The sequence below is a fragment of the Ptychodera flava genome, chromosome 11 (assembly GCF_041260155.1).
Source record: "Ptychodera flava strain L36383 chromosome 11, AS_Pfla_20210202, whole genome shotgun sequence".
Taxonomy (NCBI): Eukaryota; Metazoa; Hemichordata; class Enteropneusta; family Ptychoderidae; genus Ptychodera; species Ptychodera flava.
Window position 1 is genome coordinate 15,573,288 of NC_091938.1, and position 59,517 is coordinate 15,632,804.

Consider the following 59,517-nt stretch of genomic DNA (forward strand, 5'->3'; position numbering starts at 1 on the left):
AGCACGCCCAACTATTCTAGACACGCGATGTGCTGAGCTGCACTTTTAAACTTACGCAAAGCAGCTTTTCTCTCTATGCGAGGGGACCGACTGTATCATCCGCCATTGTGAATCTCCATGCACAATGATTCTGGGTAGGGTTCAAATGCAGGTCAAATAATCATTACGGGAAAGCTCTTCTCCCTACTTCCCTACTTAGTTATCAGAGGATCAATTTCACAGACCTGCCTTTCCTATAATAGCACTACAATGGCACCAGCTGGATAAGATAAACATAACAATGGAATATTCACACCTTGGGGGATTAAAAGTCTTCTGTTTGTCACCCGAGTCGGTCAGCAAGGACCCGGGTTTCAGGTATCCCACGCAAGTTAATGCAGTTTTTCCCTAATGTGAGTTCAGATAATGAAGGAGGTCAAATAATTGAAAGGTAATTTCGTAATCATGACCAGATAATCGCATAATAAAGACCAAATAATGACATAAAAATGCCCAATATCACAAAATAATGGGACAATAATGACTAGATAAGTTTCAAATCAAGACATCAATGCCGAATAATGTCAAAACAACCGAATTACCAAATAAGTTCATAATCATGTCATAATAATATCCAAATAATGATCAAATAATTGCATAACAGTGGCCAAATACTGACATAATTATCACCAAATCACCAAATAATGTAATAAAGATGAGCTATGTTTAAATAAAGATTTCAAGATAATTTTGGCGGTGTTCTCACCCCATAAACTATACTGAGGGTCAGTCACCACAGTCAGTCAGTCACCACAGATGCCATCTGTCAATTGAGAATGGCAACGCTACTGATTAAGGTGGATTTATTACAAGGTTTACGATCGATGAAGCGCAACAAAACAGTGCTCGTCACACTTATGGTCTTAACCTTTCTATTTGCAGTTTGAGTACCATGCGTTTTTTTTAAAAAAAAGACTTGAGTGATACTACTGGCTGAAAATAATTTATTAATACCAGCATGTTGGGATTTATTGTGGTATTTTTAATAGTAAATCGAATCACTTAAATGTTTTATGTTAGAACTTTAATTTCTCAATTTCTCAGCCATCATAATGTAAGCCGTCAACGAACTCGTACACTCAGGTTAAGGTCAAGGTCCAAATGATTAAATACCATGTGATCAAACAACCTATTACGAAATGCTAGTGATCACGCGAGATTTATTACGTGTAAGGGGATGAATCAGTAGCTCTCCGAGCTGGTATCTGGTATGAGTCGCTTCGTCTACATCTTCCTATGTCTTTCTATTACGAGTTTCTGCAGCTCATTTGCAGGTATGTCATATTATTTTTCGTTATGAAAAACGGAGACCATGTTTTTAATTTTCATAGACTGCCCATTCGAAAATAATAACACGCCCAAATTTTGCTAATGGTATGGAACTTGTAAATGAATATAAAAATGAGATGACTGATGTTTTGTCTAACTAGATCCTCAAAACAGTTAGATAGAAATTGAGAACATTCCTTTTTCTCTACTGGAGTAACTGGCGATTCGCCTCGGTATCATTCGACAAAAATCGGGCTGCCGAATCCACTGGTCTGATATGGCAGGCGAGTTATAGAATGTTGTTTTCCTACAGCGGTCATGGGAAAAGAATTTGCTTACGAGAAAGAAATATCCCTTTTGACGAGATCTCGAATTTCAAGTTTGAAACAAAAATTTACGGGAAGATCGTACCAGTTTAATACGAAGAATCCTTCCAATAAGCCGTCGGCAATTCGTCATAATATTTTATTACTTTAGTTTGTCTGCGGTTAGCAACATGGCACAGTTACTTTGAGTGAGCTGCGTAGACAATCAATCGCGCAAATGCATGATGATAGGATTGTTAACATTAAACGGCTTACAAGCCTGGTTTCCGCGTGATTCACAGTATATATACATGATATACCGGGTTACAATATATATCTACACCAAACTTATGCCGATGTGTTTGGTATTGGACTTGTCATCGCAGCATGTATATATATATATATTTATATATATATATATATAATATATATATATATATATATATATATATATATATATATATATATATATATATTTATAACACACCACATGCTCATTCCGTGTCGCGATTCGCCAGAATCGCCTACGGCCTCGGGGAATAGCGATGTGTTTCTGGTAACACACGGCCCCTCGGGGTAATAGACGGGCGCTATAGCCCTCATGACCAGGCAATAGGTGTTTAATATATATATATATATATATATATATATATATATATATATATATATATATATTATATATATATTAATTATATATATATTTATATATATAAGGAGAAGGAGGGAGACATCCATCTCGAGGTGTCTTCGGGGGAATTATTCTCGCTAGGCAATGCTCGAGGAACACGAAAACTTGAGCTGGACTATTTTGGGAAGGCGTACTCAAACTGACCAAGATATACAGTTGACGTGAACTTTGTCTATAACGATGAGACACTGGAAGTCTCTTGCTTTGCTACCCACTTGAAAACTAAAGTGAACTACTCTAACTACAGGAGTGATCCTCGATCTTCACGCCAGTCTTTTGCTTAAATTCTCTCCTATTTATCCAGTTTTGTGAATGTTTTAGCAAGGAGATGGGGAATAATTAAAATTCCGATAATTAGCTTCTGGTCGTGGGAACGCATCATATCGGGGCGTTAGTCCATCATGCTGGTATGCATCTTAGCGGGTTAGGTGTCAAGATGATGTTAAGTAAGGGAAATGTGTGAATCTGAAGAATTTTCCCGCGTCATATGTCGAAATAGGAGAAGTAATGAGAATGGAATCATACCGGCACGAGAGAAATGATCGAGATATGACAGTATCATATCGCCCGACCCATCGTCAACTAGCGCTTCTCTCACATGGCAGGCGGCCTGTAGATGCTGCAAGTGTTAATGTTTACTAGACAATGGTCGTTTGCCATTGCGGCATTGTCAAAAAAGCCTCAGAGATATAATAGGACAAAAATGAATGAATTTTTAGAGAAACGTATGCCTATATCCTCATGGTGATACTAGTAATATATATCTGAACCGCCTCGGTGAAACAGAAAAGACCCGTCAAGTTTACACTACGATGAAAAGTGAAAATATTTTATTTCATTTTAATTTTTTGAAAGACTCCTATGCTTGTTATCGTCAACGTTAATATGAAAAAATAATCTTTGTTTTTAATTTCTGAACTAAAGTGTTTCATTAAGTCCTTTCTTTTGCGCGTTTGACCTGACTCTTCGTCCTAAAATTAGTTTCAGCGTACAACCAGAAGCCGTTGAGCATGTAAGTTAACGAGATATCACAATGAATGGAAGTGTACAGCAAGCAACTGCTGTCTTCTGACGAACCTGTTGCTTAAACAAAGCACGACTCATTAGATCCAGTTCCACCATGTCAAGCCACGTGAGTTGTATTAATTAGAAACTAATATTGTTGTTCGTAAAAACATACCAATATTTTCAAGCTTCAGCTCTATTTTTCGCAGACACTCCTGTGCGGATATTATGCTCTATGGAGAGGCAAGATCGGCGGTTCGTTTAGTCAGCGTTTTACATCTACAGTGCAATTGTCACTCATAAAACAAATAAATTAAGCTTATGTATAGGCCAGTGTCTACACTGAACAGCGTAACAACCGACACATCTTTGTTCTTGCACCGTTACCGCAACCGAAACTCACCGGGCCGAAAACGTCATCGTGACCTGAGCGCGACATGTCTCACTTTAAACTTGATCCCCAAAACTATTGGTGTGCAAGAAAGATGGTGGCACCATTGTACACAACTTAACAAATACATTATATTGTCACGTAGCGTGGTTGTGATATAGCTATTGTCGGGGTACGTGCACTCTGTGGCTGAGAGCGGCAGGCAGAAGACACGGCAACGGGTACACAAAATATACTTTAAGTCGTAGCACTTTATTCAGCTGAGTAACGTAAGGTTACACGGTAAAACTTCTATGTTTCACACTAGTCTAGTACTTAGGCGTCTGTCTCGGTCAACGTCGTCTCGAGCGTCGCAACAGGTTCTGAACGGCTTCTACAGGTTCTCCAAAGACGTGGTCCACCACAGTCAAACAGACTGGGCTTCTCACTAAAGTCGGTACGTCAAAGTCTCAGAGCGTCTACATCTCTGTACAGGAATGCGTCAAGACGTGAAGTGAAGTGAAGTGAAGTGTCTCTCTGTCTAGAATGTGTAAAAAACGTCTCTAAATCTGCATATTGTCATGCCTTTGGTATGCATCTATAATTAACTAAAGAATTAACTAAAGACAGTCGGCATACGTGCAAAGGACAGGAAGGTCGCTGTCATCAGTACATCTGTCAACATAACGCAGGAGGTCCTGCTTAAGCGTCCGGTCGGTGTTAATGACTTAAGCTGTTGTTAAAACAATACGTTCACTAAAGACGGATGAACGGTTACATCAAAGGTCACGAAAATAAACGAGGGAATCGTTCTCACGATGCACCACGTGCAGAAGGGTTACTATAGGTCAATGTCGGTCATTCATTGTCAGTCATACAAACTAAATTCAAGTCATAAAATATCATATAATATTAACTATCGAGTGGCTACGTCACACCTCCCAACCAAGATCGAAAGGCGTCCTCGCTCGATCTATAAATCAAAAATTAACAAAACATAAAACAAAACAAATTCAACAAAGTCCAAAATCATAAAAATACAACAGAAAGTAATCAATGAATACACGTGTTACAAAACACTGTGTACTAGAGTTCACTGAAGTTGCAATCATTTCTCAGAGTTCGTAAGAGTTCGATGTATATTCGCTTTCAAGTTCAATGTTGTCAATACTCTCAAATGATGATTCAAATTCAATATCACAGAGTCTGTTCGTAAACAATAACTACAGAGTCATTGATGATGGTTTCAGTGTCATCATCGCTCATACGTACGCGGATTACATTCGCTTCTAACAGTTCACTGGCAAGCAAGTACTTACATAATACAGGAGTTGCATTGTCAAGTGGGTTAATTCTCGTATTGTCACCACAATATTACACATGTCCGTTTTCTTTTATCTTCGTCAATGTCCGTAAAAACGTCGTATCTCCTCGGCATTACAAATTACCTTCGGGTCAACGCCTCCTGTGGCCGGTTGACAGTAATAAGCCTCTGCCGGAACCTCGGTCTTCGTCCACTACAGACCGGAACGTGGGCTGATGATCGTCTCCGCGCGCTGGAATCATCACCCGGTTACTACTGCTACTGTCGTCTACTGCTACACGCGCCATAGTCGTCGTCGTCGTCGTCGGTAACAATGTCAATTACATCAACAGTTCCATAACAGGTTCACATTTACATCTCTTCGTAATAAGCACAAGTTCTCAGATCGTTCAATGTCCGTATTTCTGCTGCCATGAAATCATATCAGTCGTCCATTCCATCTTTTCAATGTTCTTCATCAAAAGATTCCATTCATTACAAAAGTTCAATCTGATCTCTGTCTTCGGGAATAACACATAACAAACGGTAGAACAGCGAACAGCATACATACCGATGAAGCTATAACGGCGAAGGCTTCTGGCTTGAGTCGATCCCTTCCGCTGCTAACCAAATATGTCACGTAGCGTGGTTGTGATGTGGCTATCGTCGGGTACGTACACTGTGAACGGTGGGCAGTAGACACGGCGACGGGTACACAAATATACTCTAAGTCGTAGCACTTTATTCAGCTGAGTAACATAAAGTTACACGGTAAAACTTCTATGTCTCACACTAGTCTAGTACTTAGGCGTCTGTCTCGGTCAACGTCGTCTCGAGCGTCGCAACAGGTTCTGAACGGCTTCTACAGGTTCTACAGCTTCTACAGGTTCTCCCAAGACGTGGTCCACCACAGTCAAACAGACTGGGCTTCTCACTTAGGTCAGTACGTCAAAGTCTCAGAGCGTCTACATCTCTGTACAGGAATGCGTCAATACGTGAAGTGAAGTGAAGAAGTGTCTCTCTGTCTAGAATGTGTACAACTTAAATCGTCTCTAAATCTGCATATTGTCATGCCGTTGGTATGCATCAATAATTAACTAAAGAATTAACTAAAGACAGTCGGCATACGTGCAAAGGACAGGAAGGTCGCTGTCATTAGTACATCTGTCAACATAACGCAAGCGTCCGGTCGCTGTTAATGACTTAAGCTGTTGTTAAAACAATACGTTCACTAAAGACGGATGAACGGTTACATCAAAGGTCACGAAAATAAACAAGGGAATCGTTCTCACGATGCACCACGTGCAGACGGGTTACTATAGGTCACTGTCGGTCATTCATTTGTCAGTCATACAAACTAAATTCAAGTCATAAAATATCATATAGTATTAACTATCGAGTGGCTACGTCACAATATAAATCACGGTCGACAATACATGTTAGTGTAAGAGTAAATGCCACACTGTAGTAATGGCTTTTGTCCAAGCAAATGTTTGACAGTCTAGCCAATTGAGATACTATGACGAATACCAATATGCCCGCTTGTGTACATCGGTCGCAAATATGCAAAAAATAATTGAGTGTAGAGTCCGGAACTCCATCCTGATTTACTAATAGTACTATTTCGTCTTTTGCGGTAAATTAAAAGTGGACGATTCGGCACTATGCCACTTCGGAACAAAATGTTTCTGTCCCTATTTCCAAATGACATAAAATTGTGTATATGTACTTAAACCCATATTTTAAAGAAATTTCAGTGTACATTTTACAGGTCCTGAAGCTCGGAGTCTGTTATTGGCTGGGCCTCTGCCTCAGTGACAAGCACAAAGAGTCGTCTTATTAGTGCTGCTTGTTTGGTCACGTGAGACGCAGTGATCAGCGAAAGTCTGTTAACACATTCTGCAAGAGTCACAGATATAACCGGGAAAAAATGATCCCCAAATTCATTCAATATAATCCCTATATATGTGTATTTATGAACGTAATTCAAAATAGCTTTGCCCAATGGATTTGAAATGCATGGGTGCTTACTCCGTGCAGATGCTTCTTTACGAATTTCAAAATAAACAACTCCATAGACAAATTCATCCACAACAAGTCTCTATTCAGAGTACCAATCGTTCGCGTGATCGAGTATAGACTGCATGTCCAATGCAATACAATCACCAATTGTAGTTTGATGGAAGCGTATGCCAAACTGAGCCTCGAATCTTGATCAAGGTCTCTGACCTAAACAAATATCGTTATCCAGAATCTCCGTAGTTTTTGTAAAAAAAACCAAACTTACCAAACCTAGGGAATACCCCTAAACTTACCAAAACTAGGGAGCAGTTCTAGATAAATATCACCAGAGTCAATCGGTTTTGAGGATTGTGTATCACTTATCACTTCTTCGAGTTTCCCCTGAATAACGATTTTTTCCTGTTTTCTAGAGAACGTGCCTGAATGGAGGACAAATCCGGAAGATGTGACAGCAACTGCAGGCGATCCAGTACGTCTAGTATGTAGTTTCACACCTTTAGCCGACGATGACCCCAAACCGAGGTGGCTTCACTTCAGTGTCACGATATCTAAGGGCGACACAGTGTATAGTCCACGTTTTGAGTTATCTGAGAACGTTTCAGCCGGAAACTATAGTCTGCTAATAAGAAACGTGACGCTAGAAGATGAAGGGACGTGGAAATGCAGCCATATCCTAGCCCGACCACAAACACGGAGTGCCTACCTAACGGTGAAAGGTAATGTTGCTGTTGGAATGTTTGATACTGCATCCTTAGCGACTATCTCTGAGAATCTTTGGTTTGCGTAAAATGTTAGAATTAGTTTCTTTTCTCGCCAGCCAAAAATCTGCATTCATAGCCGCTGAATGGAGGGAAAATATTGACACTATATAAAATGTGTGTTATTCGAAATCTTGTCAATGAGGTAGCAATAGAGAAAGAATGTAAATTGATTGCATATTTTCTTTGAACTTTAACATTTCCTGCACGATAAAATGTTTGCTGTTTGAATCAGAGTTTTCCCGTGTAATGGGACTATTAGTATCCTTGTTCAACATGACGTTAAAAGAATCATCGAATTTTGCTTCGTTTTTCACATTACTGATGTTTTTTGCAACATGAATACATGACATCGGTTTCCTTTCCGTCCTTAACACTGTATTTAAGTTGACGTGGGACACACATTATTAGAAGCATGCAGTTTGTATCGCTTAATGGTCTCGGTGCAAAGGACATCCGTTTCTAAAGTGTGTATCTTTCTTCTGTCAAACGACAATCCAAGTTTAACGTAGTCTCATCGTATTTCAGATGCGAAGGGGGAAGATTCCAACGGCTCTGAGACTGCATCTTCGACAATGAAAACCATCGTCACTTCAGATATGAAGGGAGGAGAATCAAGCGCTCATCTGATGGCATCTCCGAATATGAAAATCGTCGTCTTCAGCATTCTGTTTAGCTTAGCGATTCCACTACTACTTGCTTCACTAATGAGAAGTGTCTTCACCAATGTCACAGCATATGACCTTCATGAATAATTACATTGATGACATTAATTATAGATCATATTTACACAAATGTAACAGGTAGACAAATCACAGTTGGTACAGCACTTTAAGATCTTTCAGATAATTTAGCCATTTTCGCCTTTTTCCCTTCTCTAGTCACACCTTCCTATCCTTCTTCCTTTACCATGGTACGTAATTATAAGAAATTTCAGATACAAGCCTTTGTGATGAGTTAAATTCGGAAGGATGGGAAGATGTGCTACATTGTAAGGATGTTCAGCTGGCCTGCTCTCATTTCGTCAGTATTTTCCTCGCCATTTGTAACAAGCATGCTCCTTTAATACAAAGAAAGAATAAGTTTGAGAAGAAACTTGATCAGCCTTGGATTACAAGTGCAATCAAAATGTCGATCAGAAAAAATATAGGCTACTTCAGAAATTGCACGAAAATAGTTTAACAAGCAAGCATTTATTTATTACAGAAATTATAGGAATATCCTGACGAGTGTTCAAAGAAAGGCCATAAGGCAGTACTGATGCAGATTTACTTGCAGAAATAATGGAAACGTGCTACCTGAAAGTTATAAATGATTTAATTAAGAAAGCCATACGTACAAAATGACACTTCCATCAGGCCGTTTGGAAGTTGATAGTATGGTCAAAACAGAGGTTCATTCAGACATCAATGAAGTTACAGAAGATTTTAATATTTTCTTTGTTCGCTTCGGGGAAAACAAAGCAAGTAAAATTTCTCCTCAAAGCAGTGCTACCTTTTAATTTGGCCAGCGAATGGTTTTTTGGACACCAACTTACTAGAAATGAAATTGAGAATTAAATGTCTCAAATGTTCGCAAAGCAACAGGTTATAGGATAATATTCCCTGTAAACTTGTACAAGCAGCAAACACTTTCATCTCATATCCATGTCATAATTTTAATCTTTTCTTCACTACTGGTGAATTTCCAAAACTCTTGAAGGTTGCACTTGTATTGCTTTTGTACAAAGGGAATGTTAATGGCATTGGAACTATAACCTATGGGCCGATTTTTTGTTCCTTTGAGTAAACTCTTCGAAAAATGTAAATAAATTCATTGTAAATTGTTTATATAAACAAGAACAACATTGGGCATGAGCGTTAAGGAGAAACACAGTAGCAAAATCTCTGCTTTAAGTCACATTCAGTGCTTGCTCGACAATAAACATAGTGGGAACATTCGACACTACAACAATGGAACCACGATATCTTATCATCTAAATTAGTACATTATGATGTAATTATGATGTAAGAGGGTTACATTTTTTTGTTTAGAAGCTATCTCAAATCAGGAAGCAAGTATGTCAGCCTTGACAACATTGAACGGCAGAAGCAGGAGATCAAGCGTGTAGTCCCCAGGGCTCAATACTTGGCACTACACTTTTATTAATTTATATCGATGACATACCAAACTCCTTTTGTCTTTTTAGATTTTATGCTTTATGCAAATGATTCGAATCTGTTCCATTCTAAACACAATAGTTCAAATACCGTGCTCTTGCTAATGTACATTTAGATTTTCAGAAGAATTTTATTTGATGTGACAGTATACAAACGCCCTCTATCATTTTTCTAGTGACCAGGTAACATAGTCTGAATTCCTTTGTTTTCTTTTGCTTATTTGCGTGACCATATATATATATATATATATATATATATATATATATATATATATATATATATATATATATATAAATATGTATGTATGTATATATATATATTGTGTGTGTGTGTGTGTGTGTGTGTGTACAATATATGTACTATATATATGTGTGTGTGTGTGTGTGTGTGTGTGTGTGTACGTATATCTGATTCAAAGATACATATGTACATATATCTGATTAAAACAACATAGGCAATGATTGACGATAAAACAAACCAAATAATTTAGAAACAATAAAAGGTAACACGATGGATACAATTTTATTGCTCTGCCAAGAAGAAAGTGTACACGTTTAGAAGGTGAAAAGCAGAAAGTGAACAAACACATTAAAGATACTTTGCCAGGATCTATTTCTCAGAAAGTCTAAAAGTAATTGAGATGCCAACTTCGGAACTTCACGATGTAAATTCAAGTTAATCGAAATGCGATTTGAATGAGCCGGCGATTACGTAAATTACCATCCTATAATCTCTATATATAATACGCCGCGGTACTTCTTCCTGTTTTAACTCTTTTTACTGTACTATAAAACACCTCTTTACATAAAAAATGTATGAATCGTTAAAAAAGTATTCCAGTATGAATCGTTCCAAACTTCCAGTACATTAGTTCATATAAATCAAGGCTATGAGTTACTTTGAGTCACTTCTACCTTTGGTGTAACCCATGTACGCTAAAATCTTGCTCTGCTCTTACACCCGGATTCTCCACCGTGAATAACAATTCAATGTCTCTCATTAGGAAATACTGCTAAGCGGCAAGAATATATGAAAAGAGAAAATAAAAGAAATCCATCTAATGCAAATTACCTCGTCACCAAAGGACATCAAATCGCTGTAATATTTTGTTAAATCCAGCACCGTTAATTACAGTGTATTCGGTGATGGTATCATCAATATTACCGATATGAGCACCATCCCTACGACGGATAATAATTCAGTAGATTTTCGATCAGATTCGGCACCTAGTTACCCTTCGAAGAGATCACAGTCAAAACCAATCGGCCAAATTCAGAAAATCCCAACCCTTAGCCCTAGCAAGTATGTGTTACTAGTTTCATTTTACCAAGCAAAAACCTCGGTTTCCAAACCTATACGTAGAATTACTCCGTTCAGCAGATGCTAGCTGTACTCTAAAAGTTGCTTTCCCCAATGCCAAAAACATTTCATAGTTTTTCGGTTTCCCTCAATTCCATTTTACATATTATCCTTGCACTTTTTACCAATAAGGACATAAGTGAACTGTTCATCTGCTGTGTTATGTAGCTGTCTGGCAAAATGTATAGCTAAGTAAATGACAATTTACGGATACCCTTCACTAAGCTTCGAACGTCTGTGCACTCAAAGTTTCAGGTTTATATGACAATGTTTTTTTGTATGAAAATGTTTGATATTTATGACCTGATCATCAACATAGAAAACCTTTGAAAACATATGTTCCGGTCTTACTAATTGCCAACCATGAGGTATTACGATGAGGTCATTATCAATCGATGATAAGAAAACTTTAGACCAATAATCAAGGTCATGTTTACTATAATTTATGGTATCTATTACTATAATTTATATATTATTTTAATCATTGCAAAATACATATCAATAGAAAACTTTGTAGACACCGTCATCAGAGTGACAGCGTAATGATTTCAGTAATCAGGTAAAGTTGAAAGATTTCCTTGAAAGGCACTTTTACTATGAATACGAAGTGATGCAGTTGATATGTAAGTCTTTGGGATTTCACTCTGTGCACTTCGATAGATTTCATGAAGAAGAGCTTCAATTCAAGACATCAGCCAGAGAGGGACTAATTTTTTCACACAACAGTGTCTATTTTGACAGACTCGGTGTCAGATCTCTAATAGTTTTTGTCAAATAGCTTAAAGTGTAAGTCTTCGGTATTCCAAACTAAAGTATCACGCACATATATGCCTTCACCAAGGCTGACGATTGTTCAAGATGTCTTTCTCCTGGAAACACAGGAAACACTTAGTTACTACCATGTTGGTAAACTCCTTTTGTTCCAATTTTTTAGAAAGTCTATCGTTTTTTGCCTTTGCTCTACAACTCTTGGAAACATTCATATACATCGATAGAAAATAGCGCCCTCTTTAGTCATGTTTGGTAATGTTGCACCCAGCTCACCTGTTCATGATTACATGACCTTTTACAAGTTTTATAAATGTGCTTCAAATGTGGATTAAGATGTGCAAGTAGTTATTTTTTGCACTTACTAAAATGCCCAAAAACAGTTTTCCAAAGATATCTTTACATTCAACTTTTGACAGCGCGACCTTTGCTTGAATAATTTGATAAGGATGGGCTTCTTTCGCATGACTGAACAGTAGCTTAAACAGAGGCAGTGAAACTTTTTTCTTAACGAGGGCGTCCAAATTTACCCTTTTCGGACATTTCGTGACTTGATAAGTAAAAGGGTTAACATACCGCTGCGATTTCGACCTGAGTTAACCACATATGTTCAGGCAAAAATTGTTTTTCAAACGTTACATTTTACGACATCATTTTGTAACCTTTTTCACAAACACGATAGTTTTGATGGTGAAGGCGCCTGTAAGCACTTTGAAAAACAGCCGGTTAACTTTGAGTGCCAACTTGTTACACCTAGCTCACCTGCTCATGATTACGTGCCCTCAAATGTGGTTGCTCTTGCGGGTTTCGTCTACAATATTTTGCTATGAAAACTATCAATATAACAATGCTACTTATCACTAAAAGAGAAACTATTACAATGACGATGGTAGTTGTCTTGTCACTGGATTCTTCTCCCACAACCTCTGAAATAAAAAGAAAAAGACAATGATGTGAACCTTGAATTGTCTTTTGTCGGAATAAGGGTTAAACACCCGCCCGACAAACGCATTGTTGAATTGACGATGAATTACATGAAACTGTATGATCTCGCCATAATACATTTTCTACTTTGAGTCAAAGTCCTGCCAACGCTTAGTGAAGCAGTACATGGTCCTGAAACAACGTATTTTTCACAAAATATGGAATCTAAATAAGTCTTTCATTCGTTTCACATTTAAACTTGTCATCATATTTTTGATATATTCTCTCCATTCAAAGACTAACATTAACATTAACACAATAAAAGAAACTGAACAATACCTTTAACTGTCAAGAAACCACTTTGTGACCGTGGATTAGCTTGGTCATGGCTACATCTCCAAGTTCCTTCATCTTCTGACGTAACACTTTTTATCAGTAGGTTGTATTCGCCGATGGAGAAATTGCCGAAGACCTGACAGTTTGGAAGGAATGCCTGGTCGCCCTCTGACACCGCATGTGTTTCCCCATTTCTTGTGTGTTCCCACCTCGGTTTTGGGTCGTCTTTATCCAGGCTTGTCAACCAACAGGATAGGCGTACTTCTCCACCTATTGTTGCATTAACATCTTCTGGAGAACTCTCCCATTCAGGACTGACTGTATGAAGTAATAAGCCACACATTGGTAATGTATAGTGTTATAGTTTAACATTTTCTAATTCTTTCGCAATTTTAGTTAATTAAAATTTAATAAGTCACTACACCTTTTGTCATGCAAACTTTTCAATAAACATGTTACATTTAATACCTGAACATACTTGTAAAGTATTTGAGCATATGGTGTTTTATCATGATAGTTAAGGCAACCTTCTGAGGTTTATCTTAATATTTGTCATTTCCTCAATACGTGTCGTTGACATTATTGTAAATGATATTATAGCTTTGTCAATACAAGTGAAATTTGTGACGTCATCCCCAAGATTATTATTGATAATGTATCCGATTATCAAGCATCTTGGCCCCAGATATTTTCTACATCTACAAATACACTGGCATCGCCAAAACTATAAAATAATAGCAGTAATGTACCCCCTTCTGGCCCAAAATGGAATAAAGCAATCTTTGCACTCCATTATGTACTCAGTTTCGCCTCGTACGTTATGCTGTGCAAAGTTTGCGTTCGTCCATTACGGGTCAACAGGGAGTACATTATTGCTTAAATAAGATGGTTGGAATAGTAAATCTCCCTGATGAGCAGAGCTGAAAAAGGAGGGTACTCTTCAAGGTAAAAGTTAAGTTCATTGATTTTTGAATATAGTTTGCGATACCACTTTTGAAGAGAGCATCGAATATAGTCTTGCAGCAAGAAAATTAGAATGTTCCAAACAAAAGTTATCACGTAATCCTTTCGCACTCAATCATCAACTCTTTCTTGTTAATTTTTTCAGATGTTGCCCTGTTCACGAACCCTTCAAGTTTGCCATTATCTAATACATCCGAAGTATGAACTTACATCATTGCTGAAAAGCAAAGTCATTTAAGTATTCCATTTTGGCAAAATCGGACGTAGAGTTCAGAGTTCGCCTCACCCAATCTCTACGTCTCATAAAATAAGATTGAATTAAGAACTGTAATTACCAGATACTTTCAGAGTTGCACCGCGTATCTGTGGGACAGCCTGGACATGGGTACACTGCCAAACTCCTTCATGTTTGTGCGTTATGTTCTGTATCAGAAGGTTGTACTCGCCGCTGTCGAAGTTGCCATACACCTTACAGCATTCAGAAAATGATTCGCCACCAATTGAGATGATAGTTTTCAGCGTTCCATCGATTTTGTGTTCCCATCTCGGCAGAGGTCCATCCTCACTTAACCCGGTCAACCGACAGTGAAAACTAACATCTTCACCAACGTTTCCCTCCTTATCTTCTGGAACCACTGACCACACAGGATTATCTAAATATCAAGACACAATGCATCACTGGCACTGACTTTATGATTGCATTTTGATTCATTTGAGACCATTTCGGGTAAATTTGATGTATTGGGGACGGGGCTAACAAACTCAAAGTGTTCAAATTATTCTAATGTGCCTTACAAATTTGTGGTTGACAGAAAAAATACGATGTAGTAACAACGCTGTGTTTGGTGTGAAGCAAGATTTACAGGGACTGTTATTGATAATGATCAGGATAACAAAAGTGTCCTGTAATCCAAAATGCCAAGTAGCTTATACATGTAGCACGGGTAATTTGAAAGTGGGCGCCAACTTCCAGGTAAGACTTTCGATATATTTCCACATCAACACGGCACATGTTCATAGGCTAGGCAGCGCGGTCGGGGTAGGGGCAGCTGGAGCGATCGCCCCGACTCCAGTTTTTCAAATCCCTGCACGTGCACACCTTCCCTCTAAAAGTAATAAAATATAATTTCTGGTTTTCATTTCGTCAAAAGATTGCGGCCCAATGCGTCATCGTATCGCCACACGAGGAACAAACACTGTGTTAAACTGTGTCACTAGACGAACCACTGATATAGCTGTGCCAAGTTTGCAATGAACCAAATGCACCTTTGTATAAAGTTTTGTAAATTTGATTAAGTCAAATCAGATATATATCCCTCATTAGGAAAGTTCATTAAATATGCAAATCAGCAACTTTCTTTCATGTTACCCTTAATGCCTCTCACAGCTGATATACCTTGATGTGATCAACATTTGTAGCAAATCTCATCAAATTCTGTGCAGTCGTTCTCAATGTATATCCGTTCTTTCTAAAATCACTAATTATGCAAATGAGCAAAAAGTAAGCAAGCCACACCCACCAAAAACTAATCAGATCTTGCCATTTGCAAACTGAATGTATGTACCAGATTTGATTCTGATCTGACGAGCAATTTTGAGATATCTTGCGCACAGACAGACAGACAGACAGACATCGCTGCGACATTAGCCACGTGTATGAACACGTGAGCTAAAAAACGAATATTTCTGTGTCCACTACACGAGGATATCAGAAGACCTATTTGCCTTTGAAATGGAGATTAAATGTACATAGAATAAGCTTATTGAACATTTGTCTTCACAAAATGAATATACAGTCTGTCAACTACCATTGTATTTATTAAACACTTAAAAAGAAGAGAAGTTTACCAGATTTACCAAGATTTTAGATTTATATATAACTCTATTTGTTTGTTTTGGATTTTTTCCTTAACTACATATTGTTAAAACACGATTTATTTGGAACTTTTGTACTTTCCATCAAATTTAGTTATGGACATTGTCAAGCTAACTTTTGATTCTATTTCTGTAAAATTCTGTGCGAGAGGCTGAGGCCCACCACTGTTGAGATAAAGATTGACAGCGATTTTCAAACCGCCATCGCCATTTCTGGCGTAGTTTTTCGTAGTTTTTCGCCACCGTGACACGTTAATCTTTAAACAAATCTCCTAAAAGTCTGTCAGTTTCAACATGTAAGTGCATTTGCTGGAATGCGAGCCTGTGTGTAACCTTTTCAGCGTCCTCTTATACAGTGAATGCCGCCGTTGCCATGCCCCTTTTTATAGGGGAGTTGCGCCTGTGTTTGCAAACAACAAACGTCTCTATGACGTTGCTATTGTGCGCCAATCGCGCTGGACCTCACCCTAGAAACCATCAGCGGCGTTACGGTATTATCATACCGTATTTCTTCGCGTCACCGCAGAGCAGAGCCAGAACATGTAAACGATGGGATGGGCAGTTTCCCGGGCAAACCACCTGCCAAATTTCGCAAACATCTTGGCTAATTTGCATATTGTATTGTATTGCAGATCAGCCAAACGGTAAACGAGATCCATGTTGTTTACTCGGATATTTTAAAACAATACTCAATATGTTTGTCCAGTAGTCGGAAATTTCAGCGTCAGGCAAAGCATACGATAGCCTGATAGTCTGTCCAAAGTTGATCTTTTTTTAGACTCTGATTATTGCGGTGATAGCGAATGTTCTGCTGTAAAAGAGCCTTTACAAAGTGTTTCAAAAAACTTTACTGAAGTTGTAAGGCTTGTAAGTCGGTACAATGGTGATATAGAACTGACTGCCAACAAGATCGAAAAATAAGGCTATCGATATTGCGAAAACACATTCGGTCGTATACTTAGTATTTTCGAGGCTGATAATCAATACAGCGAAAGTCAATGGACGTGTTGCGCTTACATCGCGAGTACATCAAGTTCGTAGGTGTACTACTTGAATGTAGGTGTAGTTACGTTTATTCAGGAATTACAAAATATGATTGTCGTGGTGTTGTTGAGCTTGATTTACACTCCTCACTCTTATGTTTATATATTTTGGTGTCTGAGTGCTGGCTGTAAATAAGTCTATGCCCGTGCTATAATTATCTTGAAAAAATTATGGACAAGCGATGGCCAAACACAAATGAACTATTAACATAGATCGAGTTCAAGGAAGGTCAACACAATAATTCTACATGGCAAAGGTCAACTCAAGTCTACATGGCAAAGGTCAACACAATTAATTCTACACGGCGAAAAAAAACCGCACAAACTCGCTAGGCGCAGGCGTACTCGCAACGGTACGAGCCAGTGTAACATCAATCCAAAGTAACAAAATATACTGTAGACGAGTTATCAGGAGGATTCAAAGTAAAGGGTACGATCTGTTTGTTAGCTTTAAACTTGAAGTTGTCTTAAAAACAAATTATTTCTTTCGTGTAAGCCATATTTTCCGATGACCGCGCTGTAGGAAACAAATTTATGACAACTCCAAAGAATCACCTGCCATGTCAATCCAGTGGATTCGGCGCCAATTTTTTGTCGAATAATATCGAGGCAAATCGGCAATAACGTACACTGTAGCAGAGAAGAAGGAACATTCTCAATTTCTATATCACTGTTACGAGATCTAGATCGAGAAACGTCAGTCTTCTGATTTTACATTCATGTACAAGTCGAATACCATCGGCAAAACTTGGGCGTGCTATATTTTCGAATGTTACCAATCTTTGAAAACTTAAAATACATGGAATATCGGCATCAGCTCTGTGATGGTCTCATTATTAAGTAACGACAAAGAGTGGTACGGTAAATATTATACTGTATCTCTCCGCGTCACCGCCAAGCGATCAGAAGATGTAAACGATATAGTGGGCAGTTTCCCGGGCAACCACCTACCAAATTTCGCAAACATCTCGCGTAATTTGCATATTGTAATTGTATTGCAGATCAGCGAAACGGTAAACAAGATCCATGTTGTTAACTCTTGATATTTTAAAACAATATTTAGTCGGAAATTTCAGCGTCCGGCAAAGCATACGATAGCCTGATAGTCTGTCCAAAGTTGATCATTTTTTAAGACTCTGATTATTGCGGTGATAGCGAATGTTCTGCTGTAAAAGAGCCTTTACAAAGTGTTTCAAAAAACTTTACTGAAGTTGCAAGGCTTGTAAGTCGGTACAATGGTGATATAGAACTGACTGCCAACAAGATCGAAAAATAAGGCTATCGATATTGCGAAAACACATTCGGTCGTATACTTAGTATTTTCGAGGCTGATAATCAATACAGCGAAAGTCAATGGACGTGTTGCGCTTACATCGCGAGTACATCAAGTTCGTAGGTGTACTACTTGAATGTAGGTGTAGTTACGTTTATTCAGGAATTACAAAATATGATTGTCGTGGTGTTGTTGAGCTTGATTTACACTCCTCACTCTTATGTTTATATATTTTGGTGTCTGAGTGCTGGCTGTAAATAAGTCTATGCCCGTGCTATAATTATCTTGAAAAAATTATGGACAAGCGATGGCCAAACACAAATGAACTATTAACATAGATCGAGTTCAAGGAAGGTCAACACAATTAATTCTACATGGCAAAGGTCAACACAATTAATTCTGACACAGGTCAAAAAAAAACCGCACAAAACTCGCTAGGCGCAGGCGTACTCGCAACGGTACGAGCCAGTGTAACATCAATCCAAAGTAACAAAATATACTGTAGACGAGTTATCAGGAGGATTCAAAGTAAAGGGTACGATCTGTTTGTTAGCTTTAAACTTGAAGTGGTGATGTCTTAAAAACAAATTATTTCTCTCGTGTAAGCCATATTTCCGATGACCGCGCTGTAGGAAAACAAATTTTATGACAACTCCAAAGAATCACCTGCCATGTCAATCCAGTGGATTCGGCGCCAATTTTTTGTCGAATAATATCGAGGCAAATCGGCAATAACGTACACTGTAGCAGAGAAGAAGGAACATTCTCAATTTCTATATCACTGTTACGAGATCTAGATCGAGAAATTTCAGTTTTCTGATTTTACATTCATGTACAAGTCGAATACCATCGGCAAAACTTGGGCGTGCTATATTTTCGAATGTTACCAATCTTTGAAAACTTAAAATACATGGAATATCGGCATCAGCTCTGTGATGGTCTCATTATTAAGTAACGACAAAGAGTGGTACGGTAAATATTAACTGTATCTCTCCGCGTCACCGCCAAGCGATCAGAAGATGTAAACGATATAGTGGGCAGTTGCCCGGGCAACCCCCTACCAAATTTCGCAAACATCTCGCGTAATTTGCATATTGTAATTGTATTGCAGATAAGCGAAACGGTAACAAGATCCATGTTGTTAACTCTTGATATTTTAAAATAATACTCAGTATGTTTGTCCAGTAGTCGGAAATTTCAGCGTCCGGCAAAGCATACGATAGCCTGATAGTCTGTCCAAAGTTGATCATTTTTTAAGACTCTGATTATTGCGGTGATAGCGAATGTTCTGCTGTAAAAGAGCCTTTACAAAGTGTTTCAAAAAACTTTACTGAAGTTGTAAGGCTTGTAAGTCGGTACAATGGTGATATAGAACTGACTGCCAACAAGATCGAAAAATAAGGCTATCGATATTGCGAAAACACATTCGGTCGTATACTTAGTATTTTCGAGGCTGATAATCAATACAGCGAAAGTCAATGGACGTGTTGCGCTTACATCGCGAGTACATCAAGTTCGTAGGTGTACTACTTGAATGTAGGTGTAGTTACGTTTATTCAGGAATTACAAAATATGATTGTCGTGGTGTTGTTGAGCTTGATTTACACTCCTCACTCTTATGTTTATATATTTTGGTGTCTGAGTGCTGGCTGTAAATAAGTCTATGCCGTGCTATAATTATCTTGAAAAAATTATGGACAAGCGATGGCCAAACACAAATGAACTATTAACATAGATCGAGTTCAAGGAAGGTCAACACAATTAATTCTACATGGCAAAGGTCAACACAAGTCTACATGGCAAAGGTCAACACAATTAATTCTACACGGCAAAAAAACCGCACAAACTCGCTAGGCGCAGGCGTACTCGCAACGGTACGAGCCAGTGTAACATCAATCCAAAGTAACAAAATATACTGTAGACGAGTTATCAGGAGGATTCAAAGTAAAGGGTACGATCTGTTTGTTAGCTTTAAACTTGAAGTTGTCTTAAAAACAAATTATTTCTTTCGTGTAAGCCATATTTCACGATGACCGCGCTGTAGGAAAACAAATTTTATGACAACTCCAAAGAATCACCTGCCATGTCAATCCAGTGGATTCGGCGCCAATTTTTTGTCGAATAATATCGAGGCAAATCGGCAATAACGTATACTGTAGCAGAGAAGAAGGAACGTTCTCGAATTTCTATATCACTTTTACGAGATCTAGATCAAGAAACTTCAGTCTTCTGATTTTACAATCATGTACAAGTCGAATACCATCGGCAAAACTTGGGCGTGCTATATTTTCGAATGTTACCAATCTTTGAAAACTTAAAATACATGGAATATCGGCATCAGCTCTGTGATGGTCTCATTATTAAGTAACGACAAAGAGTGGTACGGTAAATATTATACTGTATCTCTCCGCGTCACCGCCAAGCGATCAGAAGATGTAAACGATATAGTGGGCAGTTTCCCGGGCAACCACCTACCAAATTTCGCAAACATCTCGCGTAATTTGCATATTGTAATTGTATTGCAGATAGGCGAAACGGTAAACAAGATCCATGTTGTTAAACTCTGGATATTTTCTCTTCACAAGAAATATTATTTTCATGTAAGCCACATTTTCCGATGGCCGCCGTGCAGGAAAACAATATTTTATGACAACTCCAAAGAATCGCTTCGCTCGGTGGATTCGGCGCCAATTTTTGTCGAATAATATCGAGGCAAATTGGCAGTAACGTATATGCAGCAGAGAAGAAGGAACGTTCTCAATTTCTATTAAGTGTTACGAGATCTAGATCGAGAAACATCAGTCTTCTGATTTTACATTCATGTACAAGTCGAATACCATCGGCAAAACTTTGGCGTGCTATTTTCGAATGTACCAATCTTAAAAACATGGAATATCGACATGGGCTCTGTGATGGTCTCATTTTTAACGCAACGACAAATAGTATTACATACCTGCAAAAGTGCCAAAGAAAGTCATGGTAGATAAATAAACGAAGATGCAGCATGCGCGGGCGACCAGGCGACTCATACAGCAATCGGCTTCGAACAGCTACTGATCCATATCTCCTTAAAACACGTAACTCTCTTATCTGTGGAAATCCGGTCACGACCTGCGACAGTGATCTGCGATTCAAAACTGCGACCTATAATAAACTGCAACATGTCGCCCTCGTGCAGATATTAAGGGACTGATCGCCTGTTGTTGTAGAGTGTGAATATCAAACATCGGATTTTACATGTAACGCCGTGCATTACACGGTCAGTTTATATTTGATGATGATAATGGAGAACTAAACGCGTATTGGCTCGAAATCCAGCACCATATGCATTGTTTGCGTGAAATAAATGAGAAAATGCAAAGAAAAGGCGCTTTACAATATGCTTGAAATAAATCGAATATCAAACTTTGGTGTAGAACAGGAAAGTTTCATATGTCTATTTTCATGTATGGTGTTGACCTTGAACTGGCGTCACAAGTCAGACGTCTATGCCAAACATAATTTCTCCATGTCATTTCTCCGTCGCTCACAGTACGCGCGACTTGCCCTTTTCCAATCTGATTAAAATCAGATGTAGAGTACGGCTACGCCTTTACTTACGCGGTATTCTCTTGCTGTAGCCTGTCGACAGCAAGATAATACCGCGTAAGTAAAGACGTAGCCGTACTCTACATCTGATTTTAATCAGATTGGCCCTTTCAAACTATTTCTCAGCCTAATACGTCCAACTTTCACTCCTTTAGAACCTAAGTATCAAGACATTGTTTTTATCCATAAGCTGGACCAAGTTCTAGTACGCACCACAGACCCAGACGTTGGTGGTTGTTGTTGTTATTTGTATTGTTGTTTATGTTTATATTAGTCGTGTTGTTGTTGGTAACCAATAAAACTCAACGAAAATAATTATTGTGTTGTTGTTGTTTCAAACATAATGTAGATATCATAAAAACACGACAAGGACACTATCATTATTTGATCCAATGCAACTCTCTCTAAACGCACAGGCAGAGAGAGTACGTTGGGAGAGAGTTGCATTGAGTCAAATAATTATAGTGTCTCAGTACATCTACATTACGTTTGAAACAACAACTGTTACACAATAGTTATATTCGTTGAATTTTATTGGTCAACAACAACAACACGACTAATATAAACATAACAACAACAACAACAACAACAAACAACAACAACAACAACAACAACACAATCAAACTTCTTGATCCCCTGTGATTGCACTGGCAACATGAAAGTCGAGTTAGGGCAGATACACGACAAATGCCATGCTTAGCACAATATTTTCTCACGCTGCGCTCTGACAAGCATCCTGCGTCTGGATAAAGACTTTGGAAATAGCTGCTGATATAGTGATATATCACATCTGTAACTTTTCCGGAATCAGGAAATGCCTTTATGTAAATATCATCGACTGACAGCAATTCTAGATCCATAGCTGTCCTTGTGCCAGACTTTCAGATCACTCCTGAATAAACAGTGTCTCAAATCAGTGGCACATTTGGGCCAACCAATCGACCAATTTGCACCTTCAAAAAAGAAAATCAAAATGGAGCTATTTTCAATTTTCAAATGGTTTAATTATCTGATTATTAACTTTTAGGCCTATTTTTGATTTAAAATCCTTAGGCTTGAAATCCATAACGAAATGCGCTTCAGACATAATTTACCATGTCTTCAAGTTCTATAATTTCCAATCGAAATATGGTTGGCCTAAAAATGCCACGGATTTCTCATCTCGTCCTCGCGAAATTTTAATTTTCGAATTCGTTCACAAATTCACAACGATTTATGTAAAAATTGTTTCAAAACGTCATTTCCTTAAGCCCGAAATCCGTAACGAAATGCAATTTGGACATACTTTTCTTTGTCTTTCTATGATTTTCATATATATATATACACACATACATACATCATACATACATCATACATACACACATAAATATTTATGACATTACGAATTCTAGTAGTGAAATCAATAATGATATCACATTTAATGTTGTATATTTTTCAGTAAACAAGTATAAGCTTTATATATATATATATAATATATATATATATATATATATATATATATATATATATATATATATATATATTATATATTTTCAATCCTCAACAATGTGTAACCGTACTCTCTGTGCCAAAGTTCAGAGGTTGCCATAAAGCCATTATGGTGATAACGGGAGGGCACATTGTATACATTTTGTGTATACTTATACACTGCTTAGCAGTTAGAGCACTTTGAGATTGTTGGGCAGCCTCTTGCGTAATATAAGGGCGTTCACTGTGGCACTATGCTTCGCTCATGGTACGTATTGCCGTTAGAGCACTCTGGTGAGTCCATATTTTCAATCTTCAACAATGTGTAACCGTACTCTGTGTGCCAAGTTCACAGGTTGCCATAAAGCCATTATGGTGATAACCGGGAGGGCACATTGTATACATTTTGTGTATTTTGCTCACTGCTTTAACAGTAGTTAGAGCACGGGCATTCTGTTGTTCTTCAATGATGGTGTATAAGCGTGTAAACATGATTTCGTCTTTTAGTTTCCGTTTGCCGCTGGAGAACTTACATCGTGATTTAAAAACAAATAAAAGCCTAAAAAAAATGAGGTATTATTTAAATACAAAAGAAACAGTCGCATTCTGCTTGTTCACCTAACTGATTATTCTTTCTCACGCCCGGTCTCTCTGCACCGCGGCATGCACGGCAGAGTTCTTACCAGCGCGTATTTACCGCAATCATGAAGCGCGTAGAATGACGACGGTACGTTGCTATGACTGCCGTGTACATGAGCGCGGTGACTGGAACGTGCACGCGCGCGACGACGACAGCTATGCACGCGAGCGTAGCTCTGAACTGTCGTGACTGCTGTCCCGGCCTCAGAGATGTATATATACACAAGGGTATGCTCATATGAACATGGAACCTGACGATGTGCGTTACCAAAAAGGGGGACAGGGGGGACAGATACTATTACCCTCTAAAACGTCCGCAAAAGGTAAACAAATTTTTTATTTTTGCAATGTAACTCACTGACGATAGAAAGTAAAATACAGAATGGAAAAAAAGAAAAAAAATGTGAAAATGTAACCCTTGACCTCCAAGGCTTGTTCACGCTTAGTGCGACCAAAACAGACTGAGTGAAAAGAAATGCACATTTGAAATAATCTTTCGGGTTCTATCGAAAGGCTTTCACTAAAATTAAAAAAAAAATTTAAATGTTCTTCTTTGGAATATTATATTGGGAGGTTTTACTACGAAGAGAAATAAAAAATATGTCCTTTCTTCTGCGCATGACGAAACCACAGAACGGCATTTGCTATATTAGCGTATTTTGCGACGTTCGAACATCCAAAGTCGCTACCGGATAACGGCAATTTGTAACGCACATAGTCAGGATTAGCGATGCATTTATTCTCGGTCATATTTCGAATATCTACTACATGTCAATCATTTAATCGCGAGCGCAGCGAGAGCGGCCGAAGGCCGCTCGCGAAGCGAGCATTAAGACTAATGCGTGTACAAGAAATTTAGAATGGAATCTCTATATACCTACGAGTTTGAAAAGAGAGCACAGTTCCATGGAGGCGACCATTTTGAATACTTTTACACGGATTGCGTGAAATTAAAGATATCATCTACCACAAAAACTACTCGACAATGTGTATTGCCGACAAAGGAATCTCTCTGTTCCAAAGAAAATGTGAAATTTGTTTCAAAATGACTATTTTCGATCACTTTTGAAGGCCCGGATCGGTCATCACTAGGCGCCGCCATTTTGAAACAAGCCTACTCTCGCGAGAACGAACGGTCAACTAACGCGAGAATTAAAAATAGTGTGCTGAGAGCTAGCTACCGACGGGAATATCAAGTACGTGTTTTACATTAGACTGCCTCTGTTCCCGCCCCTGTTTAATATAATAAACTGATCGGAATCATATAATTTACCAGTTTTAAATAATTTTCGTTAGTGAACTTGGCATTTCCGAGTTAAATTGTTATAAACGTTATTCTCGAAAACAATTGACAACAATTAAACCTCAACGAGTCAATGGCTTAGTTATGAATCATGCATCAAACACAGAAATTAGCATGCTATTGCCTGAAAACATCAATGACGATATACTACGCTGCGCTCGCTCTCAGGTCAGACCTGTTATATATTAGCTGCTTTTTAATATGTAATACTAACCGAATACGTAATAACACAACCCTATAAGTAATAACACTAAACTGGGATATAATAGTCGCGCCAGCGGCTTACTGACTACGCATGCGCTTATTCATAATATACTATGCGAGTAACCGGAAGTGTACCCTTCTTTCGTGGGCGCCGCCATGTTTTTTTTTGAGTACTCGTAAATAAACAAATACGAAACAAATTACTATGATATAACATGCCTTTTATAAAATATACCTCTTTTATTAGCCAGTAAATGTTATTATACACCTTGTCGCTGATACAAAGTATCGTTGATATAGATAAACGGAGAAAACTGTCGTGCATATAACGGGGGGGGGCATACGCAAAGAATGCTGGGATTGAATTATAGAAGAGCGCCCCCTGTGTCAACATAGATTCAAAAATTGCAAGTTTTTAGACGGAACGCTATAGTTTTCAGCTTGCAAGTGGAAGTGTGGGCAGTGGCGGTTACCATTCAATGATGTAACAATTACAGTTTATCATGAATCAATACAAACTAACATTGCCAATCTTAACCCCTGGCGCGACACACAAGGGCTGAGCCCAATATAATATTATCGTCCAGAAAATGATTTGCATACCCTTGTGTATATATATCATAATGTGAAACGACACAGTGCAGGTCGCGCGCGTACCTATAGTACGCGTATATATGCGTGCGTCGTTCCGCCGCGACGTTTAGCATCGAAAGAATACGGTCGATGTGGTCGCTTGTGACGTTCCCGTAGACACGTCCGACCTTGATCTGGTTTTGTAGCTAAATAGGCATTTCAATCTGAACGGCATTCTGTTATAAATTTCTTACACAGTTATCATCAAAGTTCGTATTTACATATAAGCAGCTTAGTTTATTCAGACTATCAATTCAGAACAACAGAGTGCCCGTGGTTAGAGCACTCTGAGATTGTTGGGCAGCCTCTTGCGTAATATATAAAGGGGCGTTCACGTGCACTGTTGGCACTATGCTTCGCTCATGGTACGTATTGCCGTTAGAGCACTCTGGTGAGTCCATATTTCAATCCTCAACAATGTGTAACCGTTACTCTGTGTGCCCAAGTTCAGATACCTTTTTTTATTCTGTTGCGACTTTGAGTCATCTCATACAGTCAAGGAGTGATTTGTTCCTATAAACTGTGGCAGATTCTACATGTGACCGCAAACGCTAACGTGTCGAAAGAATTGCCTGTTTTATTTGTTACGCCACAACGTAACCATAGGTTTGTTCATTTACAACATCTTTGGTAGCTTTAAAGTTTGTTTGAGTATAATTGGAATTCATTTGATCTGATTATTTCGTGTTATTAATATTTTCAAGACCTTGTTTTCACGATTGTTCACTTCAGAGATGCGATGTGTCCTTTCCGAGGAGACTAAGAGATCCCTGGTCATCTTCTTTTACGCCACTGTTGTCCAGTCTACAAATTTAAGTGATTTTCCTCTGTGACAATGTAAATTAAAGTTTGTTTTGTACCTTGAATTCTCTGCAATACCTTCTCTAACCGTGATAATGAATGTGGGAAATGAGTCACTTTTGATTGGTGAAGGCATTGCTCAAGCATCGATCGTTCTCATACATCGAAGCTTCATCGTCGTAAACCACGGGCCTCTTTACGGCAACAGCTTATAGCTAACCGTTAACCGTTGATTTTTGCGTAGGTCAGCGGAGCGAAAATTATTGCTCTGGCTCGCCAGAATGCGACTCTTTCGTTCCTCCATGTACTATTTGCATGGGAACCCCCCCCCCCCCTTATCTCCACAACATCCAAACAGATCACTCTTCAACCAGCAATGAATATAATGCTTTCAACCGCCGCCCGTTTTCATAGACTGTTTTCCACACGAAGATAGAAAAGTTTAACTGTCAACAGCACAATACAGTATTGCCAAAGACGTTTCATACTACGATTACAAATGTCAATTGGTTGTTCTTCAATTTTTATAAAAGACGAAACGGGACAATAAATGGCACAGCATTGTATAGAAACATGTGAACAGACACTTTTGTATTCATTTTCCTGTGAAAAAATTGTGAACATTAATGTTTTCTCTAGTTAATGTATGGACAAGTGTAAACCCAATAAAAAAAACCATACCACAATATAAAATACATTAAACACAGATTACGACATATTGAGGTATGTCAATTCTATTAGAAAAAAATTCTTGTTGTCTTTGTTGTTTTTACGTTTTTAGCTCTTGTCGAGATGATACAGTAATTCGTTAAAAGTGCACTTTATGGTACAATGTCAGGGGGTCACCGGGCAAAATTTGGTTCTAGAGAAACAAGGTACCTATAACATTTACCGATTTTTAAAATTCAAAATGGCCGCAATCCTTGTGTTGACTTTATGGGAAAAATGAAATTTTCGATTCTATGAAACCCTAAGACGATAAAAAGTTGTCCCACTCCAAGAGCTTTGAAATAACCCCCACAAGTGATATTTAAGAAAAGAATTGTAAAACCTTGAGATTCCGAATATCTATCCCCGAGGCGCATTCTACCCTAAAACAGCATTTGGATCAGTTGAAGTATGAACGTGAGAATTACGCCAAAAATCCCTTCTAGAGTAGGATACACCGTCATCTGTCCACTCAGCTCCTTTCTATCCGAATCTGAAATACAGGTAATAGACGACTATGTGCAGTTGGTTGTATAAACAGGCACCCAAACACTATACATAGTTTATTCTCCTGATTTTGCAAGATTATTAAAGTCCCTGAAAGTATCACGATATTGAATCTTGGTTATGAAACTCATCTTGCTAGAGGTCAAAGAGTGTGCCTTTTCTACTTGCCACTCGCAAAATTATGAATCCTCGTAAGAAATCGTTCCGTAAAATATCAGTATCATTCGTTATCATGTCATAAAGCCATCGTTTATCACAATCGTCAATTCATTATCATAACAATTTTTATCGAATATTGGATACCTGTCACAGTCAAGCTGGCACCTCTTTTCTTTGGTTCTGCCAGAACATGGACGCACTTCCATTCTCCCTCCTCCTCTGACGTCACGGTTCGAATCTTGATATTGTACTCGCCACTCTTAAAGTCGCCGACTACTTCACAGCGGGGGCTGAAAGATACTTGACCCTTGGAAACGATGTGTGTTTCCCCACCGTACCGGAATTCCCATCTTGGAAGAGGGCCGTCTTCATCCAAATCTGTCAACTTACAGGGTAGTGTGACATCCTCCCCAATTGCCGCGATCAAATTCTGCGGAAATGACTTCCACCTAGGTTTCTCTGGAACAGTATAGTCAGTTACAATTTGTCAGTAATTTGGCAAGTATTATCGTAAATGCTTTCATGGGCAACCAACCAGGCTTTCAAGAATGCGTATACCCAGAAGTGTTTAAGTTTACATGGGTCACGAGCGAAAATTGAAGGAAAAAATAAAAGCTGTTCGCACCTTCCCTCCCGCTACGACTTGCAAAGTGGCCCCTCCTGTCCGCCAGCTTCACTTGCCCACACAGTCCCCTAGACAAGAGGCACCCTACGTGACTGCCCTTTTCCCGTCGTAAAGGTTCGCTGACGCAATCTTCTCGCTACATGAATCATTTTTTATATCTGACACATGACAGCTTTGACAATGTTGAAAAATGTTTATTCTTGTTTATCAGTTACAAATGGTACATCCGGCCCTCGAATGACGGACATTTAAAGCTTTTACCCCACAAAACAACATTCAACCCACAGCCTACCCGTTATTTTTTTTCATGTTGCTCAACATGAAACGCTCCCGCTCGACGCGTACATAAGATAAAATGAGCCATTAAAATACCGATCACACTGATTTGCATGGAATTCAGCACGTGCAGAACAAAGTCAATCCCTTCGCCCACACACAGTGTATTGTCACCTGCCATATTGGACCAGTACACGATGCAACCGATATCATATTAATCTACAGAAGTTCGATAGCGAGTAAGTTCAAGGGTCATTGCCTCGAGCAATGTGATTAAAATTTGATGAACTAATGAACTCGGACGCCGTCAGCTCAATGTGTTGCATGTCCCTGTTGTAAAGGCGAGAACTGCTGAGTCTAGTGTCAATTGGAGATGTTACTATAGATATGATTTTTCTCCAATGTCGGACACCTATGCCGAAGAAGATTTAGCCTAATCAACAATATCTAAATTATCTAAAAAGTTCAAATGAGACTGTGTTGAAAACAGTTTGGGTCGGATCGGGTAATATCGATAGCGGAAGATTCTACACATTCGACGTAGATTCCGATGATGGATACCGTTGCCACAATATTGTAACGATGAATTATGAAATAAAGTTCCATAGAACATAGCCCCAGTTTCAGACCCGGGTAAGTTTCTAGAATCTGAAACTGTATAGTTAGGTTCTTGAGTAGCGATAAAGATTGCTTCCGAGTCAAGACTCTGGTTCAAATAAGTTTAGGTATATACCTGTCACAATTAACTTAGCGCTTCGTTTTTGTGGTTCGGCGAGAACGTGCGTACATTTCCATTCCCCTTCTTCCTCTGACGTGATAGCTGTAATATGAATGCTGTACTCTCCCTTCGTGAAGTCGCCAATTATCTCACAGCATGGCATGAAGGAAAAAGTACCCTTTGAAATGATGCGAGTTTTCTCATCTATGCTGCGGTGTTCCCATCTCGGTAGAGGTCCGTCTTCGTCCAAACCAGTCAACTGGCAGGGAAAAATAACACTCTCACCGAATGTCGCTTTCAAATCACGCGGAACTGTCTCCCATTTGGGTTTTTCTGGAGAAATGATCGTAAACAATGGCAGTTTAGATTGACGTGACTACTGATTGCATACCCGTGTATTATTGGCTACTCTCACGTAGTCACAATGCCACGTTCACCTTGAAAAGAAGGGGGGACAGGTTCTAACTTGTACGGATGTTTACTAGTAATTCATATTCAAGGCCGATAAACGAAAACTTATTTCCTTGGGACGTCTTGAACGTGGTGTAAATTCATTTTGTATTGTCTGGATAATTTAAGCCGTGCTCAGTAAGTTTTTCATTAGTCAGCAATTTCGAATTCCGTCAACACATACGATCATCGAGAGCCTGACAAGGTCGGGTCTCTATCTCAGGAGTTAATTATTTTTCCGTACTCTGGTTATTGCGGTGATAGCGATTCTACTTGTTTTGATGTCTCTGCTTTGCAATGTGTTGCAATAGTTTACTGAAGTTGTAAGGTTTGCAAAACGATGCAATGGTGATCTATAAGTGAAAAGTCAACAAGGTAGAAAATTGAAGTTATAGATAAGACGTTTTCACTTAGGCTCTTTCATTGTGAGTTCATCAAGCTCTAAGGTGTACTACTTTAATTTATATTTCGTCAAGTTTATTCAGAATTTCAAAATATGATGGTCGTTGAGCTTGATTGACATATATCATTCTTATACTTATTTATTTTGGTGTCTGAGTGCTATAATATCAGGAGAAGGTTATGGATAAGCGACGGCCAAACACAATTGGCATGTACTTTAACATACTTTAACATAAATCTAACTGAGAGAAGTCAAAACAACTAATTCTACGTGGCAAACAACAAGGTTGAGTCAGATAAACACTTTAAACGAGCCGTCGTAAAACTTCACAGAACAGAGAACAAAACAGATCTCACTTCAAATGCTACGTCACTTGATATGTTGAAATACACAGTATTAAGTTTACCAACATGATGCACTGTGAAAAAATGCGATAATACTGTTGACAATTGAATTCTAGTACGGCCTACGAATTCAGCGGTCAACAGTAAAATTGGAAATTGCCCTCATGCATACTGCGTTTGCAAATTCACTACCATACACTGCGACATGGTCTTTGGAGTTGATGTAGTCTGTAATTCGTATTGTAAATTATACGGAAACCTTCTGAGCTGTTTGGTGTTCATATTTGCTATCACGATACAGACGAAAATTGTGCGCAAGTGCTTATCGACGCAATCAAGGACACTCACTCAAAAAATATTGTACATAATAGCTAAACGCAGACATGCTATCGAAGGTATACGAGCCGCCGTAACACCGCTCCAAAGAAGCAAACTATAAAATGACGGAATGTCGACGAGTTTTTAGAAGGAATTGAAATAAAGGGTACGGTTTTAGTTTGAAACTTCGCGATCTCGTCAAAGGAAACATTTCTTTCCTGTAGGCCTAAGCCAAATTTGCCTATGACTGTCGTAGGAAAACAATATGTACTCAAAAAACTTGCCTACCATGTACAAGCGGGTGGATTTTTGTTGAATGATACCAAGGCGAACCGGTAGTAACTGTAGCAGAGAAGAAGGAACGTTCTCAATTTCTATCTCACTGTTAAGATGATCTGGATCGAGAAAATATCAGTCGTCTGGTTTTACATTCATTCACAAGTTGTATGTACCATCGACAAAACTTGGGCGTGTCATTATTTTTGAATGCCCAGTCTAAAAAACTTTAAAACATGGAAGAGCGACATCAGCTGGTTTGATGGTCGTCGTTTCCAGCAACGACTAATGGTATTTTTACATACCTGCAAAAGAGCTACAGAAAATCGTTGTTTGAAACCATAGAAAGGTGTAGAATGTGCGGGCGATGAAGCGATTCATACCAGCGACCAGCTCGGACAGCTACTGATCAATATCCCGTAGCTCTCTTACCAGATCGCCTGATCACTTAGCATTTCGCAATCAGCTGTGTAATCATATGTCATTTAATCATTTCGATCTTGACCCTTACCTGAGTTTACGAGTTCGTTGACTGCTTAGACTGTTAGGATTTATTGTTCTACCATGATTGATGCCACTGACGCAGTCTCAGACATGTTTTCTTTGTGGGTCTGGGTAAAAAAAGCCCTGATTTCATCCGTATGTCTCCCAGTGGTTGACTTGTGCGCACCGGAGAACAGGAACTAGTGTACAGGCGCTCTTTAGGTCTTAGCGTATTAGCTGTTCTGAAATAATTAAATAATGGCTATAACATTTCGCCAACCAATAAACCACGACCGTCAGAGACGTTATACGTTCGATCTGATATCATTTGTTTTGAACCGTTATCTTCGGAATATCAAAGCTACATTTCCGAACATTTAGGGAGGGGTCCCACGGTTGTCGCTGAGTCATACCTCAGTGCATATGTAAATATCTACCGCTTCCTGTTCTCATGCACTGATAATCAGAAACTAGTCATGGTAACCGAATTCTCCACTAAATATTACATCGCATCGAGGAGACATGTTAGTCATGCTGGGTATGTCGGGATTCTACAACTAGAGTAACTAGATTTAGTAGAGTTTGCCACTTCATTGCTTTAAACAAAGGCTTCAAGACAGTTCCTTTAAAATGTTCGCAGGAGATGAACGCAATATTTCTACAACCACACAACTGCGGATATTTCACTCGGTTGTTTTATTACGATACTATCACGCACACATTACAACAGAATAATACACCCATTCACAAGACTCGACTGACATGACTGAAATCTTCGTTACATAATCGATTCAAATCTATAGACGATTTTCTAATCCTGTCTCCATGAGTTCAATTGTCCGATCTTCGTACACGCTCAGTAAAAGTGCTTTAATCAATTATTATATAATATTCTTCTCGTAAGCCATCCAGGACGACGATAAGCCCCCCCCCCTCGTTCGTTCATACGATCGAAACAAGACAGGTATAAGAAAATATTCAAACTCTGGTTGGCTTCTATCGACTGGTCTACCTTTTAACCCATTAATATATGTGATAACAAATGCACTGAAAAATGTCCTATGTACGCTAAAGATAGTACAACCTTTACGAAGAAAGGTTAAAAGTGCAAAAGTGTTGGATAAAAATTCGACAAGAGGAACCAGCATTTTGAAAGAAACACTAAAGATGAGTCTGAGAGCATGATAAAATTTTAATTCACTTCTTGTGGCGCTCTTTTATTCACCATTGGTTCAGTTCGTTTACGGTAATATGGTATTATACGTAACACTCTAGATGACAATAAACCTTGCCGTATATAGCTGTGAAAACTAGGGCTAGGGTCAAGGTTCGGCTAAGTGCATACCAGGCCGTGACTACCCTATAACCGACGAACAGAAACCGCTACCACTTCACGGTGTCGTGGTGTCCTTTATATACCTTTCAATCTAGGCATGCGCAATCACCTGGTCTCGGTCCGGCAGTGGTCAAAGAAAGCGATTCGAGGTGAAGCAATCGAATGTGTTGTCCTGCCTCCGTCCGATGGTAGAGGTAAGTTCCTCGTTCGGCTGGCACCCTGGAATCTTAATCATTTTAACAATATTTGGACAAATGAAATATATACATAGGTTTTACTGAAATTTCGATAATGAAAAATTGACGAACACAAGACATTCGCTGTTTGATTCGCAAAGGTAAAACAACCTGTGGTCAGTCAACAAGAAAAACTACAATGAAAGGCATGCGCCTTATGTTTAGGGGTGACCTTGATTGATAGTTATTGAGGCTAGGCTGAACCCGCGAGACAGGCTTTCATTTTTTGTTGTCCCGCTTCCATAAGCACAGAAGGACGGGACCGTAAGTTGAGCAACTTAAGAACCCCACTCCGAACGAAATATACATGTGCATTTTAAGCCAGAATTGTACATCAGTTGACGAGTCTCGATGTAGCTTTCCCTTGTATTCGGTACGGTAAAAGTCCGTGAAAGGTAAGCCGTTGTTTAGAGACCGCAGAACGAAAAATTCGAGAGTAGGTCGGCTACCATAAGTCACAACATAACACACTTAGACTCCCGAGGAGCGATACTGCTTTGAACGTTGACATCAAACAAACATTGGGTGTCAAAAGATCTGCTAAGAAAAGGGGACAAGCTGTGGCAAGCAAAGAAAAAGTCACTGGCGGACTAGTTTAGTAAAAAGCCCGGCTTAATCCGCTACAACATGCGGTCAAAGACTGGTTTCAAACACTGTTTCGTAACATTCGACTCGTAAAATTTGTGATATTTGCTGTGCTTGTGAGCATGCAGCTGAGACTAGTAGCGGTTTATTTACCACAAATATACGGTTAAGCGAAATCATTTCGTTGAACTTACAAGCAGACCAAATATAAGAATGAAAATCAGTCGTGGTATCAGCATCATGATATGTTTGTGTCGAATTTTTGCGATTGTCGCGAAAGTGAACTGGTCTTCGTATCCTTAAAGATCGAGCAAGAACAGCTTTTACATCCAACATCTCGTCCCATCCTTTCATGATGAAACCTTCCATTACGGTAACGATCTAGGACATGCGGCTCATAGTGTGTACGCACTTTACATCTCAGTGTTGTATATGAAGAGTCAATGGTGAATGGAATGGTCCTCCTCTCTTGGAGACGCTCTATTGACACCCAACAATAGCCAGTATTTGCACAGTTATACAACTCTTAGTGTATAAAAACGACTTAGGTCACAGGCGGCGTGAAGAAACTCTTTTGACATGTCCTTGCCGTTTGTTAGATCGGAATTTGATGTCTTCATGACACTTTGTAAACGGTGGCTCTGACCCCGAACACTCAAATGACAAACGCGCGTCAAACAACCTACATTATCACCATGTCATTTTCTTAGTCCAGTTAAAATACGCTAAAAATGTTATATATAATAGCATTCTTTGTGTCTTTACGCACCCGTATTGAAGGATACATTTAGTGGTGTTAAGGTAGAATGCGCCTCGGGGACAGACATTCGGATTCTCAAACTTTTACAATTCTTTTCTGATCTACCACTTGTGGGGGTTCATTTTAAAGCTCTTAGTGTGACAAAACTTTTCAGGTCTTAGTTTTCGTAAACTCGAAATTTTATTTTTCTCCGTAGAGTTAACACAGGGACCACGACTATTTTGAATTTCAAATATCTGTAAATCTTGGGTAATTTGTTTCACTAGTACCAACATTTGCACGGTGACCCCGATTCTTATTGTTGATTAAGAAAGAGAACGGTTGATATGTTCTTCGAGGAAAGTTTGAGCAAACATTTTAAGTCTTTCACTTTCGAGGCGCATACTACCTTAAATAGACCCTTGTGGCTGTCTTGTACGGTGTTTCAAACTGGCTTAAAAATGGACGCATTAACTTCTGTCAAACCATGTATAAAGTGGAATGCCCTAACACCTCAGGCAAGTCATGTTGTGATCTTGTTCGAAGTTTAGATGTTTCCTTCAGACGGATTCTTATATGTGATGTTGTGACCCGCAGCTACTAAACGACATCAAATACGATTGGAACTATTTTGGATGATTGAAGGGGTGGAAGGAGCTGTGATCGTTTATTAGTTTGCAAACATATTTTATGGCACTGCTAAAGTGATGATTATAATCAACATTTTCATCACGACGTAGAAACGGAGAAAATGTTAACCGTGTAGTTTCTTTCATGATCTTTGATCGTATCACCAAATAATACCGACCCTGTGTAAGTACTGAAATGCTTTTCTGTTTCTCCGTGATTGGTGGTTAATGTTCTTGCAATACTCGTGTAAACTTTTAGTAAAACCATGATTTGTTGTTGTGTCTAATGTTTAAACACATCCATAGGCTTTGTGTGAAATAACGAGCAATTTCCCCTTTAAACTCATATCCCACAGGCTAGCGCCCAATTACAGGATGAGGTACTCAATGCCCATCCCCCAATAAAGCAATACTATAAACTGATCCTGTTTGTTCACGGTGCCTACTTTACCCAAAATTACTCTCTACAAGCGAGAGTTTCACAAAACAAATGGCGTACGAAGAGAAAAAGTGTAACGAAGCGACATAAACTGATTAAACGATTATGTTGTTATCGAAAGAAAAGGGTAAATACGCGGACATTACATATATGTGTAAAGAGTTCAACCATACAATTAGCCTGGCCAACTGAGTTTGCAGATGTCTTTGTGCACTGTTTTCAGCATAAAATTTAGAGCAGCGTTTGTGTCTGTAATCTGTGAACCTATCTCGAATATATTCTGCAACTTATCATACGTAAGATGAACATTTGTGATGGAAAGTGGAAGCCTGTCCCATGGGTTCAGCCTTGAGGCTAGGCTGAACCCATGAGACAGGCTTCCATATTTTGTTGTCCCGCTTCCATAAGCACAGAAGGACAGGATCATGAAGTTGAGCAACTTAAGAGAACCCCACTCCGAACGAAACTTACATGTGCTTTTTAACCCAGAATTGTACGTCAGTTGACGAGTCTCGATGTACCTTTCCCTTGTATTTGGTACTGTAAAAGTCCGTGAAAGGCAAGCCGTTGTTGAAAGACCGCAGAACTAAAAACTCGAGAGTAGGTCGGCTACCATAAGTCATAACACAACACACTTAGACTCCCAAGGAGCGATACTGCTTTTTAATGTTGACATCAAACAAACACTGAGTGTCAAAAGATCTGCTCAAAAAAGGGGACAAGCTGTGGCAAGCAAAGAAAAAGTCACTGGCGGACTAGTTTAGTAAAAAGCCCGGCTTAATCCGCTACAACATGCGGTCACAGACTGGTTTCAAACACTGTTTCGTTACATTCGAATCGTAAAATTTGTGATATTTGCTGTGCTTTTGAGCATGCAGCTGAGACTAGTAGCGGTATATTTACCACAAATATACGGTTAAGCGAAATTATTTCGTTAAACTTACAAGCAGACCAAATATAAGAATGAAAATCAGTCGTGGTATTAGCATCATGTTTGTGTCGAATTTTTGCGATTGTCGCGAAAGTGAACTGGTCTTCGTATCCTTAAAGATCAAGTAAGAACAGCTTTTACATCCAACATCTCGTCCCATCCTTTCATGAAACCTTCCATTACGGTAACGATCTATATAGGACATGCGGTCCATAGTGTGTACGCACTTTACATCTCAGTGCTGTATATGAAGAGTCAATAGTGAATGGAATGGTCCCTCTCTCTTGGAGACGCTCTATTGACACCCAACAATAGCCACTATTTGCAGAGTTATACAACTTTTAGTGTACAAAAACGACTTAGGTCACAGGCGGCGTGAAGAAACTCTTTTGACATGTCCTTGCCGTTTGTTAGATCGGAATTTGATGTCTCCATGACACTTTGTAAACGGTGGCTCTGACCCCGAACACTCAAAATGACAAAACACGCCGTCAAACAACCTACATTATCACCCTGTTATTTTCTTAGTCCAGTTACAATACGCTAAAAATGGTATATATAATAGCATTCTTTGTGTCTTTACGCACCCGTATCGAAGGATACATTTAGTGGTGTTAAGGTAGAATGCGCCTCGGGGACAGACATTCGGATTCTCAAACTTTTACAATTCTTTTCTGATCTACCACTTGTGGGGGTTCATTTTAAAGCTCTTAGTGTGACAAAACTTTTCAGGTCTTAGTTTTCGTAAACTCGAAATTTTATTTTTCTCCGTAGAGTTAACACAGGGACCGCGACTATTTTGAATTTCAAATATCTGTAAATCTTGGGTAATTTGTTTCACTAGTACCAACATTTGCACGGTGACCCCGATTCTTATTGTTGATTAAGAAAGAGAACGGTTGATATATTCGTTGAGGAAAGTTAGAGCAAAAGTTTTAAGTCTTTCACTTTCGAGAAGCATACTACCTTAAGTAGACCCTTGTGGCTGTCTTGTACAGTGTTTCAAACTGGCTTAAAATGGACGCATAAATAACTGTGTAAACCATGTAGAAAGTGGAATTCCCTAACACCTCAGGCAAGTCATGTTGTGATCTTGTTCGAAGTTCAGATGTTTCCTTCATGTGTGATGTTGTGACCCGCAGCTACTAAACGACATCAAATACGATTGGAACTATTTTGGATGATTGAAGGGGTGGAAGGAGCTGTGATCGTTTATTAGTTTGCAAACATATTTTATGGCACTGCTAAAGTGATGATTATAATCAACATTTTCATCACGACGTAGAAACGGAGAAAATGTTAACCGTGTAGTTTCTTTCATGATCTTTGATCGTATCACCAAATAATACCGACCCTGTGTAAGTACTGAAATGCTTTTCCGTTTCTCCGTGATTGGTTGGTTAATTTTCTTGCAATACTCGTGTAAACTTTTAGTAAAACCATGATTTGTTGTTGTGTCTAATTTCTAAACACATCCATAGGCTGTTGAGAAATAACGAGCATTTTTCCCTTTAAACCCATTATCCCACAGGTTGGCGCCCAATTACAGGATGAGGTACTCAATGCCCATCCCCCAATAAAGCAATACTATAAACTGATCCTGTTTGTTCACGGTGCCTACTTTACCCAAAATTACTCTCTACAAGCGAGAGTTTCACAAAACAAATGGCGTACGAAGAGAAAAAGTGTAACGAAGCGACCATAACTGATTAAACGATTATGTTGTTATCGAAAGAAAAGGGTAAATACGCGGACATTACATATATGTGTAAAGAGTTCAACCATACAATTAGCCTGGCCAACTGAGTTTGCAGATGTCTTTGTGCACTGTTTTCAGCATAAAATTTAGAGCAGCGTTCGTGCCTGTAATCTGTGAACATATCTCGAAAATAGTCAGCAACTTATCGTACGTAAGATGAGCATTTGTGATGGAAAGTGGCCACACTAAGTCTAGATGTACAGTGGGTCTATAATCTACACCATTGACCCGACAGGACGAGATGTTCACTGAAGGTTTCTCGCGTGAAATGTTGTGAAAGTTACTCATGGAGTACCATTTTGTCAGTAAGATCTGCCAAGATATGGCCATGGATAATTGTAGATGATCGACCGTGACAGAAAGCCGTGTATTCAGTGAGCAAGAGAACTCATCGGTGAAATTTGTTCGTAGTATGACCATTTCCCACAGGCCTATCGTTTTTTTTCAAAAGCTGTATGGCAGCACATTGTTCCATGCCTTCCATTATAGAATGGTGTCACGTTTGTATACCCCGAGGGTGTCACCTTAAAAGAGAAAATGGTAAACTCAGAGTGGACATATACACTGTGTCAAGAATCAACAAATATTGACTCTGACTTTGACTCTGTCTCTCTCTGTCTCTCTCCCTCCCCCTCTCTCTCTCTCTCTCTCTCTCTCTCTCTCTCTCTCTCTCTCTCTCTCTCTCTGTCTCTCTTTCTCTCTCACACACATAGGTGTCGACACCGGGATGCACACGCAACCATGGCACATTACAACAGAAGGAAGATAATCACTTTACTAATAGTCGTCGTCATATTTGCTGTGATTACGTCATACATATTGCAACCGAGGGGGCACATTGTAAACCAAACTGTCGATTCAAATCCAGGACAAGGGTAAGTACCAACACCGTTTAGAGCAACTTGAAAGGAATGTAACCGCTATTGGCAAATTTAATAGAGTTGGTCTCATCATATTGATGGAATCGTTAATTTAATGATGCCGGTGTCGAGAAATAGACCCACACTGCTCACTGACACGTTCGTCTGCGAGTTCGTTTCCCGGCGCGGTACTTTCGTACGACAGATATGCCACTTTGTAATTCTACCAGTTAAGGTCGGGTAATCAACCAGAAGACACATACGTTACCCACACAAATTCTACTGAATTGACCTCGGGTAACACACAATACAGTCTGTCCGCATTGCTAAGGGCAGTATGTTGACAGGTTAAGGCGTGACTGATCTAGTAGAACACGGAGTAAATCAACCCCTACTATAGGAATATTCAGAAGAAAAGCTGGCCACCCCTGCCAGATACATCCCAATTGGCCATAGATGACAACAATTGACAGGCTAAATCATATGTATGGATTCGAAAGATAGTGTTTCACGGCCATTGTTATCTTATGTACGGTCAGCCTTTTACTTGTCAACATGTTTCATCGCTCACTCAGAGTTTTGCTAAATATTTCTAGTCGGGGAATGTCATTTTGTCCCACAAGAGATCTCGCATACAAAATTCGGGAGGCAACTTTCAAACATCTGAGAGTACCTACGCCGTGCCATAAATCGTGCGCACAGTCAGATGAGAACAAACAAAACTCTCGCTACATAAACTCCTGATATTCCCTCTTGAGGGCGACTTGACGCCAGCGGGTGCAGCTCGATCAGTGTTTTCACGTTCTCTCATGTGAGAGAGTCCTGTTCTGGTGTAATTCTCCGCGTAACTTCAAAGGTCACCGGGGGGGGGGATTTCAGGTAAAATATGCCCTACACTCTAAAGCGCCCTCATTGAGCATCATTCAGACAATCTGTTCAGAATGTCAATAGCAATGTTCATACTGTATGTTTTGGAAATTCAAGCTCTACAGCGCAGACATTAAAGGACAATAGCGATAGCTACGGATGGATATTACAAGTAGATTTATTGTTCTTGTTCAGTTCATATTGAAATCAAAACATTGGCCATGATCGTAACACACCATATCTTGTACAATATGTGATGTCGTTGGCTATCCAGGTATTCTTGGCGGGACTGAAATTCAGTTGTTAACAGCAACATCAGATATCTCACACATAGGTTGGCAAGCTGAATAATTAGCATCTTGACACGGTTATTGAGGATGTATAGAAAACAGTATTTGTGTAGCAGAAAACACATTGGGAAATACATCGACAGGTCTAGATAATGGACCGTAAATTTTCAAAGTGACAATACGATTCATTGATTTGTTACAACACCACCACCACCATCATCAGCAGCAACAAACAACAACAACAACAACAACAAACAACAACAACAACAACAATAATAATAATAATAATAATAATAATAATATAATATGATAATAATGATAATAAGATGATGATATAATGTTGGGTTATTATTATTATTATTATTATTATTATTATTATTATTATTATTATTATTATTGATCATTGTGATAATGTTGACGACGATGATGATGATATTTGTTCTTGCTATTATTTTTATCATTATTTTGCTTAATACTTCAAAAAATTGAAATTCCCGTCTTCAATGTACGCGTTAGACCAACAGCTTAAAGTTTAGAATTTTACACTCTCTCCTTAACAGTCATGAAACCCCATTGAGAAGCGAAAACCCGACATCACTCCCCGCCAACAATGCAGAGAAACCGGTACAAAGAGTGTCAAACCAAGGCAAAACGTCACTTCCAGCAGAAGTTAAGCCAGTGAATGTGGCAGCTAGACCAGCGAATGTGGTTGTCAACCAAAATATAAAAACAGACCAGTCTGCTCGTCTTATAAGTGGATCAGGGAATATTGTGGCCCTGCCAGTCAACAATGTGGCCCAACCAGTGAATGTGGCACCCCAGCAAGTGATCATGGCGCCAAAGCAAGCTGATATTGGAGCCAAGCCAATAATCGCAGATACCTTCGCACAGAAGATGGCAGGCGAACAAGTTAATAAGGTTGGACAACCAGTGAATATGATGGCTCCGTCAGGGCAATTGGCCCAACCAGCGAACGTTGCAGTCCAAACGATAAATGCGGAAGCTGAGCAAGATCTTGAGCCAGCCAACCGAGGTAACATTGTTGCTCTACCAGCAAACGCCGCAGTTGTTTCGGTGGCAAAACCAGCCGACATGATCAAAACTGACCATGGCGTTAAAGAAGCAAATGGAAAGACACATGAAAACGTGATGGACAATCACCAAGGTGTGATGGCGAACCTTCTCCACAGTAACAACAGTGGGCGGATAACGACAGAGAGAAATATACCGCCCAGATATAGAAAACTAATTGAGAAATTTCCATGGCTGTTCAAGCAAAATTTCCTTTCGAATTTTTACACCAAGAAAGGCCAAACATCGGTTGAACAATATGTCTCAGGAAATATTGTATTTGTCCATAACCAAAAATCTGGTGGTACAACATTGAAGTTTTGCATGGAAAATATCGCTAAGCAGTATCATTTTGACCAACCATTTGTAATATGTGATGCGAGTTCGGGTGATTATTACGAAGCAATGTGGAATTCGCCGAATCGAATCTTTCACAAGTTATACGCCGGGGGCCACACCTTTGGCAATTGCGACGTGATGCCGACAGAGTGTTCCTACATCACGGTGTTAAAGGATCCCTACGAGAGGCTCATCTCGTCATATGAGTACTGCAAAGCGAGAAATGAATACCATTGCAGAATAAAAGACGCGAATAAAGTTTCTCTGAGAGAATGGGCGATATTTCAAGGGAGTTTCTTCTTCCGACAACTTCTATACAACCCGCAATATTGCACCCGCCATTACAACCACGTGATTGACGAACTTCGCAAGGGAAGGGGGTTATCCGAACAGCCTGATATGATACCCTGTTGGTACAGAAACGAACTCATGTTCGAGTCTGTCATGAGCCGGTCTGATAAACATGAAATTTTGCAGTACGTGCTCGAGAACCTCGAAGACTGGTTCGCTGTGATTGGAATGAACAGCGATTACGCGACCACACTGCGACTGTTAGAGGGCGCTTTTCAATTGCCATTCGCGAAGTGTTCCACTCAAGCGTGGAACTACCATGCATATATAGCCGAAGGCGAAGTGACGGGTCGCAACAGAACAACGATCGTAAGAGAATTGAAAGAGACTCTAGTATCGGATCCAGACGTTTCAGAAGCTTTGCATTTTGATTTACAAATTTACCAAAAAGCCAAAGACATATTTGAACGACAAAAACGCAATATAAGTCCATGAAGGGCGATTTTGGTCAAAATATACATTTTCATGAAATTAAGAACGCAGAATTCACATACTCATTGACTTTTCAACGGCAAAGAGTTTGCTTCGCCTATTATGAATTGACGATGAAGTGCATCTGTGATACAAGAATACAAATAATCGTATTCACGAATTACCAGCCTTATGAAATAGATAAAATTACAATACCGGAAAAACGGCAGATAAAAACACTGGGTGTAGAGGATTAAAAACAGGGTTCAACGCTTCGTCAGTGGCTAAAAAACACACTAGCAGTCTTGCCAGTCCTTCCAGGAAGAAGTCACCCAGTAACCAACTCGGACCATTGCGGAACATTTATTGCAGTTTAGAGTATTGCCTCTCATAGAGGCCGTCAGAATTATTTCGTCGCAATTTACAAGTCACTTTGAAATTTTTCTACTGCATAGCCTGTTACTTTTGTTGAAAAAAATTCAGGGCCGATTCAGGTGCGCGTCACTCAATACCTCATCTCCTTTTCACTTTACCCGATAGAAGACTAAACAGGTGCTTATTGATTCAACCTTGATGTGCAGTTTTATCAACTTTATGCTCGAATGAATATTTCAAGATCTGATTACATCAAGCTACTTTCACTTACATGAACTTTATTACAAGGCTTTCTATATTTTAAAACAATCGTATTCTGATTACCGTACAGGCAACTGGTCACTGGCGGAATGTCAACCTATGTCATTCACTCGCCCATCTGTCTGGAAACGAAACATTTTTTTCAGACTCATACATAATTATGCATTTCTTTCACAAAGGAATGGTTCGAAGTTTGAAGATAGCTTTATTTTAACTTATAATACTTTAATGCACGTAAAGCAATTGTTTTTAATACGGGAGAATGTCTATCAGGGGCAGATATTCGGACTCTCAAACTTTTCCAACACATTTCTGGTCTACCGCTCATGAGGCCCATTTTAAAGCTCTTGGAGTAAGAAAAAAATTTCACCATCTTATTTTTTTGGAAAATCCGAAATTTCACTCCCCACAGAGTTAACATAAGGATGGAGGCTATTTTGAATTTCTGGAAATTTGTTTCTCAAGTTCCAAACTTTGCACAGTGACCTCATGTTTATTCTTGATGAAAGTTTGCCGCAAGAATCGTTGAAAGTTCCGTTATCCGAAGTCATCTCCCATTGAACTACATAAAATCAAAAGAGTTGTAGGCAGGAATAGTGTAAAAGAAGATGAAGATTATACATTTTCCCATAGTTTCAACTTTTTCAGACCTTTCAAAAATGCAAGTATGTAAATATTTTCCTGCATTTGCAAGCGATATGATTTTGTCTTCTGTTGTGTTCATACTTCCGCCCATTCTGTGATCGAATGGTCAATTTCATATGCGTAAGCGTTGACAAAAATAATCGCAATCATACCAATCCATAATCCAATAACACTAGGTCAAAATTTGTATGTGAACGTCGTTGCATGTGCAACATATGAATAATTTCATTATTATTAATGATTCATCTATAATATTCAAAACAGACGTGTTCTGTGTTCCTTTCATTGTGTGTCGATGTTGACATGGCCTTGCGCCAAAATTATCCAATTCTTTCAGACTGCATGCATGAATTAATCTGTTTAATTACTTTTATTGACCGGATAATAAAGTTACCTTAGGAAATTATGTCAGTTGTCTCTTTACTCCGTTTTTTTTTTATTTCCTATCTAGGGTGTCACGTATAATCTCTCACTATAGATGTCCGTGCATTGGCCTTCTAGACCAACATGTGGAAGGGGATTAAATTAGCGCTCTACCATACTGATAATTTATTAGTTTGGCAAAACAAAGTCTTCCAAAAGCATGTGAAACCAAACTTTGTGAGCACAATACACCATGTAGAATTTGTTGTTGTCGACAAGTGAATCCTGGTCCGGACCAAAATTAGTTATCAGCAATTGTAGCTATATGCAGAATGAATACATAACGGCTGTATTGACAAGATGAACCATGAGCAATCGCCAGCGCGTGATTTTCTGGTCTAAATAGGAAATTCTAGCTGTGCTACTGGCCGAGCAAATTTCGACCAAAAAAAATTTGTCAAAGTCACAAAAACGGGCTTTACAGCTACGTGTGTATGCAGTTTATCTGTCTGCGTAATGATTGCCTCGTCGATTAAACTTGCCTCCAAAGCCCCGTCTTATAAATGGACGTTCTGTCAGTATTTCTTCGAAAACCACCATGGTCTCGAATACATGTTAATATTGCTCAACCCACTACGACAAATTTCCATCTTGCTCTTCTACATCGATAAATTTGGTAAAGCAGTTCAATAATATAACAAAACCACGCGACCCTGCTATGCAATTATTAGTCCGGGGCCACCACTCCCTACAAAATCAAATATAGCTTAGCATTATTAAGCCCTGGCGAAGGCACGCACGGGATGGTTGGTTACCCATGCATGCTTTCTGCAAAATTTCAAAGCTTCCCTTACCTTGGAAATTTCTACGAAATAAGACACCCAAAGGAGACGGCAATATTTACAAACAGGGTGTAGTCCTAAATATATATACTTATTTGCATAGAGGGCCATGAAAATACCAGCTTTACGTCGATGATATGTAACATTATTGGCCTGCTTGGATAGTAACGTGGCTTTCCATACTACGTTGCTGATAACAAACAAATCTTTCCAGGCGAATGCTAACAAATATCAACATTTATTGCTTAAATGATGACAAGTATTCATGAGCATAATTCCATCTCCTTCCATTCAATAGTAACAGAACTTTGTCGCTCATTCCCATGTAGCATTCGTTGATGGCCTTTACAACACATTCCACAGATAAGTTGTTAGCAATATCATGTAATATTATCAGTTACTGCAGCAAAGCCACAGCAACTGCAGCCAAAAACTGTATCCTAACATTACCGTACATAAAGATGGATTTTATAACTTCTGATAGTTTTCACCAATATTTTGTTTCTTTCTTCTTTTTATTGCGATTTACACACGTTCTCCTACATGTATTGTAGTGCTAACGTCTAAAAATAGTGTCAATGACGCTGTACTCCCATTTTACAGATATACTAAGTACTAGTACACATGTGACATTGCATTTCGACAGAATGGTTACTGAGAAAATTTCCACTGTACATTAATCATATAATCATATAATCATCCACTGTACATTAATCATATACCTCATCAGATGTGAAATGCTTCACCCAATAATGGTCTGCGCATCTAGTTTGAAAGTAATGAGAAAAACAATTCAAAAACAGAAGATATTTTGACCAAAAATGGCAAAAATTCCCCCAAATATATACAATCTACAAATTTCACCATAATATCAATGAACCCTGTTTTGGTCATCCTAGGAACCTGTTAAAACACATTTTCAGGCAATCAGATCATTGGTTTCGGAGAACAAGATGTTTTCATAAAAATGGAAAAAATTGAGGAAGTAATTCATTCAAAATAGAAAGCAGCCAATATTAGGATAGAATCAATTCGGCTAAATGTGCCTGGCCCATGGTAAGTAAAACCCAAATGTGACAATAATCAAATGTGTCGTCCCTAGTTCTTGCTTTCTTAACGTTTTCACAGTTTTTCTACCCTATTTGCTAATTAACAATGCTGACATGTTATTTGAAGAATGGCACATCTATTCCACACGTGGCATTACTGCACCAAAATTCAGCATAACATTTGCAGGTATTCTCTAGTTTTGGACATACATACATACATACATACATACATACATACATACATACATACATACATACATACATACATACATACATACATACATAATACATACATACATACATACATACATACATACATACATACATACATACATACATACATACATACATACATACATACATACAGCACGACAGACAGACAGACAGACAGACGACAGACAGACAGACAGACAGACAGACAGACAGACATAATACATACAGATATTTTATTCTATAAACCTTCCAGTTGCCATGTATGTATGTATGCCAAATGGGAGTTTAAAAGCACTGACGATTTATGAAAATGTGGTGCCTATACTAGAAAACAACATCGTCAAGTTTTCTGGAACGAACATTCATATTACTGTTTGAATGATGTCAAAACTAAACTAATTCATCGCAATTTTCCTACAGGTAACTGAACTATTTTTATTGAGCACAGTCAGGATGTCGTAAATGGAATCATTCACTCATGTTAGTTTGATCACATTGCGCAAATAAGAATGGACACATGATATTTGTTCTCAGCTACCGTATATGTCCGAACATAAAACAATTACTCGTGTTTGAGCTTCTTCCCTATTTATAGAGGTTTTTGAAAATGATGTTATCCATGATTAAGTACGTTAAGGTATCATGCACCTCGAAAGTGAAAGACAAACTTTTGTTCAAATTTTCTCTTCGAAATTAAGAATTAAAATAGGCGTCCACCCTGCTAGTATTATAGTGAAACAAATTACCTAAGTTTTTTTTACCGATATTCGAGTTTACAGGTTTATTGAAATGGCCGTATCCCGGTGTAAATCTGTAGAGCAAAAGACAATTTTCGATTTTCAAACGTTTTCTTATTGCAAGAGCTTTAAAATGAGCCCATGACAATCCGTAGATCAGGAAAGTATTTGAAAAATTTGAGCGTCCGAATTTCTGTCACCGAGGCGAATTCTACGACGATAATATGTTATGTGAAGTTGCGGCCGATTGACCAACTTATTTGGAAGATATCTTAAGCGGGTTTCATAAATTTATGAGCTGTAAGCAAGGGTTTGGAAAGTATTATGAATCATGGTTGGTAAAAGTGCCTTTCAGACTAAAGAAACTTGTAAAAGGTTTTAAATGATGCAACATATTGAAATTTGTAATCGTTCTTTTCAAACTTATTGCCAACGTGCCAATGGGCATGTTGCTGTACTGGAGCAAGAAAATTCACTATTGTACTGAATTGCCTTTTTAAATTTTTTGGATCATTTGTGCCTAAACACAAAATCAACAACTTTTTATATTATCCTGTTTGTAGTGATGGAATTTCGCAAATTATTTTAATGCAATCTAATGAATGGTATTAATCAATGTGTCCTGTCAGCCACAGTGGCGACAAAACTTTTGCACGATAAAGCTTGTCAAAGAACTAAAAGCTTTTAACGCTTCCTTGGTAGTTTTTACATGTTAAAGCTTTTTACAATTCTTAAATTTCTCGCAATCGCTCACGACTGAAGCGAATATACTTTGGTTGAAAATTTTCATGCAAGACTGAAATTAATGTGATTCCTTTCGAGTCATGGCCAGCAACAACGCCAGCACACAAAAAATTCATGTGCAAGTCCACTTGTGTTAAAAAGTTTTTTCGTCTCCATGATCGCATTTGCTAAATGAAAATCGCAAGCTGCTACGCTGCTTGTTTGTAGCGAGCAACAATGAATGACGCTATAGATCTCATTGGAGTTTTGGGGGATTTGTATTTTTCGCATCATTTAATATGTTTGTTCACTCCCAAGTTTACATACGGCTTTTAAAGTCGAGGGTCGGTGGGTAAAAATTAGAGTAGGTCGGGTAATCCGAACGACACGACTTTTCCCCTTGACCATATAAATGTGTAACAATTGTTCACTTTTTATCAATGATATGCGAAGTCCAATATTTCTGTCGACATCGTAAACACCTTTTGTTCGGCTTTTCAGGAAGTATGCAGACGTTCCTTTCTCATTTATGCTATTATGAAACTTCAATTCAGCCTTTACAATATTCCAATGGTGGTAGTGTATTCAACTTTAAAAGTAGGACATCGAGGTATACTGCAGAGAATAGCGCCCTCTTTAATTCGAAGACTGTAATGATCACACTCGGATTAATTATAGCTGAGATGCTTAAAAATAGCTGGATTTGGCACCCGTGAAAATTCTCACAAACAGTTATTTAACAGATTTCTTTCAATAAACGTGGTGTTTGCTTGAATTAGAATTAGAAACGTGAGGGTTCCCAAATGATCAATCACTAGTTAGTCGATTATTTACAGATGCAGCAACATCAACGATGTAGAAGTCACAGTTCTCTCCTGAACAGTCCTTTTTTAAAGTCAATTACTAGCAGTATTCCCGAGAGTCATTTTCGTGACTGTACCTTAAAATTTTCTCGACCACTGTCACATATCTGCATATTGCAGGTCTTTTTGTCCAACTCTCCCAGACCTCAAGTGTCTAGTAATGAGAAATCTAAGATTTTTGCATAGGATTCAGTATACCTTGTTTCCATAACGATGATATATTCAGTGTTACACATCATTTGAAATTAATTTGTTATCTTTCCAAAACACAAGTAAATAAAGAAAGAAACAGAACCAAGGACTAAACAACAAAAAAGAGAGAAGGGGTTACTATAGAAGAAAGTTTCATATCAGTGCGACTAATTATTGGCATTTTGGACCGCACAATTGTCATATATGTTGGGTTTGATGATATGGTCGTCATCATCGGTACAAGTACAATTTTGGAATACTTTTCTTCTGCAGAGATCTGTAGAGATGTCAACTTCGAGTCAATGGAAGACTTCAATTTATCCACGGTACCTGGCTGGCTTCTCTTAGGGAGCCTTCAGTTATTACAGGGGGTAGGACTGGGGGAAATGGGGGAGGGTCACTTTTAACAGAAGATGATTTTACGGCCAAACCTTTGAATGTCCATTTGATATTTCCTGAATAGGAAATTGCCGACGAAATACATTGATTCTTTTAAATACATACACATTATCGACAAGCTTCACAAGCAAAGAAGATGCAGTGGTATCCTACATTAAACACCTTGAACAGTTAAAACTGATGAAAGACAAGAGACAAAAACATATGGGACAGATGGCAAAGTGTATATCAATTATTAAATGTCTATAAATGCACAGATATTGTTAGTTTTATATTTTATATTGGCAAACAAATATTCCTCATAGACTACCATGTATAGTGAATTAACATTTCGGTGAAATTCCAAAATCCAATTTCTTGCACACACATCCAGTTGTAACCACCCTAGTCTAATCAAGTACATGAATATAAATAATCAAGCATAAATAAATACACAGATTTACCAGGTTTTGTATTGGAAAAAATATTCATAGTTTCCTCATAGACTACCATGTATAGTGAATCAACATTTGGGTGAAATTCCAAAATCCAATATCTTGCACACACATCCATTTGTAATCACCCTAGTCTAATCAATACATTGATATCATTATCACGTTAGCATACATAAATACACGTACACGTTTTGTATTGAAAACAATTATTCATAGTTTCTTCATATACTACAATGTATAGTAAATCAAAATAAACAAAAATCCAATTTCTTGTCCAAACACGCGCATTTACTTCCCCTTCAAGCAAAGTACATTTACATATATTATCAATATAAATGTACAGATATAGCTTGTTGTGTGGGGGGAAATTGATATTTTGGGTAAAGCACTATATCAGCCACACCTTGCTGCCTAATAGTTGCGCAGAATATGGTGATCCTCCCGCAAATGCATGACCATTTAAAAATGCTTGAGTGATAAATTGCAGCCCTCCCTCCCAAAATACCAGCCCTTCCCCGGTAATTTCCGTCCGTAACGTACATAACAAGCTGATACTGTTTCATTTATTCTTTGAGTAAATACTGCAGTGATTAGGGAAGGGTCAAGTTTTAGGATGCCTGACAAGGGGGTTACATTTTAGACACAAGGATAGGGGGAGGGTCACATTTAAGTACAGGTGCGCACGGAATTCCCCTGGCTCACCCCCGTAATACTGAAGGCCCCCTTACATGTGTATGAACAGATGGTTCGGCAAGCCAAGTATCGCTTGTTAAAGTTCTGCCACTGTCTTTCCTTGGAGGGTTTCCGTCAGTTTGTCTGGCCTGTTGTGTTTTACCTTTCTCTTTCAGGTTGCTGTTAAGGGATCGGCTCTACACACTTATCAGTAGGCTCACAAATGAGTTCACATGCTGACAATGTGTAAGTGTCAATGTGATATCTCACAATATCATATTGTGAATACAATAAACTATCTTGTCCGAACAACATATTGAGAGCACAAGATATTTTCTTCTGAGCACAATAAACTATCTTTTGTGCACAAGATTGAGAGTATAAGATACTATCTTATGAGTTTAAAACATTATCTTGTTCGCGTAAGAACTTTCTTATGCACACTAAATGTTACCTTGCAAAATGCAATATCGACACAGAAACGTCGCACACTTTGAGAAAAAGTAAAACAATACACAAAACTTTCAATAAATATTTAAAATGATAGCATGCTAGCACTACATTCCCTCTGTCAGTTCTCGGCCATGTGAATGGAAACCGATATTCACGATCTGCCGCCGGCGGCAGTTGCCGGTCTAACGTGCTTTGAATGTAGGCAAGAGTTATGTCTTCACAAAAGATCACAAACAACGGTCAAAGGGCAAAAGTTGAAAGCGCAACAACAAGAAATGTGCGCTTTACCGCTCTTCCCGTTATCGGCCACTTCGCCCCATTTCCAACCACAGTGTTGACCTGGCGTTTATAGCGTAACCGTGGTTAAATATAAAGCGATTTCACACGTGCGTTTGAAGATTTGTTAATATAAAATTTTTAAGGGTTGAACTGATCACAGTAACATTGAAATAGCACTTAAAATCCCGTAAAAAAATAAGTTTGCAGAGGTAGCTACGTTTCGGGTCTGCACTGTCTTGCATTTGATAGTTCATGCATGCATGCTTCAGTGCTGGTGCTGTGTAACAATGGTGGGATAAAGAGCTCGCGTTCAAATCAACCATTGTTTGTGACGATTCCCCATAGCATCTGTCATTAATATCTGCCCAGATTTTATATATATATATATATATATATATATATATATATATATATATATATATATATATATATATATATATATATATATATATATATATATATAACGAAGTATACTCTATCTGAGGATTGCAAGATGCATGAAACTTAAGTGATAGATTTCATTACTTTGTACTTGAAGTGATCTGTTTATATATATATTATATATATATATATATATATATATATATATATATATATATATATTATATATATATATATATATATATATATATATATATATATATATAATGAATGAATAAATATGAAGTGATACAAAGAAATCGCAAACAACCAATAAGCTTATCACCCATTGTCATGGCAAATCCACAGGTAATAAAACTACTAGATCGTATACATACAAATATAATCAACGCTATATAATTATGAACTAAGATATGAACGATGTGTGGCCTGGAGTTGCTTCTCCTTTATTGAATACAAGAGCATACTCGTATGTACACAGGAACAATTCAATGCAAAGCATCAGGCTGGCCGAGTGAACCTGTGCGCATGAAATATGGCCGATTTCAGGGAATTACAATTTTTTTCATCTATGTCAACCGGCACGAAATTCGTCAATGAGGGACAAATAACACACATCGTAACATAGACATTCTACCAGAGAACATCTATGATATTTGGTAGTTAAAAAGTATTTTGGACTTCCAAAAATGTAGTAAGAAAATTGGTCAAAATTGTAGCGACCATAAAATGCACAGTAATGGTGAGAATCGACATGAGCAGCTATTCGTTTTATGTCCGATATCGACTTGCTTCCTCGTAAGGAATCCTAACATTTGGCGCCGAGATTGTTGATTACACCTATATCCTTAGGACCGCGGAACTGACGAAAACATATGATAACAACGGACTACAGAACGCTTTTTCACGCCCTGGCCGAGAATAGGTACCGGCCGAGAACAGGCGGAGGGAGTGTATGTCATGAAAAGTACAGACTGATCACTCAGATTTGCAGCTTTGCAGTACCTTTTGATGATACTTAAATATTTTGGCTTATTTTAGAACTAAAATTCGCTAAAAATTTACTTAATACATTTTAATAGACTCTAACATTATGAAAACATACGTGCTATAAACAGTAAACCAGTACATACATGTTCGACAAACCTTGCCAACCTCATTGGCTGGAATATATTACACGTAAATTTATTTGCATTGTATATCCGACAGTCAGACTTTACGGAGAAGCATGCAACTCAAAAATGATATTCATAATCTTGATTGGTGCCACGGTATCATTAATGTCATATTGAGAGGTACGTCTCTGTAACAGTGTTTTGATACTTTCACCAAATATTTATCTATTTGTGTGTTACCTAGAGGTAAAGGGATTTCAACTTTTGTTAAAAATGAAAGACTAATGTTCCAATCTCAAATATAGGGGGATACATGATTCTACCTGTTTTTCCCTTTCCCATGTATTAATAAGGTCTATCAAATGCCTTTTCTTTATCTTGATGAGTATTTCACGTAGCAGACTGAGATTCGAACGCGATATTTTACCGCTATCCTTGAGGTGACCAAAAACATCGAGTGGAGTAGTCATCCTCGAAGCATCACGCGTTTCAATTTGACAACCTCTGAGTAGAAATAACATTTTGTTCAGATCATCACCATTAAGCTTCTGGGAGAGCTCCAAAAGGAGAACGTTGAGTTGATCTAACTCTGCAATGCAAAATATGTGAAAAATGAATATGTTAGGATATGTAGATATATTATGGGTGTCACATGTCGAATAGGATGCGCATATTCTTTTCGAAACATACTCTCATCACTTCTTCACGTATCTTCCTATGATTTCTTAGCCTGGGTTAGTCTTTTGTGAGTTGATTTGTTTATTTATTTGTCCCCTGTGTATACCCGAATTCATTGAAATCATATGCGTCTCGAAAGTGCAAGACTTAAACTTTTGATCAAACTTTCCTAAGTGAAACTTTAAACCTTTCTCTAACAAATAGACTAAAAAAATCTGGGGTCACCGTGCAAAGTTTGGAACTAGCGAAGCATATTACCCTAACATTTTGCGATATTTGAAATTCGAAATGGCCGCCATCCCTGTGTTAATCCTACGGGGGGGGGGGAATTGAATGTTGGATTTTCGAAAAACTAACACGGTAAAGGTTTTTCTTTCTTTAAGAGCTTTAAAAGGAACCAACACAAGTGGTAGATCAGAAAAGCATTGTAGAAATTTGAAAATGCGAATATCTATCCCCGAGGCGCATTCTACCTTAAGGAAGAACGCACCTCGGGGACAGAATTCGGGCCTTCAAATTTTATCAATTTCCTTCTGACCTACCACTTGTGGGGGCTCATTTTGAAGCTCTTGGTGAAAGAAAGGTTTTTACCGTCTTAGATTTTCGAAAATCGAAAATTTTATTTTTTCCAATAGAGTTAACACAGGGATGGCGGCCATTTTGATTTCAAATATCGAGAAATCGCAAGTTATTTGTCTCTCTAGTACCAAAGTTTGCATTGTGACTCCTGATTTTTATTCTTGCTTCGGTAAGAGACTGGTTGAAAGTTTCACTGAGGAAAGTTTGAGCAAAAGTTTAAGCCTTTCACTTTCGAGGTGCATATTACCTTAACAGCAGAACGCGCTTACACATGTACACGAGAGGACGTGTAATCCTACACCCAGTGCGAGTAACCACAGAGTACATCTGATCAGTAATATTAATTGTAAATAGACGATTTAGATACCTAAATTTCTCGAATATGTCAACGGGAACACTTACGTTCACTCTCTTCAATGTTCATATCAGCATTTTCATCATTTGAGTGTGTTTCTTCTGAAAGAAAGGAAGATTTTCAACATCATGAGAAGAAATCAAAGTATAATGTCATGGCCATAACCGATATAGAAGTGTTCTCCTGTAATTTGATTTGCCACTGGACGTCTAGATTGTCCGCCTTCATCTGCCGTTTGCCTTCAAATATTCCAGAAAATTGCCTTAAACTGCAGCATAGGGCATTATGCCGCATCACAGCGTCGTTTTTTTACACCTGGGCTACTTTCTTAGGTGTATCTGATAATTAATATCCCAAAACCTAATCCAGTCCTCCCCAATACACTATTCACTTTCATCAAACTAGCCCTCAATATGAAGTCTGTCGAGTATTTTAAAACTATGACGTTCAGGTTTCTGTACAGACAACAGGCCATCTTTACCAACAGAGTCACTATCAAGTTGGGTATGTCCTTGCTGGTCCATATTCTCCGCTGAAATTCACTTATGGGAACGAAACGTACAGTGATGACTCTGATGAATTTGTTATGGGAATTCTTGAGGATAATAGCAGCAGTGAAACTGACAACGCAGAAAGCATTTCCCATTACAGTTATAGTGATACTGAACATTTATGAAGGCAGATTACATTGAGAAGGACAGGATTGCAAGTGATTTTGTGTTTTATCTGGGTTTTTAATCCCCAAGAATGTGATGGTTTTCGTGCGCCCCCTAATATCTCCTTTGATCTATTTCAAAGCGATGTTGACATCATCTACTTCAAATAGTAACATTTTAACCTATATTAAGGCTACTACGAATAGCAAAGACAGAAATGTATGATTCTTGTAAAGATATTTATTGCAATTCATGAACATGTAACGTCAAATATTTAAATTTCCTTAAATTGACTGGTATTTCTAGATGATGGAGATACTTCAGACCCTCTACAATTGATTTCACTGTAATGTTTAGCCCAGCAAGGGTCTGGTGAGAGAACATCATCTTGTTACAATCCCTCTGAGAGAACTCACCTGACTTTTCATTTACTGAATCAGATTGTTTCCATTCATCAGATAAGAAACTCATTTAACAAATAGTTCAGTCTGGCATCATTTAAATCTGTACTTTGACATACTTGAAACATAATTTCCTCCAATCATCACGATAAACGTAACTGCCTTTACGGGAATACACAACCTCGTTCTCAGGTTGTCTTTGTAAATCGTAAATAAAATCATTGCCGGAGATGGTCCATCACGTTTTACGAATTACACCAACGCCATTTAAAATGTATATTGAATATCACGTGTCACAGTTGAAATAAGGGAGTGACCAGTGATTTTACTATACATTCGTACTCATTTCTTGACATATTTGAGTATGTTCTCATGGTTGACGGCAGATTATCAGAATTGGTTAAAGAACGACGCTAACGATATGGGTATGATATGTCTTCAAAATTGTCTAGTCAAGAAACTACCTCTAATGATAGGTAAAGGCACCACTGTGTCAATATGAATTACCTCTGTATTGAACACCATTCTGTGTCTTCTAATATGCAAATTATGTGCCATCTAAGGAAATTGTTTTGTTTAGATAGGTGTAAATGAGGGCAGACTGAGAAGACGATACGATGGTTTCAACCGGGCTCGAACCACAACGCACGGCACCCAATCACCTAGCGCAGAGGCCAACAGTCAAAACCGCTCGGCTAAATCGCCACGAACGGTGACAGTGCATGGGTCAATAAAATTTTAAACATACCATAATTGTCAGCAACAGCTCCCCTCCTGGATGTCTGGGGATAAAAAAATAACTCGCTGCTATGAAGGAATACAGATATATTTGGAAATCATTTCACTTATTTATGTCTAACAAAAATTTGAAATTCACAGATAAAATCATCTTAATTCAATTACTACAAAGTTAAATTGATATTTGCTCATTTGATTGCCTATACAATGCCGCATTTTCAGTATAAATTGCAAACAAGAGCAAAACGAAAAAGTGCGAAAATCAAATGTTTATTGTCATGTATCGTGCCTACTTTACCGCGAGTTACAGTTACAGGCTGTCTTTCACGCTTTTATTTGTACTTGCCATACTTTAAAGTGGCCATCAATATGGCAGCTTCTTTGAGCAGAATTGCAAATTTTTATCGTGCCTTGTGACAAAATTAAAGACAAACCTTGTTAATTGAAATATAAGCTCTCCTAACAGATTATCTTCCTTGTAGAAGCACATCGATCCAGTAATTTGCTGCAAAGCACATTCAGGAGTCTCAGAAATTTGTTCAAGTAAGATGACCCAGTGGTTGTCCTGTAGGGGCGGTATGTCTGTTTATTCATCAGTGTCGTCACACGTAACTTTCTTTCCATCGCTGGACTTAGCCTACTACAAATTGTGTCACCGTTCTCGATGAAAATGTTACTCGTATACGGAATACCACATCCGATGTAATTTAGATATTTTGGATTTGTATCGATAGTATCTTCAATCGGTAGTTTTTCCACCAAATCACAAAGCAATGAGCAGTCATCACGTTTGTCTTGAAGCAGGAGTATCTTAATTGAATGGGGCCCTGATTTAAAGTACGTTGTGATTGCATTTCCTATTTGTGCAGCAGAAGCGGTTATTTTCTCTAAGATTGTCGCGAAAAACCTGAAAAAACGAATAATGAAATATCTTATGTGAATATTATAGGTAAACAATAGGTCAACTATGAAAGCTATCGTTGGAGAGGCCCATGTAACAAATACGAACGTTGTTTGTAATTCATGTGTAACTAAAAGCTAATCAGAAATTTCCTAAACGTCAACAACTTTTATTTAATTCGATCAGAACTGAGGTCATTTTCACATACATAATATGAACGTATCACACAGAAAACTTCACAGATCTAACATAAGCAAATTGGCAAGGCAACTTCACATATGCAAATTTCAAAATTATTTACTCAAAGTTATGTAAAATGGCCCAAGGCCACCTACAAATCAGATTTGAAACTATTTGACCTACTTTGCAGAAGTTGTTTTACTAAAATATAAGTATTGGTCCAAAAATTCTCATGCGCATTATAACTTCTTCACCAAAATAAGGTACGTAGGGGTACCAACAAACCATTATCAGCTCTGTCATTTAAAAAAAATAATTCAATCCCTAGGAATATACACAAATTTAATTATTATGTAAAAAACGCTTCTGTAGACAAAAGTATTTCACCACACATGGAAACATTAGCCCCCCCCCCCTCCCGACATTTGCATATTCGAATAAAACCATCATCTAAACTAATTTGAATGAGATCATCCCTATCGGTCCTAAGGTTGTATACGCCTCGAAAGAGAAAGACATAAACTTTTCTCAAACTTTCCTTAAAGAAACTTTCAGACATTCTCTTACCAAATTATGAATGAAAACCAGGTGCCATCGTGCAAATCTGGTACATCGGAAACAAATTACCAAACATTTACTGATATTTTGAATTCAAATGGCCACCATCCCCGTATAAACTCTATAGGAGAATATAATTTCGATATTTTGGAAAAAAAATAGACTGGACAAACGTTCTTTCTTCAAGCGCTTTAAAATGAGCCCTCACAAGTATATAGTTAAGCATAAGAGTATGTAAAAACATTGGGAGTCTGAATATTTGTCTCCGAGATGCATTCTGCCTTCACAATGATTCAAAGCTATCTGACATGAGAAATTGGAGAAGAAGATTTTAGAGTATGTTTCCAGGAACGTGAAGAAAATGGTTCATTCAAATGCATGTGCAGATTAAGTGATTTGTTACAATGCTGATGTACCGCTGTGGAGACAAAATTCAGCTTTATGATTTATGTGATTTGCATGTTTTCCCCAAATCAGGCAAAAAATCATCATACACATCCAAACGAAATTTCAAGGTAGTGGCTGGATCTCATTTCAAGATAATCCGTCCGTCTCTGTGTACCTTATCCGATCAGAATAGCTCCCCATTCCATGTTGTTCATGCGTAAAGCTAGTGGGCGCTAAAATATCTCTGCCCCTTAAGTATCATTATTGTCCGTATCATGTAGAATATTTACAACATAAGTACGAAGAAAAAAGTATCAACGATTACAGATAAAACCAGTCCCTCATAAGATTGTGCTCACCCACTCAGAGAGTCTGTAGTTACTTTAATTATACCATCAACAACCGTATGTTGTACTTCATTGGTTACGTCTCGCCAGTTATCATTGCAGAGTTCATCTTTGGCTATACGCAGCTGCAAATCACCTGGTGATACACGCGGTATATCAGGTGGCAAGGGAATCGACAGAACCAAGGCCGTTTAAGATGCAACTTTCTTTTAGCATTTCCTCTGTTGACATACACTATGGGAGAAACTGAAGCATCTACAAGGTCATTTAGATCGTCATTTGTCACAAAGACATCGCTCAGGAGGTAGGAATCAACATTATGTACCTTTAAGGCAATATACAGAAAAATATAGTATCGTTAGTTTTACTTCTTATATGTTTTTTTTTCGAAATTCCAAGCTCACATTAAAACACAGACATTGCATCTCACCGTCTTACTTTTCGAGAACTTGTATGAAATATTTAGTAGCTGAATATTATAATTAAATCATGCTTATAAAAATTTGGTGTAACGTGTTTGACTCATGTGGTGTTTTA

At 38.4% G+C, this 59,517-nt stretch overlaps 4 protein-coding genes and 1 long non-coding RNA gene across 5 annotated transcripts; 2 read left to right on the forward strand and 3 right to left on the reverse strand.

The window, feature by feature from the left end:
- Positions 1–1,230: 1,230 nt before the first annotated feature.
- LOC139143623 (uncharacterized) lies at positions 1,231–10,149 on the forward strand. Its single transcript, XM_070714112.1, has 3 exons — positions 1,231–1,313; positions 7,412–7,717; positions 8,288–10,149. The coding sequence occupies exons 1-3, from the start codon at positions 1,250–1,252 to the stop codon at positions 8,512–8,514; spliced, it is 597 nt and encodes a 198-aa protein (XP_070570213.1). The 5' UTR covers positions 1,231–1,249; the 3' UTR covers positions 8,515–10,149.
- A 251-nt stretch (positions 10,150–10,400) lies between these two features.
- Positions 10,401–21,437, reverse strand: LOC139144377 (uncharacterized). Its single transcript, XM_070715078.1, has 4 exons — positions 21,413–21,437; positions 14,604–14,921; positions 13,309–13,623; positions 10,401–12,971 (listed from the first exon to the last, which is right to left on the reverse strand). The coding sequence occupies exons 1-4, from the start codon at positions 21,435–21,437 to the stop codon at positions 12,799–12,801; spliced, it is 831 nt and encodes a 276-aa protein (XP_070571179.1). The 3' UTR covers positions 10,401–12,798.
- A 6,058-nt stretch (positions 21,438–27,495) lies between these two features.
- Positions 27,496–32,351, reverse strand: LOC139143604 (signal-regulatory protein beta-2-like). The gene is made up of 4 exons (XM_070714070.1): positions 32,184–32,351; positions 30,103–30,420; positions 28,613–28,927; positions 27,496–28,295 (listed from the first exon to the last, which is right to left on the reverse strand). Exons 1-4 carry the CDS (start codon positions 32,257–32,259, stop codon positions 28,186–28,188), a joined length of 819 nt encoding a protein of 272 aa, XP_070570171.1. The 5' UTR covers positions 32,260–32,351; the 3' UTR covers positions 27,496–28,185.
- Positions 32,352–33,759: 1,408 nt separating this feature from the next.
- LOC139143606 (uncharacterized) lies at positions 33,760–44,892 on the forward strand. Its single transcript, XM_070714071.1, has 4 exons — positions 33,760–33,891; positions 39,729–39,890; positions 41,593–44,611; positions 44,662–44,892. The coding sequence occupies exons 2-3, from the start codon at positions 39,757–39,759 to the stop codon at positions 43,226–43,228; spliced, it is 1,770 nt and encodes a 589-aa protein (XP_070570172.1). The 5' UTR covers positions 33,760–33,891; positions 39,729–39,756; the 3' UTR covers positions 43,229–44,611; positions 44,662–44,892.
- An 8,362-nt stretch (positions 44,893–53,254) lies between these two features.
- LOC139143050 (uncharacterized) lies at positions 53,255–56,693 on the reverse strand. The gene is made up of 3 exons (XR_011554507.1): positions 56,618–56,693; positions 54,860–54,913; positions 53,255–53,789 (listed from the first exon to the last, which is right to left on the reverse strand). It is a non-coding gene; the product is annotated as an uncharacterized lncRNA (long non-coding RNA).
- Positions 56,694–59,517: the final 2,824 nt, after the last annotated feature.

What these genes read in the sequence shown, in the direction of transcription:
- LOC139143623 (XM_070714112.1), top strand. Translation starts at nt 1,250, where the DNA reads ATGAGTCGCTTCGTCTACATCTTCCTATGTCTTTCTATTACGAGTTTC. An exon ending in TTTCTGCAGCTCATTTGCAG is followed by an intron (nt 1,314 to 7,411) that starts GTATGTCATATT and finishes CCTGTTTTCTAG; the next exon opens with AGAACGTGCCTGAATGGAGG. An exon ending in TGCCTACCTAACGGTGAAAG is followed by an intron (nt 7,718 to 8,287) that starts GTAATGTTGCTG and finishes ATCGTATTTCAG; the next exon opens with ATGCGAAGGGGGAAGATTCC.
- LOC139144377 (XM_070715078.1), bottom strand. Translation starts at nt 21,437, where the DNA reads ATGACTTTCTTTGGCACTTTTGCAG. An exon ending in TGCAACTCTGAAAGTATCTG is followed by an intron (nt 13,624 to 14,603) that starts GTAATTACAGTT and finishes TACTTCATACAG; the next exon opens with TCAGTCCTGAATGGGAGAGT. An exon ending in TGGTTTCTTGACAGTTAAAG is followed by an intron (nt 12,972 to 13,308) that starts GTATTGTTCAGT and finishes TTTTTATTTCAG; the next exon opens with AGGTTGTGGGAGAAGAATCC.
- LOC139143604 (XM_070714070.1), bottom strand. Translation starts at nt 32,259, where the DNA reads ATGAATCGCTTCATCGCCCGCACATTCTACACCTTTCTATGGTTTCAA. An exon ending in CGCTAAGTTAATTGTGACAG is followed by an intron (nt 28,928 to 30,102) that starts GTATATACCTAA and finishes ATACTGTTCCAG; the next exon opens with AGAAACCTAGGTGGAAGTCA. An exon ending in TGCCAGCTTGACTGTGACAG is followed by an intron (nt 28,296 to 28,612) that starts GTATCCAATATT and finishes CCTGTATTTCAG; the next exon opens with ATTCGGATAGAAAGGAGCTG.
- LOC139143606 (XM_070714071.1), top strand. Translation starts at nt 39,757, where the DNA reads ATGGCACATTACAACAGAAGGAAGATAATCACTTTACTAATAGTCGTC. An exon ending in GATTCAAATCCAGGACAAGG is followed by an intron (nt 39,891 to 41,592) that starts GTAAGTACCAAC and finishes TCTCCTTAACAG; the next exon opens with TCATGAAACCCCATTGAGAA.